Source organism: Glycine soja, chromosome 11 (genome assembly GCF_004193775.1).
Source record: "Glycine soja cultivar W05 chromosome 11, ASM419377v2, whole genome shotgun sequence".
Lineage (NCBI taxonomy): Eukaryota > Viridiplantae > Streptophyta > Magnoliopsida > Fabales > Fabaceae > Glycine > Glycine soja.
Window position 1 is genome coordinate 3,492,690 of NC_041012.1, and position 70,574 is coordinate 3,563,263.

A 70,574-nucleotide genomic window follows, 5' to 3' on the forward strand; every position below is an offset into this window, starting at 1 on the left:
AACACGGCATTGGAGATGAGTGTGACGGACCGAGCGGGCCTACTATCAGAGCTATCAGCAGTGCTTGTTGAGTTGGGCTACAGCGTCACCTCTGCAACGGCCTGGACCCACAACGACAGGGTGGCCTGCATTATATTCCTGGAAGACGCATCCTCACCTGGGCCCATAAGCGACCCAAAACGGTTGGGCCTGGTGGAGGAGCAGCTGGAGAATGTAGTGGCGGCCCACGGAGAAACGGGCCAGAAGAACAGCGTGAGGGTGACGACGCTGGGCACCGGGCGCACCCACACGGAACGGCGGCTCCACCAGCTAATGTACGCCGACAGGGACTACGAGAGCTGCCGCGCCTGTGATAGGACCCACGTCTCTGTTGGTCGATGCGAGGACAAAGGCTACTTGGTGGTCAACGTGAGGAGCAGAGACCGTCCTAAGCTATTGTTCGACACCGTTTGCGTTCTAACGGACATGCAGTATGTGGTCTTTCATGCTGCCATTAGCTCCAAAAGATCCATGGCTGATCAGGTAACATGTAATCTACATCTACCAACCTAGTTTAGTTTCTACTGGATTGTTCTTGTAATAATCTGTGTTGTTGATAGGAGTACTTCATAAGGCACTGCAAGGGTAGTTTAGCTCTGCCCAGTGAAAGCGAGACGGAAGAACTCACCTTATGCTTAATCGCTGCAATTGAGCGGAGAGTCTCGCGTGTAAGTTCTATAAATAGTTAGTCGTATTACATTACATTTATTAAGCCATAAGAATTGAAAGCACTATCGAATGTTGCAGGGATTAATGGTAGATATTCGAACTGAGAATAGAATGGGGCTACTATCGAATGTGACCCGGGTGTTTCGTGAAAATGGGTTATCCATATCGAGGTTTGAGATTGGAACAGAGGGAGAAAAAGCGGTAGGATCATTCTTTGTTACAGATTCTTCAGGTGAACAAGTGAACCCAAACATCGTGGAATTGGTAAGGCAAGCATCCGGTGGATCTGTTGTTACAGATCACAAGTCGCCTCATAGGGTGCGTCAATCTCAATCGGATATAGAAGCTAAACCTAAATTCTCTCTGGGAAGCTTGCTATGGTCTCGATTAGAACGCCTTTCCGGTGGTTTTGGGCCCATTAGATCGTGACAACTTTATACCTCCGGAACTATTCTTCTACCTCATGGAATATGTCACTACTAAATATCGGTGTACATAAGATTTTTTTTTTAGTTATTTAGTTTTTTTTCTCTTCTTTTCCTCGTTTGATTTCCTTGTGGTTGAGGTAGAGGGGTAACTGGGTAAGACTGTAATAGCTTGCGTTTTTTTGTGGTCATTGTACATATTTTTCTCACATGGAAAATCCCACACTATTACAAGTTGAGAAATATGAGTTTTTGCATATTACTACATTAGCATGATAGGATAGCTACCAGAATTTATTATGATCCCGAAACTACTGTAAAAAAAATCTTAAAAAATGGAAGCGATTATTTCTTGTTTTGGCTTTTAATGTGGTTTTACAATTGATTCTAGAAAAAACTAATGAATCTAATCCAAATATGCTATATATTAATCTGTGCATGTCACCAAATTAAGTTGGATGAACATTGAGCTTTATAAGAATTAGTTTTATTGTTCTTCTAATCCCAATTTTCAGTGAATGATTTTGGTTAGATCAAATAACTAAAAGTTTCCATCTTTTAAGTAGTATTTCCCACGTTGAAGTGCTAATAAAAATATATTTAATATATCCCGCCATGATATATAATAAAAACTGTTAACAAGACCTTAATTTTTTCGTAAACCAAAATCTTTCATGTCTCCTGTATTTACCTAACAAAGCTCCCAGTCTTGTTTTTAAACACTAATGAAGTTAATGGGGTAATGACTAATGAAGAAAATAAAACAGAAAAGCTCTGTGTTTTGTTTTTTTTCAATAGGTCGATAAAATGTACTGCCTCCATCTGGCTATCATCCTCCTACTCTTCTTTACCGACACTTAAGGCATTGCTACGAAAATAAAATCGTATTCCAAATTTCTACTTGCATGTGCGGATAGAGTAATAAAGACAGAAGAGGACTACCAAAAAAGTCACAAGAAATGTTCAAATGAGAAAAGGAAACAAAGAAGAAAAAGTATTCATGACATCCATTGTGCCATTAAACACCCAGTGGATAAATTTAAAAGAAAAAAATTATAAATATTATGATGTGAGATAAAAAAGACAAAGAAAAATTATGAAAGTTTGTTAGGTGTATGAAAAGTATGGATGATAGGGTATCATCACTTAACAAATAAATAGACAAGATATTGACATACAACTATCAAAGACAATGTTTTCTACCAAGAAGAAGGATACAAGTTTTTTTCTTTTGGCTACTTATCAAAATCCAAAACTCATGTAAATGCCACTAAATAAATAGGCCACACTAAATAAAAGAAATGTTTGATTGATAAATTTGGTAAATTCTACCAAATAATGAACAACAATTTAGAAATAGTGTGTTACAAATTTATTGTATATTTCTAGCATTTATCCTACTGATTAATGTCAAGCTGCACACTAACTTGCATACTTGTCTGACATAAAACAGACACAGAATCAACAATGCACAAAATCTACATCAAGTAACACGGACTGTACTGCCATTAGTACTATTCTCCAATGAAAATTGATACTACATTCCGTAATTGTTGCTTACATCTAGAGAACTAAAATTGGCAACACTTACGAAACATTTAATTATTTAAAAAGTATTTTCTGTTTTTATTTTATTTATTGCTTTAAAAAAATTATACAAGAAACAATAGAAAAAAAAATGAAAACAAAAAATAATAAAATTATTTTCTAATACAAACTTTTGAAAATAAACGAAATAAATCATGAATCATGTTTGCAATTAAAAGTTATAAAATGAAAATAGAAAAACATTTTCTAAAATCAAACAGCTCCTTACCTAAAAAGTAATGTCAACTTTGATAGGAAAATAACACTAACATTATCTATGATACTTGTCCAATTAATCTAACCTATGACTTTAATTTTGTTCCCATGCCTTCTAATTCTATTAATATTAGAAGGGTCAAATTACTTATCATTGCGGGCATGCTTACAAAACAATACGCAACTACCGTTCAGGATGCAACGTGTCAACAAACCTAATCCAGTAGTTTACATCAAACGATAAAACGGAACTAATAACCAGGATAACAGTAAATCAACAACCGCACTATTCATTTTTCATTTATTAACTATAATTTTTAAATTAAAATTTAAAAAGAAGATAACACCAAGAAAAGTGTAAAGAGCATGGAAGTTACAATTGCAAGACTTAAGCGGCTTGATATCTTTCAATTGCCGGTTTCTTAATCTGAGAAGTGAGTGCTTCAAAATCTCGTACGCCAAATTCCAAAAACAGTAGTGAGAAGAAACTACTAAACATATCTGACTTCTAGGCACAACAGCTATATGTTAATGCCTGTAATTATGGTGGTGAAAGTCAGTTTTTTAGTTTAGTGGTTAATCCTCAAGAGTCAAGATATGCATCTAGGTAGCTCAGAACCAAATAGCCCTAGTAAGGTTATGCATCACACGCTTAGAAATTTTGCTATTGATAACACCTGCCCTATATGTTCATTGAGTGTAGTTGTTCTCGTTATCTTCTAAAAAAATATTCATCATGACCGTTAAAGATCGTTTAAAACAACTTAGCTCAGTTAAAAGTATTAATAACCTCAAATAACTTGGAATTCAGATATCAAATAGAAGATTTAGTTTATGTACGGTGCAATAAATAACCATACATAGCACAATGCCCAGTGGAGACTGGTTTTATTTACAGAAACGCATTCTTCAGAATGTCAATCGTAGAGTACACAACTATATGCAGATATTCACAAAATATAAGAGAATCATATTTAAAAATAAAAAAAAACTTACCTCTGGGACATATTCCAAGGCATAGTCATATTACATCAATGTCATCAACATTAAGCCAATCATTGGAATCCTTGGTCATAGAATTACGAGCACTTGAATGCTCAGAGCCAACATGTTTGCCTTCTACACAGTTTAAATCCTTATCAGAGTTAGGTGAACTTCTACCTAACTGAACCCAATCTCGAGAGTCTTTTGTTGAAGAATCAGAGCCTGATCTAGTTTTTTTATAACTTTCATGTACATCACCATCATCCTCCTCAAGATCACTGAATGATACATCCTCGTCATTACCAGTGTGAACAGGAGTTCCACTGGGACCAACCATTTCAGAAGTATCCTCTTCTTTCAACCAATCATCAGCATCATCCTCATAGGATTCATCCAAAAATCTATTGGTTGAACCAGATGATGATTGTTCTGCAGATGGATTTACCGTTGCTTCTTTAACCACAGACTTGTCAATAACCTCTGGAACAATACTTTGAGTGGCATGTTTCTCCATCTCAACATTAGAAACAACCACAGATGGGGCAGCTTCAGCAGCAGATGTCTGGAGAGGTGCTGATTCAAGTTGAACAGTGCTTGGCACAAAGAGATGCTGTTCCTCCTCTTTTGAGGGAACATTCCCTCCTGCAGATAAGTCAGATTCTTTCTTTTCCTTACTTCTTTTGTCTAAAGCCAGAGTTAACATTGCTCTAGCTTCCATTATCTGCACACATACCATGAATTGCTGGTAATACATGCAACCACAATAACAAAAAATGACAAAAGTACCAGGCAGGTAGTCATCATCAAATCTGACAAGCATGACAATGTTTATTTGGAAGCAGGCAGGACACATTTCAGGAGTAATACAAAAGGATCACCTATAACTTGCAACTTCACAACGGGCTTTCATAAAAAAGTATTTGATCATATATAATTTTCAAAGATCAGTTATAAGATTCCGATGCCAGGTTTAATCTGTGAACAATGAAAAACCCTTAATTGTCTCTGCTTCAATCATTAGTTCCACATGATTAAAGTTAAAACAATTTTAACAAACAAACCAGAATGCATCAGACAAAAACAACACAAAATGCATCAACGAAAGAAAACCAATACCAATATAAGTTTACTCACTTGTGGAGTGGATAAAATAGCAGCATCAGTTTTGCTAAGTCTAGGGTGCACGAGAACAAAGTATATCTTCCAAAAGTTACCATCACTCATGTATCCGGGGCACAGCTCCATTCTAAGAGCAGCTAAGCTTGGTGCCAGGTGTTCAACAGCTAGAGCATGTTCTTGTTGTGCATCGGACAAATCAAAATCTAAGCGACAACAAAATTTCAGAGATAGTGAAATGCCAGGCACAATAAAATATCATACAAAATACACAAATAAACATCTTAAGAAGCACGTTAGGGGAAACTGCCACCTATGAGAATAGCCACAATCGTCATATATTAGTCTACGACGCAACAATTTAATCACCTCGAAATCTCGGTGAAACGGTAAATAGAATTTGCATATAGCAAAATGAATAAGAGTGATATACCATCAGAATCCTCATCATCGGGAAGGGGAAAATCGAGCCAAGTTTCTGGATGCAAAGCTACGCTTCTGGCGAAGGCAACCACATCCTCGGTAACTCCGAGGACACCTTCGAGATCGTATTCCTCCTCGGATCCAAGCTGAAGGAAACTCGAAGCTATCTTAGTGAATTCGGATACCGTCTTATTACCAGAAATTTTGGAGATCCCGCTCTTGAACTTGCCACTAATCTCCGCGAAATCGTTTCGGATTCCTGCGATGATATCTTCCTCTTCGTCGTCGTCAGTGGGATTGGGATTGGAATCGGCGACGGGCTTTTCGGATTGGGGATCGGGCGGCGGGGCGAGGAAGGAGGCGACTCCCCAGAGCTGGCGGGAAAAGGATTTGGTGAGCTCGGAAAAATCCTCTTTGACGCCGCGCGTGGTGGGATTGGGGGTGGATGCGGAATCGGGTTGAACGGGTTCCGAATCGGGTTTCTTCGGAGGGGATTTTAGGTCACCGCCATTGTCGTCGTCGTCGAGTTTGAGTGAGTTTGCGATTGTCCTTGTAAACCACGACATCGTTGCTTTGGTTGATTGATTACAGCCTCTTACCAGATTTCGATCGTCACTTCCTCCCAAGTGAAGAGTCGGTCCTTAACCAGATAAGACCATTCCCTGCGACACCGTTTAAGGGTGCACAAACGACGAAATTATAATATTATCCAGGTTTAATTCTAATCTTAATAGAATTTCACTATAATTTAGTAACTCGATTTTTTACTTTTTTATTCGTAGAAATAAAAATAATACCAAGATTCCCTTGGTTATTATTTTTTTTTATTTAAAACTACTGAACTCTTTTTTGTCTCTTTTAAAATCTCTATCAACACAAGAGAAACAATTTATTAAAATATTTTCCGTTCAAAATTTAGTAATTAAAATATTATTTTTTACTTAAAATTAAAATAAATCTGCAAACATTTTTTTATTGGTAAAACCTTAGCACTCTGATTCAGAAATTGAGAGGAAAGACCGAAAATAGAGAGGATGATAAAAAAAGATAGAGTTCTTTGGTATATGTGTTTTTTTCTTCCTTTTTACAAAGTAAAAGAGATAACAACATTCTCTAATATATTATTTTAAACATATTTTTAGTAGATTAAAATTTATTAAAAATTGTAAAATTAAGATATAAAATTATTAAATATGATGTGAGCTTTAATAAATTTTATAATTTTTAATAAATTTTAATCAATAAGAGAAAATGTGTTTAACATAATTTATTTTTAGCATTTTTAGGATCACTTTTTAAAAAATGTTAGGAATACATGAGAAATTGAGAAAGAAGAGTGAAAATAGAGATGATGATAAGAATATATTTTAAAATCATTTTTTAACATATTTTCTAAAACATATTTTGCATAGCGAGAATGTTAAGACCATTTTTTAACATATTATTATAACATATTTTTTAATTGGTTAAAATTTATTAAAAGATATAAGAATTAGGAGATGTCATCATTAAATTAAATACAACGTTGGACAAAAAAGAAATTAAACTAATAAGACAATAAGAGAGTATGTGTACCAAAAAAAAAGTATATTCCAAGCATTTTTCTAGGTGAAGAATCGGTAAGGAGAAAAATTAAAAGTAATAGGTAACTATTAAAAAAAATCGCCTTCAAAAAAAAAAAAATCATTTCCCAAAGACACGAGAAATACTTTGGAAATGGGCAGTTGGGGATGCACACCTGACATTCCTAAAATAACCTTTTTGGTCTCCCGTTTCTTCCTCGTAGCCTCTTTCATTTCTCCCTCACACAAGCATCGCTAATCCATTTTTTGGCTCACCTTTGCTTCTCTGCTCCAACGTGTCGTTGTCAAGGTCATCCCAAAGCCAAGATTTATTTTAAATTAAACCTTGTTTTCAGTAGATCATCACATAATCATTTTTTGAAATCACAAAGTTTTGTGTTTTGGTTGGTTCAATTTGAACTGCATATGACCATTAATGTTGTGATGAGGGGGAAGCAAAGATATTGAGGGCTTTGACTGAACATAAGAAGGAATGTAATAAAAGACAATCGATTAAAATGACAATGATAATAGACTGAATAGGTGAATATTCAATTATTGACTAATGTTGTGAATTCTTCTCGCCAGAGGGCTAAAATAATCGTTTGTCATCATCGCTAATTAAGAAGCGACCTCTACTAGATTCTTTTCCTCCTCCATCCTCCATCCCCTTAAATTCCTTGAAATGTTAGGAATCAACTTGATGTTGAAGAGCTTAAGACGATTTTATCACAATTTTTTCGCGCAATAATAAATTACCACCATCGTCACCTTCATACACACACTTAACACACTTATAAAAAAATGATAGGTAATTAAAAACTGTCATTAAGTTAAAATTAATTATTTTAAAATTTAAAATGCCCATGTTTGTATGAAACTAAAGGAATGATCATTTTCGGTAAGGCTACACACTTAAAGGACTAAAACATGAATTTTAAAACATAAAGAATCAAAATGGATTTTACTAAACACCAATTAATAACATGAATGTCCGTCTGGTTTTTTGACATTATTTTCAGTTTAACACCAATAACATGAATGTGCAAATTTCGTGTAAAATGTTTTCCAATGTACCCTAACCGTTTTATCAAACATTTCTACTTTTATTCAATATTAAAAAGTTACACTTCAATGTTTTTCATCTATACCTCAAGAGTTTAAGAAATACATAATCAAAAAACGGTGTAACTAGCAGCTGCCGGAGCTCAGATCTAGATAGCTGGTGTACGCTCCGAAGTCCAAATGAAACAAACTGTGGACAAAAGCTATATCCACCGGACGAAATAATTAAGCATATATAACTAAGGGAGATAAAAATAAATAAATAAATAAAAAATAACTAGAGAACCCTCCCCGGTTCCAAGCTGGTCATGTTTCCTTGGCTGATAGGAGGGACAAAAAACCAGTTATAAGAAGAGGGTGATGATAAATTCATTTCCAATGGTTCAGATTTTGCCCCCTGGTACCAATTAGTGGCCGAGGACACTGTCGATGATGCTGCAATATTGTCTTTGCTCGACAACATTGGCTTTTGGGGCGTATCTACAAAGGTGGCAGCAATAGGTGCGACACTTGGGAAAAGTTGATGTTGTTCCTGATCAGCTGGCTTGAACTCGGGTGCACCGGTAAGCTGCTGAACAAGGTCACGGAAGTTGATAGCGTCCACCTTGTACACTCTGATCGGTGTCGGTGCCGGTGGCGCCACTGCCGCCTTCTTCCACGGTTTTGCTTGTACCTTCCGCACGGTGTGAAGCAGAGAAATAGGCTTGGTCGACGCAGGGTAAGAACCGGAATAATAAGCTTCCATGTAGATTGGTTTGTGTTTCAGGCGATGATAGTTAAAATTTTAGATGACAAGCTGGCAGCTGGGTAAGAAAGTAGTAGTACGTTCTTTGTGTGCTTTTTTCGACTATTTATAGATTGTTGTGACTTGTGTGCATTGTTGCATGGAATGTCAATAAAAGCCAACGACTTGCGAATGGGGCAGCTCAGGATTCAAACGTGGTTTTTGTCTTCACCGTCGGCGGAATGTATTATTATGTATATCATGTAAGTAGTGACATATGCCAATTCGTGTGGTCAAAATTATGTAGTTGGATGGATCAGCATCTTAATTATATTATGTATAAAATATTTCCTTCAAGTTTGTCTTCATCTTCATTCGAATCCAAGTTATGTTTGAATCATGTGATTTTTTTGTTATAAAAAAGAATGGTTCATATATGTATGAATCATGTGTCTGATTTTTTTGTTATATACTTGTGTTCAAATATAATTGTCATTTTAAAAGTTCTATTTTATATTAAATTATTTGTCACTAGAAAAAAAAATGTTCATATTTAAACTTTGTTCTTATTTCTTGGTGTCTGCTATTTTGTGAAATTGAAAGGAAAGTATTAAGATAGAGTGAAAAGGTAGTATTAAGGATATCAAATGACTTTTTTAAAAAATTATGTGCAAAATCTTTCACAGTAAGCGGTAACAATCTTGGAACGAACGGAGTCATAATTTGACTGACCGACTGAATGAAATAAGCCATAACATATTTGATTTTTCTGATTGTTATTGAAGAACAAATGTGGAATTTTAATTTTTTTTATTACAAAATCAATGAATTACATTTGAACAATGTCATCATATTTATTTATTTGTATTTTTTTCATTATAATCTCAATTGTTAAATTCATTATTTATAATAAATGCTGCCCTCATAATTGGAATCAACTTCTAAGTATTACATAGATTCTTCTAAAATGTACAGAATCTATAACTATTAATAAATGCAATTTTTTTCTTCGGTGTATATATTTTATATTCCTAAATTACCTTTTAATATATATAATTATTTACATTTTCTTTATAAATTTTCAAACTATAACTGTTGCTATTTTTAAAAATTATTTTTATTTAAAAAATACAGATAGAAACATGAAGTGTTTCTTTTTCAACGGGCCATAATAAGATATATGTGCATATATATTTTGGAATTAATATTAAAACGACTTACAAAGAAATATAAGTTTAACTGTTACTTTAATCTTGTATCCATATAAAAAATATTATGCATTTTAGCCTTTACTCTAGGCTCCTGCATGAAAGTAATGGATTGATCCACTTGTTAATGATAGATAGATAGTGTGTATGTGGTAGACATGTGGGCCAACGATCTATGCGGGTGGGCAACCAGCGTTGAAAATTGGCACACATATAATTCACGTTAGTGAATAGTGAATGATTAAGAAATATTAGAAATTAATAAATACAAAATTACAAATTCATTGCACTATAAGCAAATCTTCTCAACGACATGTTTTTCAAGGTTTAACGTAAAGAAAACAATAAAAAATGGTACTCCGGTTTCTGGAGAGAGGACGGGCGACATGGGTTAAGGGTTGAGAGTTGAGAATGGGAGAATAGCCGCCTCTCACTTGTTCGACGGTCTTAATCAAAGGGTTCTGATTCATGATTGCATCACTCACATGCCAATTTTTTATTTGGGGTCATGGGGCTAATCATATCTTCATTTGACCAAATTCCATTCCTTTCAATTTTGGTAAAATAACACAGCACAAACTCTGCACCTGTTCTTTTTCCTTTTTTGGGATTTTCCTCTCCCCTTATTTCCTGCCATCATATACTCTAAATTTTGTTTTAATTTTGACGTGAAAGTAAATAACTCGTATATGATCGAATATCCTATATAAAAATAAAGTATATGATCGAATAATTGAATAAAAGTGTGAACGCATGCAAGAAATTAAATCACATGTGAGTCGGACATATAAATAGCTTTAACTATCAACACGATATCATATAACGTGATCTCTTTAGTATGTGATTAGATATTTCATTTCTGATCCATAAATATTTATTAAAAGACATCAATCACTTAAATGAATTTTAATGCTTTAGAAAATTAATTTTTAACTCTCAATAAAGAAATAATACCAAGGTTAAACCACCCTCCCCAAAAAAGAAAGCTTTAATTTTGAGAATGACCCACCTCTATTTGAATCAAATAACATGTTTGCTGCTCTCTTGTTCATATTGGCAACTAAATACTAAATACACAAATTTTATGAATAAAATAGACAAATGAGTAAGAACATTTTCAAAACAATATTATTTAAGATTCTCATATCATTACGCATTAAATATATAAGAATAGAACACTTATACCATATTGTTGAGACTTTTTTTCCTTTGGAAAAAAACAATTTTTCTCAAGCAATATGAATTTTATTTTTTTCATTTTAGAAGAAAATCAGAAGATTATGCCAAAATTTAGAGATAGAGAGAGAGAGAGAGAGGGAGAGGTCGTGCCTATATACGATGCCATGGCAAAAACCCTTTAACGGCAAGTGCTCAAATTCACGGAGCAAAAGTGTTGCACACAGGGAGGGATCACAATCTCTTTTCACCCCCCGCAAGATGTCCGGCACTGCGTGAGTCACGAAATTTGACACCCACGTCTTATTCCGTAAAGAATTTAAGGTGTTTCACCGACAATAACAACTAGTTCATGAATTCTTCAATTTGAAAAATGACTTTCATTTCCCCTGGATGGTTTCCTAGTTACCTAATTTCTTGCTTGAAAAGGTTAGTTATGTGTGAATGGGGAGCTAGTTCACAATTAAATTCATTTAGCTAGGCTATGTTTAGATCATAGAAAAGGATGACATAAATTAGAATGGAATCAAATTAACGAAAGCTCTAACATGTTAATTATTTAAAATTTAATAAAACAGTGTGAAACACGATAAAAGATAACAATATTAACGATTGGCATTTTCAGTAAAAAAAAAAATTCATCAATAAAAAAAAACACATATTCATCTAATCATTTTCTTTTCATTTCTTTAATTTGGGATTATGTGAAAGATTTTTTTTATAATTTTATTATTAAAATGTAAACGATGAAATAGTACATCATTTTTTTTTGTTAATTGTACAATAGTAAATTGATTTGGTTTTGCATTCTTCTCTATTTTATTTTGCTCTACTCTCCATTGAAAATGCCCACACAACCTTAAACTTCTAATGGTTGGGTTGAATTTCATAAGAAAAATGTCTAATTTAATTAATTATATTAATTCAAGTTGAATTAACATATAATTTTGGATTTCCTTGACTTAACTCAAATCTAATTGAATTACATCCATGCACAAATAAGATAACAGCGGCTCATTTTTACGACATTACTTTTTTGAATGGTCCAAAAATATTTAGTATTAGAGATGTGGCCGCGGTCACCTTTATTTCGTACAGTTTGAATTGTCATATTGATCGTAAGTCTAAGTTAGAGATGTGGCCGCGATCACCCTTTATTTCGTATAGTTTGAATCGTCATATTGATCGTAAGTCTAAGTTAGAGATGTGGTCGCGGTCACCCTTATTTCATATAGTTTGAATCGTCATATTGATCATAAGTTTAAGTTAGACGTGTGGGCGCGGTCACCCATAATTGCATTTGAAGAAGAAGCAAAAGTGTACGTGAAGCATACAAAAACAATTAGCTAGTTACTGTGTTGAGTCTGAACCCGACTCAAAACTGAGAAATCATAGGCAAGCTTCACTGTTGTCTGATGTTATGAAAAGCGTGACAACGAACAGGGCGGTGATGCAAAAAACACCATATTTGTTGTTTGTTTTCCACGTCTTGATTTGTTGCGGCATCCGGATGCTGACTTTGACTTGATCCGTGTTAGTTGGAAGGAGAGAAAAATAAATGGATATCATCAACTCACATCAAATAGCTACAATTAGCTAGGTAAGATAAATCCGTTCAACTGAATTAATTTGTATGAATCCTTTTCCTTAATTATATTAATGGTACAGAGAATTACTTTGTTTAACTAATTAAATGTCGACTGGCTTAAATATCGTCCAAAATGTGGTGTGATTTTTTCTGTTTCAAAAAAAAAGTGAGAGAACAGATTTAAAATTCTTAATTCAATGGTACAAATTATCTGTATAATTGAAGTGAAGGTTAAGAGAAAAAGTAACTAAAAGCAATAATTATTGCTATTTTATACTGTAATTTTTCTACGAGTAACTAAATTCATCTAGAGGCATATATATAGTTTATTTATGATTTATATAATTTCATTATTAATATATATATGACTTTCAATACAGACCAACATGTGCTCAAAAACATGCTGACTAGTAAAGAATCTAGATGCTCTAATTAGAGAATGAACAACTTGATTCGTTTGTATGATGAGATAAGTTGTAAACATTTTTTAAGAATAAAACCAAACTCAGAAACATTAGAACCATTTCCTGATAAGCAGTCCGTGACATATTTGCAATCCAATTCAAAGTCCAAAACATTCTGCATATTGAGTTCACGAATCCATGAGAGAGATTCATAAAGAGCAATAGATTCAGCTTCATGCACAAGAGGGTTGCCATGCTTTAATATAGTTTATTTAAGATTTAACTATTAATACTTTCATTTTCTATTGTTCCTAGATTGAAAAAGTAATGTGTATGTAAAGAATAAATATTGATTATTAATTTTTTATGAATAGTTAAAATTAAAATATATGTTTCTAATAAAAATTATATATAACCAGCGCGTAATAATTAATGAGACAATTTTATGAGTGTATTTCCCTAAAAAAGAAGATATTCAAATTTTCATTCCTTCTGATTATACAATATCAAAATAAAATTATTCAAGCATAGCACTAAAGGTGTTTCCATTTCACTAACCTCTATTTTTGTTTACAAATTAAATGTGGATAAAATGTCTTTTAAGGTAATTTTCTTTCATATAAATCATAATATATGTGTTTTTTTAATTTATACGTACAGCCGAAGAATTACTTGATATTTGCAACAAATCAGCATCCTTTAGATATTTACAGAAATTTCCCGTAACGATACCCGTAGGCAAATTGAGCTAATTTATACCTTACTACCGTTTACGATTATTACAAATAGTAATCCAATTATTTAAATAATTGGGCTACAATTATTCTCTAGAATTTATCATCATGATGATATAGAAATTATATATAAGGGACAGGATCACGAGCAGTTAATAACTGTAGAAAATCATAATCTGAGAAAAATAAGCATGTTACACATGGACAGTTTGACAAATTAGTGTGAAGTGGATGAGAAAGAAGGAGCTCCATTTCCAGGGAAAAGTTAATTTAATTAACATCTTTACACTCTTAAGATGATTAATCTAAGAAGGGTGAATGATATGAGACAATGTTTATGTGCTGATGGTGCTAAATGTTCTGGTTATTCTTCACTTCTTACTTCATAATCTTGTCATCCTCATCTCAAGTGACGAGTCAAGAACACGAGGCAATTACACCAATTCTTTTCACGTGAGGCATTCGCGCACGGTTTTGACTTTAGACTTTTCTTGAGCCGCTTTCAGGGGTATAGTCCACTATAGTAGTTTTTTTTGTATCTCTTTGTTGGACCCCCTCGGTTCAAATCATTTGTCGTTTTAAATATTTTAAAATATTTATATATAACAATATTTCTCAGATGGGATTTGCTTTGTGAGACCGCGGAATCTAAAGGCTAATAAGTTACCATGTAATTGAAAGGCAAGATCAAAATATTTCTTGTTTAGTTTGGATTTCAATTTTTCAGGTGTAACTCAAGACCAGAAACTCTTACGGATTTCTATTTCTAAAATCATATTGACTCGTTGACCAAAATCAACACCATTCTTCCACCTGATACTCTTGTTCTCACCCTTAACTAATAATAAAAAATGTTTAGGGGTAAATAGTATTTATATTGAATTTTATTAATGCACAATTCAAATGCTTTTAAAAAAAACAATCTAGGAATGGGAAATATCCTTTCTAAAGTTAAAAGTCAAATAGCCTTACAGTGATTAAAAGAAATGATGAAATATTAGATCAGAGATTTTACATGTGTTTGTGAACATTGAATAATTGGGAGTGTTATGGTACAGTAGATTCTAATGGTATTATTTTTTAAGCTTGTGTGAAGTTGAACGGATTGTTTTTTAAGAAGTTATTGCAGTATAATATTATAGATCTCGTTGAAATATCATGAATTTGCAGAAAATGTTGTATCACAAAAGTTAAAGAAAATTCTACGATTTCTTATTTACGGATTTTCATAATTTTAATTAATACTATTTGGTTGACAGGATTTTTATAAATTACATTTGAGTTATCTTATTCGAAAACGAAATTCATTTTAAAAATTATATTCTTCAAATATTGTAAAAAGTTATTATAGACTGATTACTTAAATCGATCTAACCTTTGATTTCATTTAGCGTAATCTTGTTTGTTTCTAGAACTTTAATCGTGCTTAGCCTGTACCGTGTTTGGTTATGTGCATATTTGATTTTGAGTTTAAATTGTTGCGGCACGGGTTATTCAATGGATAAAATCTAAATAAAAATAAAAGCAAAGGTTTTCATCCTCTTACAAAAATATTTTTTGCTTCAAAAGTCATTTCTCATCGCATTTTCAAAAGTCATTAATACCACCAAACTTAAATATTCCAATAACCATAGGTATGCTTGTGATCACTTGTTTCTTCAAAGAATTAGAGAGATTTAGCATCATCTTATAAACGTTTGGGGATTTAGAAACCTATGCTCGTTATTAAATACAGTTTCACTAATGAAATTATCACCGAGCAACCAGGTCCACTCCATTCGATATCTTTACACTCTCAACTAAAGATTTGGACTACTGCAGAGTGCAGATGCAGTTGGGCCAGAAACGTGTATAACTTGTCGTAAAAGAAAAAAAATAACAGAAAAATGAGGTCTTGATTACCTTCAGTCCTTTACTAATATCCCCTGCCCCTCATTTTTTCACAGGAAGATACCGTATTACCGTCAGTTATATGTACGCTGAAACTTAATGTGCATATCTACCAAAAAGATAAAGATGCACACATTTTTATTTACATTTATATTTCATTTGAAAAGTAGGTATTCTATAGATTATGAGTTTAAGCTTCATGTTCATCTTGACTCCCTCTACAAGGATGAGCTATTCAATGACCCGATTCTAACATCATTTAGTATTCAAAATTTTAAGTGTGCCTTTAGTTTTGATTTTAATAGATGAATTTTAATTATTTAGTATAACTAAAACATGTGCGCAAATTTATCTCAAACACATTTGACATTAAATGGGTGTTTGATTGGACGGGCGTCAACTCTGAAGCTAGAAATACTAGCTTGATTGTCATTTTTTCAATTTGGAGGTGGATTTGCTACAAAACGTGGATCATTGACTTAACCAAACACTATAAATGTTTATAGCAATTACAAAAATTGGTTTTGATTGATATCCAAACAGGGGTAAGACTCTGACTATCCTTTGGTTTCAAAAATGCGTTTTGAAGGCAAGCAAAGTACTGGGGGGAGAAAGTCACTTGTGTTCTTGTTGTGGATTGCATTTAATTGGCAACTTTTGTTCTCTGGCTAAGAGTTCAATCAACAACTTTTTAAACAACTTTTGTATGACAAAGGTTGTACAACCATAATAAAGGAGAATCTACTCATCCGTTCACCAATTTTTTTAAAGAAGGTACCTATTTTGATTAAACAATACAAATTCTTCATAAAAGATGTTACTTGCATCACTTTGATATAAATTTACGAAGAACAGTTACCTGTTTCGATTAGACTTTTTGTTTATACAAATGGATTGTGGAAGGAATAAGCTCCCTGGGGTCAGCTGAATTACTAAAAAATTGGCTTTAAAATTCAATTTGTTATATAAGTAATTTTCAAGAATCAAATTATTCACTTACCGTGCGCTTTGTATCTAAACAAATAGTCACCTTGATATAACAGTGACCAGATACTGATCCTAAGTTATCAATCTTAATTGCATTTTTTTCATCAAATAAATCTTAATTGCACTTACCCTTAAGCGTGCGTCTATGACTACAAAAGCAACAACATTGCGTGGCTATTTTTTTAGGGTGTGGCTTTATTCGTGCATAGTAAGACTGTTTGCGTGGGCAATAGACTTAGACGAGGCTGTTTTCTGATTTGTAGGTATTCCTAAAGCCAAACTGCAATTCAACGTACCTATTCAGTGAAAGCTAAGCTTTCTTATATTTCTTTTTCAATCAACCAGTGATTCAGTGAGTAGTAATATTGAGTCTTGTACTCAAATCCTACCACAAAAGGATAAATGAAAGTGTGCACTCACCCGGATGGCTCTAGTCATCCATAAATTACTGTAAAACTTGGCACATCTGGTGAAGTAGTACACCTGCCATCTCTCTACTATTTCACTCTGTTCCCTTCCCTGATAGGTCAGTTCCATTGCAGCAAACCAATAATAATGCATACAAAAGAATTAATAAGATAGACATCACAAAATTAGAAGTTGAATTGAACTGCAGAATTAACATGAAAAATTGCTTCCATTGTACACATAAAAATTGACGGTCACAGGCTCTCCAGTCTCTCTACCCGTTTGAGATCAAAAAGCAAAATTCCCAGTATTTTTTAATGAAAAATTGGAGGCCTCTAAAAGATCCAGAGGGGAAGAAGATACAACAAAAAAGGCACGGAGCAGAGCAACTCCTCAACAATTACAATTGAAATTGCATGCTCCTCCATCATCGCAGTGTGATCACTCCTAAGAAGTATCTTTTATCCAACAACAGCATGATTTCTACATCCATATATAATAACCCCAAAGCAGTATAAAAAATTTCAGTATCTTCTTAATGGGGCTTATTGAAAATAAATATTGGACAAAAAGTAACCCGCAGAAGTAGACCGCACTGAAAGCAAGGGTGTGTCAATGTCCACATTATGATTCTTCTTCATTCAAATCAATTGTTGGAATCAAAATACTAAAGGTATATACAGGAGAGAGACTTGCACCTCAACCCCATGATCATTGTCTTGGGGTTTATTAGAGTTCGGTGGTCTTGAGATGCAACTGATCTTTACTACTCTTGCCCCACAAATTTACAAATTGTTGGCACCACCAGATTGATATAGTCCATGATCATTGGATGGTTCTGGTAAGCTTGCACTTGGAAAGAAAGATAGTATCTGAATAATTTAAACTACACAGCTTCAAAAGCTCAGCAGACTGCTGTTTCAATATAGGATTGCAACCACTCTGAATCACGAGTAGGAGTTTCGCAGCAAGCCCTGCATCAACCGCAATCGACGAGCACTCTTCAGGTGAAAGCTTACACACAGACCATAGAATTGACAAAGCATACTGAGTGCAGTTTTCTGAGATCCTCATCAACAGTTTCACCATGATGGGTATGGTGTTAGAGCAATCCTTCAAAGCCACTCTACCTTCAGGGACCGAAGCCAACGCATCCAAAACACAAAGGGCCAATTCCAAACAATCAGGCTCCATGCCAGACAACAATTCAACCAACTGAGAAACAGCCCCAATGCTCACAAGCAAATTCCTAACTTCCTTATGCAAACAAATTGTTCTGAGGAGACTCAGCCCAGGACACACTCCATTGTTGTGCCTCTTATCCTTAACAAGCCTCATCAACCCAACCAAGAGGCTATGGCTCAAGATAACCTCGGATCGAAAATCCTTCTCCTCAATCAACGATTCAATCAACCGCGTGCAATTGATCTTCGTCTCAATGGAACCCTCATTCAAGATGTCCACCATTAAGGAAACCTTGGCAGGCTGCAAGAGATTCTTCCTAGATTCCGAATCAAGTGTCAAAGTCACAAGAATACCAATAACCTCAGAGCCAACAGCATGGGAAGTAAAAGGACCAAGCAAAGAAGATACAACAGAAACTCCACCTTCATCAATGACAGTCTTGCGTGCAGTGGCATGGGAAGCCACTAATTGGTGAAGCTCCTTGAGGGCCTGAACCCGAGCCTGACTCTTCACCTTCTTCAGTGTCTCAAGAAGTTCAGAAGCCCTTCCTTGAACATCCTCTGACCTCTTCTTCATGAGCAAGTACTTCTGCGAGAACCACATGTGTATGAGCCTGTAAAGGGTGGTGTTTGGAGTGACGGAATCATCCCAGAGCTCCTGCATCGTGGTGGGGCAGGTGAAGTGTCCCAAGTTGAACCATTTAAGAATGTTGGACCTCTCGTAGGTTTGGCCTGTGCAGAGGGTAACAGGGTCTTGCATTGGTTCCAATGAGATTGGGCAAATGAACACACTCGGCACTTCACATAACTCAAGCTCCTCAATCATCTTCCCCAGATCCACCTTCTCACCAACCCCACCTCCCAGGACGCCGCCCTCCACGCCGCCCAAAACGCCGTCTTTCACGGCGGTGTCCAGATCTAGAATCTGGCCGTCGCCACCACCCTCGTACCCGGCAACCAAGTCCTTCCGACAAGGCTGAAACATCGGCATTTTCGAAACCCCTATTGAGAAAAACACACAAAAATGCAAGGCAGAGAGAGAGAGAAAGGGGAGGAAACCAAGAACACAAACCCCTCTAAGATCAGTGCAACGAGAAAGAGAAGAAGTGAGTATTGAAGGGAAAAGAGAGGGGTTTACTGTGGAAATTTGCTTTATTTGTGGTAAAAAAGAAATAATAATGAGCATCACATCTCACACTCACATCATGAACATATAATCGAGCTTCACTCACTTGGTGCTGGGAGCTTCAAAAGGGGGATGTTAAATCAAGCAAACAATAAAGACCCCAAAAAAGAATCTAGACCAATCAAAGACCAAACAGGGTGGACCACTACGACTACGACTACTTCAAACAAACTAAAAATCAATGGCAGCAGAAAAAAAAAACCTGACAAACAAACAGTTGAAGAAAATGGGTGGGTGGGTTGGAGAGAAATAATTGAGTAGAGGCAGATCAGAGAATGATGGTGGAAAACAGCAAGGCTTGGAAGTTAAAAGAGGAGGAGAATGAGATGGTGAAACAAAAGGACCATACCAACTGGGCTACACAGTGGGAAGAGAAGAATTGAACAAGTAGTAGCACACAAAACCCATCCCTCTCTCTCTCTCTCTCTCTCTCTGCTGCCAAACGCTCCGAGCCTCTTCTTTTCGGGCACTTCCCAAACTGTGCAAAAATGATTAAATAATTCCATGTTTTACATTAATTAATGGGTTACTCTTTTGTTTTCTTTTAGTAATTTTTACATTACCGGGAAAGTACGGGTTATAGCCAAAGCGGTCTCGACCCGAGCACCATACGTGCACTCATCTAATGTGTCGCCGTTAACTCCCCCTTTTCTTACTTTACTACACTTTATAACAATAATAATAGCTATAATTATAAATACGATTTGCGAAGGTCTCTATCGTTATCATGTACGTATACCAAATGAAAATTACGCTAATATCCCTTTTAATCATTCATCTCGTCGCCTAATAGATAATTTTATTTTTCTCACTATCCTTTTTTGCTTTCGTTCACACCCGAAAGTTATTTCCCTTTTTATTTCTCATTTTTCATTGTGTATAGCGTTGTTATTATTCATTTTCAGTTTTTTCATTGTTTTTTTTTTGTACATTAATTGCTATTCAGCAAGAGTTTATGTTATTACTACCGTAGTGGTTGTAAATACGTGTACACTATAAATGAAAAAATTTAATGCAATTAAATTAAATAAATTCATAAATGATGTCATTATATTTATCTTACACACAGGTAAAAACTTTCATAGCATGAATGAATGGTTTGGTTTGATTTAGAAAAGGTAGTTGGAGAGCGTAAAATCTAGAACAAACATTTTTCTTTGGCCATTTCAACAAAAAAAAAAAAGTCAAACAAATAATCATTTCATTCATGTGTATAGAATTAAAAATTTTACAGTAATGATATATTGAAAGTATTAAATATTATATTTTTTAGTAAAATTTATATCAAAATATAATGTTATATATAGTCTTTCTTTCCTGTGGGATGGGGTACATTGGTCATTGAAGAGTGTAAATAAAGAAATACAACTAGTTTAGGTAGCAGGAGGCAAGAAAGGCAATGGAGTTTCCCAAAAGTCCAGGGAAAACCCCACGAGACGAATGAATAACCGGTGCGGCCCACGATGGGTCCAATGTAATAAACTAAATACTTTTTAACTAAGATAAATAGCGGGCCCCTCTAATCTCTATGACAAACACAAATAATAAAAAAGAGTGTTCAATGGCACGTCTCGTTTTAGCAAATCGAATATCTTATATTGATGCTTTTTTATTTCACAAAAGAAAACTACTACTGTATGAATTTATGCTTTATAAAAATAGAAAAACGACAATTCTTGGTCACCAAAAAACCCAAACATGGATTTAGAATTATAAAAACCGGAGTGAGAGAGCGACCAAAAGGGTTGCTTCTGTTATCTTAAGGGTAAAATGCCAGCAAAGCATTGGACTGTGACAGTTTTTGCTTTGACTGCTCGCATCGGTTTGCTTATCAGCTCTTTGTGTTTGACTACCTTTGCCAATGTGAATGGCCAGTGCAGTTCAGTCACACACACGCTTTCTCTCTCCTTTTCTTGTTTCACCCTTTACCTTTCGTTGAATATGGTGCCGAGAGTAGTGTTATGTGTACAGACTGGATGGATCTTTATAGGTTGGATTCAATTCTTTACTATAGTTGGAGTTGGGACTTGGAAGTACAGATATTTTTCTAATTATGTTATTATTAATTTATTTTGAATGGGCTTCGATCTAGAGGTGAGGAAAGCTTGGTGATGTGAGTGCAATTTCAATTTTAAAATCCAAGGTCATAGAAATAGACCAAATCTATTATCGGGGATTCAACTTTCAGACACTGTGGGAGTCACATGATCTAGGACAACAATATTTTTATAATGCACCGTGTCACATGATCCACTTAGTCACTTAATTATGGAGTACATAACAGCCATTGCGAGGATCACTATTCTCTTATTCAATACTATCAGCATTTTTAGACTACGGAGATTAACAACACTCGCCCCATTATATTAAATGTTGCTTTTTACCTTGGATAATCTTTTATTTTAAGGATCGGATATTCTTCCACCCTACCCCCAACGTATATTGTCCTTGGTTATTCATTTCTTTACATGTCTGGTTCCAACAGGATTTTTGTATCTGATTAATTCCAATTTGCAAAACCCTCTTATTCCTCAGCTTGTCATAAAGTTAAATTTTGATGTATTGTATATGAACCTAATATATAGTGATCAGCCAATAGGAATATCAATCACATAGACTGAGCCCATTTAGAATGCTCCCAGTCTTTGCATCCTGAGACTGCGCATCTACATGTGAGAATGCAGATAATAATAAATAAATAAATGAGAGGCTATATGTGAGAATGGCACAATTCAAACACATTGATTTAAGTATAATTAAATATATAATAATAAAATAATATTATTTTAATTTTATCTAAAATAAATGACGATGATAATAATAGTAATAAAGAAAATTGAAATAGTAACAATATTATAATATCTATTAATAATAATGATAATGATAATAATAATAATAATAACAATGATTTCAATAATAATCGTGATAATAATAAAAGTGACATCAACAATAATACATAATTTTATAACATTAAAAATTAAATTTTATTTATAAACATTGTTATTGATAACTTATAACATTTACTATTCAAAATTAAATATAAAACCAAGTCAAGTTTTTCATCACATTTAAATGCAACAACAGTATTATTAACAATTAAAATTAAATAAACATAATTGACATAAATATTTTTTTATAGAATAATTGATGCAAGTATTAATCATCATGATATTTTGTTTGAATTGTACAGTTATAATATCGAGTTAATTTAATTAAATGTTTTTCCATTTAAATGATTTTTTTTATCAATTTATCTAGTTTTAAACCATTTCAACAGGTTTTATATCGATCAAACTCACAATTATGTATACTATTTTTTTTTTTTACTGGATGGTGTATCCTATTTTGAAAAAGTACAACTATTTTTTATAGAATTCTTATCAATAAGGTCCAAATAGTGAAGATTTAGATGTTTATATATATGAGGTCATAAATCTAAATCTCATTATCTCTATTATGTACCAAAAATCATATCACCATGCGAAAATAAATTTTTTAATTATAATATAACTCCAAGAGTGATAAAAGTTTATTGAATAAATATTGAACTGTACTGTTTATCCAAATATGTCGTCAAACGTACCAAATCCATTATCTTTCTGGCTAATATTAAGTCCTCGTTGTCCTACGACTTGACCAATGAGTTGTACTTCCATCTTATTTACCATGTAAAGCGAAAACTAAGAAAGGATGGTGTAATATGTAGATGATGAAATCGCGAATAAAGTTCGATTATTAATCGCGTGTATTGGAAAATATTCAAATAAAAATATATATTATTTTTTTAATTTGGGAAGCGATTATTTTTAATTGCAAGCAAATACTCAATGCACAGAGAAATAATAATAATGCACGCAGATTATTGTTATTATTATTAAATATTAATATTAATAGTTCTATAATAATGAGAGAAAGAGAAGATTACGTGAATGAATTCTTCCGACATCACAAGCGTGTGACATTTATCACAGCTCACAGAAAGTCCAGCGGCATCTCATTCGAAAGTCTAAACTCTAAACTATCAATGCCTAGTACAGTTATTCGTTAACAAATTTAAAGCATTAAATTTGTATAAGAGTTATATCAATATTTCAAGTGTCATCTGTCTTTTATTTATTTGTGGGTATCCAAAATAATATTAAAAAATTTATAACAATTCATGTATTTTTACTCATCCAATTTAACTAAATTTTCTTGACACAAATATTTCTTAATATAAGGATGCGGATGAACATATAAGAATTTTTTTTTTTGGGGGGGGGGGGGGGGGGGATACAAGAGATAAAGAGAAACAAACTAAACCCTAGCATGAGGATAGGTTTTAATGTACATATTTTAATTAACTCAGTTTTCAATGTTACTACTATTATGTTACTCTGCCTCATTCTATGTCCGTAAAGATTAATGTTCTACCCCAAAACTAGCGTGTGTTTAAATCAAGTTATTCTAAAAAATATTTTGTTGCTTCTTAAAATATATAAAAATATAAACTATTTTTATAATTTAAGCCTTCTCAGCTACATGCCTAAATAAAATATGCACAAAATTTCAATTTGTATTATCAGCTTTGGACGCGAAGTCATACATAAATAAGTACTTGAGAATTGAGCCTTGCGTTAATCTGCCAATTGTAAAATATCAAACCAGAGTGCACAGAACACTAAAAAAAACTGGAGCTTGCCACTTATGAATTATTTGAAAGAATTTTAAAGTGGACTCTAGACTCAATTACAAGCGGCTGTTACTCAAGTTGTTTCCTGCACTCTTTCTAGAATGTTTATTTTACATTTCGAATTGATCATTCTGAAAGCCATTAAGGAGGTGCAGAAAGTAATAGCCTTTTGAAGCACATGCATGTTGGTTATTGAATTAGGCCCAAAAAAGATTGGTCGTAATTGAGGCCCAAAATAATTATACAAATTATTTATTTTGTGCTGGCCAAAAACTTATAAATTATTATGTGTGCCCCCGCGTGTCTTCCTAATAAGTAATGAGTGAATACATATTTTGTCCCAACTCGCAAGCACTGGCAATCTAGCATGTTACGTTCAACAAAAATATAACAAAAGAGAGGTCCCATATATGGAGTGTTCCAGCAGCGACGGGATCAGTTTGGGATTTGACTTCTTTGCTGTCTTTCTTCATGTTGTCTCTGTGCCATTAAAATAACAATGTACAACAATCGTGTTAATATTTAATGGTGACATTAAATTTTAAAAATCATGAAATCTATATGATTTTATTGGGACAACACAGGGACAACATGAGAAGGAACAATAGAGAAGTCAAATCCATCCGTTTGCATTTTTTGAAGTGTTTGTGGTGTGTGAATTGTTTAGAAGTGATTCTTCTAAACACTGACGAGGGCAACATCGTGTGCATGCTGTGGATAATTTAAAAAGAATGAAAAGAAATTATATTACCACAATACGGAGGTATAAATAACAATTGAACAAGAGGGCCCAAAATCAACAATACACAGGGCAACATCGCGTGCATGCTGTGGATACATGCTGAGTGTCTTGGGCTGTATTCTTTTTGCTTACCAGCTTACCACCATTCTGACACCCCCCGATATATGAAGAGCAAATGAATATAGATTTAACATTTTGTTTGTTTGCAAGGAAAGAAAGAAAAATAATTGCTTATAAGGGTCAGAGTTTGGTAAATTAATAAAGTGAAAATAATTGTGAAATTTAGTTAAAATAACTACTAGATTTCACTACTTTACATTTCTATCCTCTCATTTTTAGTGTTTTAAATTTCAGTTGGACCAGTTGTCCAGTCTCTTCAATGGATCAAAATGTTAGAACAAATCTCTTTTAACCTGTGATATTACAAACTACAAAGAAACACAGGTTATTAATAAAATGCGGAAATTACAGATCAAAACATACCTCCAGCCATTGCTATGAAGAGTTTCTTGTTTTGGTTCTTCCAAGCTCTCTCTCTTCCACTCTCTAGATGGTGTATAAGACTGAATTCGAAGGGATGAGCTCAGGGACCAAATTCATGTGCTTATATAGGCATTCTACCATCAAGAATGCATTTACCAGCCATTACCACTCATTATTGGCTGTTACAATTCATTATTGGCCATTATCATCCATTAACAGCCATTCAATTTGGCTTTCAAAACTGATGAGCGTTACAAAATTTCAAAATGTTATGACCATGAATTATTACATTCTCCCACTTGGTCCAAACATTTTGACTTAATGCTCAATCTTCTTAAGAAATGAATATATGAATCATAGTGATAGTTCCTCTTATAACGAGTAATATCATCTATGTATTACAATATACTCAATTTCCCAAGCAGTATACTTAAAGTGGTAATAAAACTTCATGAATAAACCCAATGTTTATTCTTGGTCCAAAACATAATTTTTCTCAAATAAATCAATGTGCACCAAAATATGAGAAAATATCATAATATAAAAGTTTCAATTTTTACATATATGTATACAATCATAAATTGGAACCAAGTCCCATTCTTTCTACATGATCCTTAAATTTAAACGGTGGCATGCCTTTAGTTAAAGGATCAGCGATCATCAACTCAGTGCTTATATGCTCAATGACCACTTTCTTGTCTTTTACTCTTTCTCTAATGGCTAAGTACTTAATGTCGATGTGCTTACTTCGACTTCCACTTTTGTTATTCTTAGCCATAAAGACAGCAGCTGAGTTATCGCAAAAAATTCTTAAAGGCCTTGAAATAGTATCAATTATCTTCAGCCCAGAAATGAAACTTTTAAGCCATACACCATGTGATGTAGCCTCAAAACAAGAGACAAACTCAGCTTCCATGGTAGAAGTAGCAGTCAAAGACTGCTTAACACTCCTCCATGAAATAGCTCCACCAGCCATCATGAAAATGTACCCAGATGTTGATCTACGAGAGTCAACACAACCAGCAAAGTCTGAGTCTGAATAACCAATCACATCTAGATTGTCTGTCTGTCTATACATAAGCATGTAATCTTTGGTCCCTTGAAGGTACCTCAACACTTTCTTAGCAGCTCTCCAGTGGTCAATACCTGGATTACTCTGATATCTTCCTAACATTCCAACTGCAAAAGCAATGTCAGGCCTTGTGCATACTTGAGCATACATGAGGCTTCCAACAACTGAAGCATAAGGAATGTTTTTCATTTGTTCCCTCTCAAAGTCATTCTTTGGACATTGGTTCAAATTAAACCTATCACCCTTCACAATGGGAGCAACACTTGGTGAACAATCTTTCATCCGAAATCTCTCTAGAATTTTGTTAATATAGGTTTCCTGTGATAGACCCAAAATACCTCGAGATCTATCTCTATGAATCTTAATGCCGATGACATAAGATGCATCACCCATATCCTTCATGTCAAAATTCTTAGAGAGAAATTGTTTCACCTCATGTAGCAAACCCCGATCATTGGCTGCAAGTAAAATATCATCTACATATAAAACAAGAAAGCATATTTTACTCCCACTAACCTTGTGGTATATGCATTGATCCATGGGATTTTCATCAAAACCAAATGAATAAATTATCCCATGAAACTTAAGGTACCACTGACGAGAAGCTTGTTTTAAACCATATATAGATTTATTAAGCTTGCAAACCAAATGCTCACCACTATTAGAGGAGAAACCTTCAGGTTGTTTCATATAAACCTCCTCCTCTAAATCACCATTAAGAAAAGCTGTTTTCACATCCATTTGTTGCAACTCAAGGTCAAAATGAGCAACTAATGCCAAGATTATACGAAGAGAATCTTTCTTAGATACTGGAGAAAAAGTCTCTTTGTAATCTATTCCTTCCTTTTGAGTAAATCCCTTAGCAACAAGTCTTGCCTTGTATCTCTCAATGTTGCCTAATGAATCCTTTTTGGTCTTAAAGACCCATTTACATCCAATGGTCTTCGCCCCATTAGGCAACTCTACAAGGTTCCAAACTTTGTTACTCTGCATGGAACTCATCTCATCCTTCATGGCATCATACCATAAATTTGACTCTTTACAACTCATGGCTTGATCAAAAGTTTCAGGATCATTTTCAGCTCCAATATTATAGTCAGATTCTTGCAAATATACAATATAATCACTAGGAATAGCTGATTTTCTTACTCTAGTAGACCTCCTTAATGTTGCATCAACATTTTCTTGGGGATCATGTTGTTCAACTGGTTGTTCATCATTTTCATGAATTTGATGATCAACTTGATCTACTAGATTATCAACAACAGTTTGTGGAATGCCAATCATGTGTTGTTCATCATCCCTTTGAACTTGAGGGGTATGAATTACAACCAATCTTTCATTTGACGTGGAAGGTTGAGATTCTATATAATCAATTTCAGAACCTAAGTCCCTCAATTGATCACTCCCACTGATCAAATCATTTTCAATAAATTTGGCATTTCTTGATTCCACAATCCTAGTAATATGATGTGGACAATAAAACCTATAACCTTTAGACCTTTCGGCATATCCAATGAAATACCCACTAATGGTCCTCGGGTCAAGTTTCTTCTCTTGTGGGTTATATATTCTCACCTCAGACGGACAACCCCAAACGCGCATATGTTTCAAACTCGGTTTCCAACCTTTAAATAACTCAAAAGGTGTCTTTGGGACAGCCTTGGTTGGAACACGATTTAATATATACGCTGCCGTCTTTAGTGCTTCAGCCCACAAGGATTTAGGAAGATTGGAGTTGCTAAGCATACTCCGCACCATGTCCAATAATGTTCGGTTCCTTCTTTCTGCCACACCATTCTGATTTGGAGAACCAGGCATAGTGTATTGGGCAACAATCCCATGTTCTTGAAGGAACTTTGCAAAGGGACCAGGTGCTTGTCCATTCTCAGTATACCTGCCATAGTATTCTCCACCTCTATCTGATCTCACTATTTTTATTTGCTTGCCACATTGGTTCTCAACTTCAGCCTTAAAGACTTTGAAGGCATCCAATGCTTCGTATTTGTTATGAAGCAAATAAACATTCATATATCGTGAATAATCATCTATAAAGGTGATAAAATATTTCTGACCATGTGCATCCATATCTGGACAACAAATATCAGTATGAATTATTTCTAATATGCTTGAACTCCTATTAGCACCTTTCTTAGACATGTTGGTCTGCTTACCCTTAATGCAGTCCATACAAGTCTTAAAGTCAGCAAAATCTAGAGTATTGAGTACCCCATCTTTCACTAACCTTTTAATCCTCTCAATGGAGATATGTCCTAATCTCCGGTGCCATAACATAGAGGAATTCTCATTAATATTACACCTTTTAATACCAGTTTGAACATGCATAGAACTATAAGTGGCATTATTTTGTAAACCAAGAAGATAAATACCATCAGACAATATACCATTCCCAACACATTCAGAATTATAAAATAACTCAAATGATGTGTCTTTGAAATTAAAGGAATATCCAAACGGTACAAGCCTTGAAATAGAAATCAAGTTTCGGGAAAAACTTGGTATAAAAAGTCCTTTCTAATTTTAAAATAAAGCCACTACTTAAAGTCAAAATGCAAGTTCCAATGGCCTCCACATGTGAGCCTAGCTTATTGCCTGATAAAATGCTTTGCTCACTTCCCACTGGTTTCCTTAGGTTTTGCATACCCTGTAAAGAATTTGCAATATGAATAGTAGATCCAGAATCAATCCACCAGGTGTTAATATTAACACTAACCATATTAGATTCATAACATACTAATGAGATTGATTTACCTTTCTTCTCAAGCCATTTCTGGAATCCGGGGCAATTCTTTTTCATGTGTCCCTTCTTCTTGCAAAAGAAACACTTTGCCACCTTCTTAATATCAGCTTGAGGTGGTATTTTACCATTCCCCTTCTGATAAGCTTGAGACTTAATTGCTTTGTTCTTCCTATAAGCAGTAGTCAGTAGTGCACTCTCACCCATCTCCATTACAAGCCTTTCTTCTTCCTGAACACACATGGTCATTAATTCATTGATAGACCATTTATCTTTATGTGTGTTGTAGGAAATCTTAAATGGCCCATATTCATGCGGAAGGGTGTTCAAAATGAAATGCACTAGGAAGGACTCAGACATATCAACCTCTAGTTTCTTAAGTTGAGCTGAAATATCTCGCATTTTCATGATGTACTCACGCACACCTTTCACACTGGTGAGCCGAAGAGAAGAAAACTTCATGATCAAGGTGCTTGCTAAAGTCTTATCTGAAGTGATGAACTGGTCATCAATGGCCTTAAGCAAGTCTCGGACCTTTTCATGCTGGTCAACAGAACCACGTATCCCAGCCGAGATTTTAGTCTTAATGAACATCACGCTGAGCCGGTTGGATCGTTCCCACCGCTCATATAGCGCAACGTCAGCTGGGCTACTTTCATTTGTGATTGCAGGTGGTTCGTCTTTCCTTATAGCATAATCTATGTCCATCCACCCCAATTGTAAAAGAATTCTCTCCTTCCATATCTTATAGTTATCTCCTTTGAGTTCGGGAACATCACATTGAATATCAGAAAAATTAATAGTTTGAGAAGCTGCAAAATTCAAAGGCTTATGTCAAAATTTGAGGCATACTAATCTTAATTGTATCTTTTACCAATGTAAACATACCATAAAATTGAATCTTGTGACATAAAAATTGCCTGTGGGCTAAATTTTTAATTCAATAAGAAACAATTAAACCTTATGATAGAATAATCAAATTATTTGCTTAATATTCATGCTTTACGGGTACAATATGAAAATAATTTAATTTCTATCGTAAATTTTTACTTTATGATAAAATCGACAAATTATACATATATCATGATGCCTGTGGGTAAATCATGAAAAATAATACGTCATTTTATCCCAATTAATTATACAGATATAATAAAAATTCTTGTGAGATAAAATTCATTATATAAGTATAATTAATTACAATATTATGTCTAATTCCTTATATGATCTTTAACCAACTTAATATATAATTTTAATCAAATATAGATGCTGTGGCTAATCCATAATTAATCAAAATCATAAAGATCACTTAGACATAAAAATTTATTATATGAGAATAAATAGTATTTTGCATTTCAAAATCAAGATACAATATAATTATGAATAAGATTCTCATATAATTTTATAATTGAAATATAATATTATGCATTTGATTTCATATATATATGCATAGAATAAAATGTTCTAGAATATATTCATGCATAAATTAAATCAAAATTCAAAAAACTGTAAAGCACAATGTGTATATAAGGTATTAAAAACGACAACATATCAAAAAAGCCTTACTAGTTTAGTGGTCCGCACATATATTAGTGTTCTCGAAGTCAAGGGTTCGACACCCAGCTAGCACAAAACGTAGGAGTTTTTGTCTTTTTTTTTTTTTTTTTTTTTTTTTTTTTTTTTTTTTTAAAACACTGTTCATCATCTTCAACCTTTAGCGGGTCAAACCCGACCCATACGCAGACCCGTTTGTTTTTCATTCATTCGGACACCATTTTTCACGATTCAAAAGCCAAAATTAAGGAAATCAAACGAAATACATATTTCTAATTTTATTTTTTAAGAAACAAGGCCCTTCATACCATAAACAAAATCAAATCGGAAAATACCGAAAAACGAAAATGGACAAGGCAGAGGCAATTCCTGCTCTGATACCAAATGTTAGAACAAATCTCTTTTAACCTGTGATATTACAAACTACAAAGAAACACAGGTTATTAATAAAATGCGGAAATTACAGATCAAAACATACCTCCAGCCATTGCTATGAAGAGTTTCTTGTTTTGGTTCTTCCAAGCTCTCTCTCTTCCACTCTCTAGATGGTGTATAAGACTGAATTCGAAGGGATGAGCTCAGGGACCAAATTCATGTGCTTATATAGGCATTCTACCATCAAGAATGCATTTACCAGCCATTACCACTCATTATTGGCTGTTACAATTCATTATTGGCCATTATCATCCATTAACAGCCATTCAATTTGGCTTTCAAAACTGATGAGCGTTACAAAATTTCAAAATGTTATGACCATGAATTATTACACAAAAATGCTCTCAGACAGGTTAAATCGATAAACTCGATCACCAAGTTAATCGGTTTTTAAGTTAGTTCTATTTTTTCTCGAAAAAAAAATACATCTATTTAGTTTTTACCTCATCACTCTAGTAATGTTGTCGATGAGAATTGAAGACAGAACACGAAGGTTATCTACCAATAAACTAAAGTCATTTATTAATATTTTAAAAGACAAATATATTATATATAACATCTTTATAACAAATTTGTATAAAAAAATCTTATATAACTTTTTTTAAAAGTAATATGCACCGCTCTATGAGTAACCTATGGGTCGGACACTGATCCAGTGACCACCCAACAGTAACATAATATTATACCGTTTGAATCAGGTTTTAAAGAGCTTAAAATATAATTGGTAATCCACCTTGATTGATTTTGTGGGAAAAATCTGAATTCAATTCACGCGTTATCTAACGAGTTATAAACTTTCAGTGTGACTAAGACTTAATTAAGGTGATATATATATATATATATAACTTTAATATAATCTCTTTGTAAAGTACCAAAACCAAACTCTCTCTGGACAGTGTGTATAGAAGATACATTTCTGTTTCAGATCCTGAGCAGAAAATCAATACTATTGCATTGCCCTTGCACAAGTGTTAATTTTTTACGCTTAATTTCATGAACCCAGATGACAGAAAACGAAGGTTCAATGAAGCCATCGTTAATATGCTCTATCCCTCTCCTGAGTCTCCTCCTCTACCGCAAGTATATCTTTGTGCATTTTCTTCTTCAACTTCTTTTATTTTATTTTAATTCGATGGTTAATATAATTTTATCATCGTCTAGCGCGAACAGGAGTTGAAACCTGTGGAAACAGCTTTGATCGACGACGGGTCTCGTTTTGACATTATTTCAGGTACAATTTTGGACAGCAAGGAGCATACTTTAACAATCACAAAAAAAATTGAAACATTCTTGGTATTTGCGTTGAAAATGTAGGCAATTTGGACGATTACGACAATGCCTCCACGAGCGGCAACGAAGAACATGACTCCCAGACGACGGAGAAGCTCACGAGGGCTCAACGAAAGAAAATCCGTAAGAAGAAGCTGAAGGAAGAAGCGATACATCGCGGAAAATTAATTGGGCCATTGTTGCCTCTCACCCCCACTCAAGTTCCAGAGGATGCTCCAACTGTTCGATCAAATGCTCCTGAAGAAGGTTCTTGAACCGATGAACACGTTGACTATCCCTTATGAATATCTTGTTATGTTATTTATCTGAAACTAATTTATGGCCACGTTACGAATGTCGTCTCTGACGTTTATGCTACGCACAACTTGGTTTAGGTGATGAAGATGTGGGGGCTTGTGCTAAATCCGTGAAAGTGAAGCACCGGAGGATGGCAAAAAGGCTCGCCAAAGAAAAGCAAAATGCCTCTATTTCGTAGAACGCCAATCAAAGTTCCGTTGTTGACATCAAAGAAGCCCTTTTATAAGTATATGCTGGCAACAATCACAAAATAGAGTATTCTATTTATTAGATTACAGTTCAGCGTTAAGCTCGTGATGCATTGATTAGATTTTATAAAGTAGTAGTTAGATTGAATGGCTGTATTACGACGATTGCGCTTTTTGTTAACTCTAGAAATTTTCTTTTTGGATAACAACATTACTCTGAGATTGTGTGTGTCTTCATAATTTCATTTATTTGCCCCTCAATTTATATAGGCAATGTATAAAATAGATGAGTATGGGAAAGGAGGAGGAAGTGATGAACACATTTGATGGGTTCGCACTTTCTCGCCACTAGCTTGTAGGGGGTGAAAATTGAAAAGTCCCCGTAACACTATTCTTCACTTCCCATGGTATTAACCATTAAGCTGTAAACTTCATTTTTTCATCTCCATGTCATTTAATGACCAATCGACTACTGAAATCTTCAAAAATAATTATAATAACCATTAATTAGTTTATTAAAACAACAAAATACATCTATCAATGACCTTAAAAGACAAAAACTTGGAATATTAGTAATATTTTAGTTCATTAATATCAATAAAATCTACAACCATAACTAAATCTTACCGAGTTATTATAATAAATATTGAAAACTGATAAATTCAACCGATCCATCCAAACCAACCCCACCTTCAACAGGTTAAATGGACCAATTTCAATAGAGTCGACTCATTTTATCATCTCTCTATGCTGCAACAATAGTATAGAACCACCTCACACTGCAAATGAATCATCACCTATTTATTTAAATTCCACGCGTTGGAAAATTGGGTGGTTAGTACTTAGTAGTAATTCTTTCAACACGAATCAAAATAATTGATTGGGACTAAGTAATGCGGCTCTTGCACCATAATGGGTTTTTTTTTTAAAAAAAATGACCATAATGGATATAATTTTTAAAAAAAATATGAATATGGATAAATTGTACTTTTAAGTAAGATTTTACTATGAAAAAATGGTGCTTTAAAGCACAGTTTTGTTTTTTAAAAAATTGTCATTAAAATTGTATATGCATATACGATTTTAGTTTTTTATTTATTTATTTATTATTAAAAGTTGAAATCATATTTTAACATATGATTCAACATATTTTTTTTTTATTTATTTATTATTAAAAGTTGAAATCATATTTTAACATATGATTCAACATATTTTTTTAATTATTTTAGAAATCGTATTTTAATATTCAATTTCAGCATTTTTTAAATTATTTTAGAAATCTTATTTTTCATTGGAAAAAAAATTAAAATCATATTTTGACATATGATTTCAGTCCTTAGAGAGAAAAAAAATATTTTAAACAAATGAAAAATGAAACTATGTTTTGATATATGATTTCTTTATTAAAAAATCGTATATCAAAGTTCAATTTATCCATTTTTCATAATTTAAAAAAAAATACCAATTATGATAAAAAATTTAAAAATCAACCCACTTTCGTAATTAAACCAAGTAATACTCATGTGAAAATGCACGTCACAACTCACATGTCTACAAGTTTATTGGGCCATCTTGATGTTGGGTACACTAGAACATTGGTCATAACAACGTCATAAACCTTAGCACTGCTATTTTGTTATGCTTCTATATATGTAAGATTTCAAGCCATGAGAGGAAAAGGGAGGGAAAAAAACAAAGGGTAGATGTAACTAGAATGGCCGCAGGGTATCTTTTTACTGTAGCAAGTAGTGTATTAACATGGTTGGATATGCTACTATGTGAGCATGACCCCACAACCCCGACGATAATACAGGTCCATGAAAGTTCTGTACGCATGCACATGGTTCATCTATCCATCTTAAATAGTGGGCCGCAGTAAAATCTATCCAAGCTCAGCGGGTCCTTCACACTGCAGGTCCAAAATAATGCATTTATTAGATCCACGATAAAATGTTTCCGCAACAAACAACAAACAAAAAAAGGTATGGTTAGAAAATATTGGCAGCATATATATAATGTTAAGAATTTCTTTTTTCATATCTTTTTTTTGGAATTATCTTGCACACTTCAAATATCTCAAAATTTATAAAGACAGATAAATAAAGAGTTCTTCAAAATATATCACTGCATGCGCGGACACTTATGCAAATTATCAGTAACAAGTTAGCCTGCCATATGGAAAGTGTGGTCTTTCAAGTTTTAGCCAGTGCCATGATAGTCACTTGGCAGAACCAATACTGCCGGAAATAATAGTAATAAACAAACATGCTTGGGTTTGGGTAGATTGACTTTCGTGGATTCAAATAATTTGAAGATCATGGTGGTTGAGCGACAATCAGCAACGTATATGCGCCCCCTACCCGCTTGTTGTAATAATATAAGGTACCATTTCATTCAATTTCCCGAAAAGCATATAATACTGAAATCTTGTCAGTGTCCACAAACCACACTTCCTTCATCTGTTCAGCGATTCCCATTCGTCTTTATCAACATTTTCACTACTGTTTTGCTAACACTGTAACCGTTAACGTTTGCATCATAGCGACACCTTATAAAACTACCAATACTATTTTCTAATGCAAAGCTTTGGTTCAATGATTCCAATTTGCACTGGTTAAAGACTACTTTATTTCAAAATATAATTTCAACCATAAATCTTGTTTATGTAGTAACGATAAAGTTAGGCCTAAATCGTGATACAAAACGCTACTATATTTCCAACAATAACTAAATATTAATATTGTATTACAAAACGTACTAACTTGGGTACTGTTATTGTTTCTAATTAAAATTAATATTTTATATCAACAATTATATTTTTTAAATTTGCTAAATAAAATGGATGATGACTGTTTAGATAAAATATCAATTTTTATTATAAAATAATACTAGCAATAACTGTACGGTATTAAGTTTCATGCTTACAAAAATATTATTTTAATGTTGGCTTCAAACTTTCAATACTTAACAAAAAAAATATAAATAAAAAATAAACATAGTTAATACCTAAAGAACATAATTATTCCTCTTAAAAAATAATTTTGAATACTTTATTAATGTAAAAAAAAAAACTACAACGTGAACTAATCAAAGATTACTATCATTTACTAATATATGATTTTTTACACTTTCGTTAGATAATATATTTTCTCAAGAATCAATAGTAAAACTTCTAGATTAAAGAGGATTTTACTACATGCTTTTACCGGTGGTTTGAGAGGAAATTTCAGCAGACTCCAGGTTTTATGGGTTCATTTTGAACCTGATGGACTGCAATTACGGAAAGCATGTTGTGATTTTCAAGGCATGCAGCCAGAGATCAAAAAGAAGAATTGTTTAGTCAAAAAATCAAGCCAGGAAGACAAAAATAGCGAAGAATAAGAGACAAAGCACCTAACAACATTATGCTTTTAGGGATTCGGGAAGAATGACATTAATCAAATCATCCCTTCATTCCATTCCATAATACACCATTAATTAATTAACTAATATGAAATTCTCTCTAACGCCAAACCCCTTTCACTAGGCGCCAGAAGAAAAGATACCTTAAACTGAAATATTTATAAACAAAGTATACGGAATCTGAGAGAACATTAAATAAAAGATTTTACCTGATGATCAATGACGAAGTGAACGGGGATAATCAAAAGGGACAGGGGAAATGGCGTTATCCAGTAGATCCGGGCGCATGTAACCAAATTTACGCATGACTTGATTGTCGGCAAAATTCAAAGCCTTCTGCATTCCGTTCCAGCAATCATCAGCGGAATACATGGCATTATACTTTCCACTACAGGGTTGACACCCTGTGAAGTGAGTTATGAATGGTCTCCTCCAACTCCCTTTTCCATTCCCAGCATCCTTCAAATACTCTTCCCTCATCTCACCGTAAGTCTCACTCACCTTCTCCGCGTGACGCCTCCTTAACCTACTCACCCCTTTTTCCATCTCATTATATTTCTCGGTAATGTTCTGGAACGTTCCTAAGATCTCTTCCCAGTACCCTTCGAAGTAGTACTCGCTCTCCAAGTAAATCCTGTCCGCCCATTTATCTTTTTCTATGGCGATTAAGTAAGCCAGGCCCGTCTGATCGTCTGACTCCGGGAAGAACTTGTCCTTGAAAGTTGACCGCAGCGTCTGGCCCCACTTTTCGTAATTGGGGGTCTGTGGGCCCATGCTGGCCCACGCCTCCATGAAGTCCAACGACCACTGGCAGTTTCTGATGAGGAAGACGCCGGCGTTGAGTCCCGTCCAGCTTCGCTTCTCGTGTATGAGGTGGGCCCAGCCGTGAACCACGAGATTGTGCTCCCTGTAACGCTCAAGGGGGAGCTTGAACTCCATGTCGGTGAACAACGCGTCCGAGTCAACCCACCAGATCCACTCCGCCTCCGGGTGGGCCACCATCGCGGCCCGCACCACAGGGTACTTGGCCCAATACGCAAACATCTTTGGGTCCAACAGTGCGTTGTTGTAGAAAACGTCGCACCCGTGGAGACGACAGTAGTCCACCTTGTTCTTGAAGAACCGCAGGAGGAGGTGGTCTCCTATGGGGTTCCGGCACGGCTTTGGCTGAGAACCGGTCACCATGAAAACCCTCTCTCTAGCTCCGGCGGCGAAGGAAGGGTGGAGCTTCAGCCACTCCTCGCGCTTCTCGTCCCAGTTGCGAACTTTCTTGTCCATGGTGTAACCCATTTGCGGGTCGTCGTAGAATGTTCTGTCGGGGGGGTCGAAGTTGAAATCGGGAGTACCGTGGTGCGGAACAGCGTCGTTTTTGGTAAGAGATTCGAAATTGGGGGTTTCCTTAGGGATGGTGGTGGTGAAGGAGGAGAAACCCCAGACGAGGATGAGAGCGGAGAATGCTCCTCCGAGGAAGAGAGATCCATCGGAGAGAAATACAGAGGAGGTTTTGTTTCTGTGGGGCTTCGCCATCATGGGAGAGTTGTTGTTTTGGTGATTAGAGAGTTCCGATGTAACCATTTTATTAAGAAAACGTGGAAGCGGTGCTGGATTTGTTTGTTGGTGTCTTTTGGCCTAAGTGTCGCTAGCTCCTCGGATTGCGCAGAATTCTCGTCTTTCTTTTTTACTGGAAAGTCTAGAATGCTGCATATCACAAGAGGTGAGGCTCAAGGCAGAAAGAAAGAAACATCTAAAATTGCTGAGATTCTAACGTTGGAAAATCCTGGGTGGTTATCTTGATGCGCATTGTCCTTTATATCAAAGAAGGGAGAGCGCCATCTACGGCATGGGCGAACTGGGGAAAAACAGTAAAAAGACTTGATTTCGGGCCTTCGTCGAGTTTGGGTTCTATGATAAAAATAATTTAATTATAAATAACTTATTCAAACATTAATTCCGAGATTGTGTTTTATTTTTATTTAATGCTGAGCATTTAGTTTGTTATTCTGTCTTCTTAATATATTAAAAAAAATTCGATCAAACTTGACTTTCTAATTATTCTTTACTAGTGAAACTGTTTCATTCAAGGATGGACAGTGATGGATGAAGAAAGAAAAGATGAGATGACCACGTGAAGGGGCAACTTTGAAATCATGTACGCTGCTAATTTGGCTAACACGTTGCCTGATTTTATCGATTTATGTCGTGATTGAAGCTGCTGACTTGAAAAAAAAAAGACTATGGGATCGATTGGAAAGCGTTTTTACCCCAGCCAGGAGGTATGTATGGCACAGGAGGAAAGTATCAAAATAGGAATGGCACGGACTCATGTAAAATCAGAAAAATGCAGAGTAATCAAAGAGTGTAATTTAGTTGATTGAATAATATGGGTGACTGTTATAACATTCTTAATATCATGTTTAATTTAATTGATTGATTGAGATATATAAATGTTATCATTCTTTTGATACTATATTTAATTGTTATGGATAAAAAATATATATAATTTATAAACAAATCACTAACCTGGCATTAATAAGGACAGATAAGAACTCAAAAGAAAGACTTGGAAAAAACAGAACACACTTTCTCTAAACTAGGCCTCACAAACCACCTAGTTACGGAGACAATAATGCTATTGATCGATTAAGACATATATAAAACTATACGTTTACTGTTTTACATTATTTAGTTTCGTCATATCGCTCCACCGATGATATTTAAAAGGGAATTACCGAAGTAGGGTAGACGTACATTTACTTTATTTCGTTGCAATTCACGTGCCTTTCATGCAATTATAGACACGTAGAATGTGACCGACAGTTGGCCCCGCCAAACCCCTTCAAGTCCATTTCAACTTTCCCTGTCCCAGCATCCCTCACTCTCTAACTACCGCACAGTTAATGTATTCAGATTCACAAAGAAAATATGTAGGAGAAAAAGTAACTAACTAGATATAAAAGTGCATACATTATCGGGTAGTATTTTCACTTTGTACAGTTTTCAATGTAATTATCGCCTGTAAAGTAATAAAGTATTTTTCAAAAAATAAAGTCAATAGACCAATATTTTGGAATCTATTCTAACTTTTTATAAAGCTGATCCCAAAAACTAATCAAGTTACTCGATAATTTGTAGATCTTTCGGCTCCTCGAACCCTTTTGAATACCTTTAAGTCTTCAACATAATATAGACTTGAGATATTGTATATAATGTGATAACAAAAGAAAATGACCAGTAAAACGGTGCCAAATTTATCATATACTCAGTTTATGTGATGAGCAAGACTGTTTACTGGCCGGTTATCTACTCCGTATACAGCATAAGTGTGTTACTGCTCCGTATCTTCAGCGTGTAAAATAACTAATAAGAAGAATATAAACCATCTTCAACGTGAAATTGTTTTCGTCGGTTTTCTCCTTTTGTTTACCATGCAAATTAGCGGGGAACAAAATTTAAATCTTTTAAGAATTCTGAGCGGGAAGAATTCAACAATTAATCTGTGGTCCAAGTACTTCCAATCAATTAAGAATTTTTGGTCTGGGCAAGACTATTAGTTATTGGCTCCTTACTGGTGAAGAGATTGATCATGACTCTCAGGTCGTCACATGTGATTCTAGAGTCTGTTGGACTAAAAGATCTAGTTATAGAATCAACCAAGGTGTTCAACACAAACTCATCTACACCAAGATGTTGTGTGTCGTAAATTGTTTAATATACCTAAGAAGTGGGTGACAGTGACATTGTGAATCTTATAAATTTAAGACTTAGACTTACGGTTATGTTACGGCCATTGCCGTTTAACGTTGATGTGGTTGCAGGGAAATTTGCAATATAACTTTCACTAAGAAATCAAATTATGAAAGAGTTATGTAACCAATGAGATGTGGTTATTACATTCATATCAATTACTCACTACATTTATTTTCTTCTCTTGTTGTCTCCATTTTTATTGTACAAAATTCTTATCACATATATATAATTTTTCATTATAAAATTTCCAAATTAAAACTTCACATGAGATCCCGCAAGTTTATCTTTTGTGATGCCATTAATAATTAGATGCCTCCGGAATTTCGCTAAGACTTAACTTTTACAAGGCAACAATGATTTTTATACAAAAAGATAGAATCAACGCCAAAAAAAAGTTGTGCAGAAAGTGGTAGACTATCCAGGAAAACTAGCATGAAGAGCAATTCATATATATATATGGATGCCTAGATATAACAAATCAAGAAATGTCTAATTTCTTACACATAGAAACCACCAAATATAAACTTAAGGCGCATATGTATTAATGAATCCACCGCCTTAGGCTTAAAGTGCATAAATACACATCTTATTGTTGTCTCTTCTCAGTAAGGTCCAAAACAAGTAAACGGTGATGCGCTAGCCTTCAACTTGAGGGAGACTGTGCTGCATTTCAGTAATTTCATTTTTCTTTCACATTCCTTTTAATGAAAAGAACGTACCTACGTGGTGGCTGAGAGCCAAAATGTTTGACACGTAACAGTTTATAGGCCGACTAAATGATTCTTATGCTTAAGTATTGCCTTCAATCATGCACTAATTAAAGGCTCCCTTAAAGCCCTTTTATTCGCTTTTTCAAGGACCCATAACAAAATTAACGAATGAGAATATAGGCTAAGGGACAAAATAATTAATGCTTATTAGTTGATTAATAAATTCAATCCTTACCAAAATTACACAAATGAAGATAGGGCTTTGTTTAATTTCAACACATTTTTCTATAGAAACTCGTAAAAAATATAATCTTATTTTCATTTTATATTTTATTTAGGCTTTCATTTTTGTTAAATGAAAATATGTATTTTAGAATATAAGTATGATTATAGTAATTAATTAGAAAAATAATAAGTAAAGTTTTGATAAAATACGTTCACATTTATAATTGTTCGCGTTAGAGTATCTCACCTACTTAAAAGTTCTAAAGCCAGATTGGACTCAAAAAACCTTAGTGAACCTTACTCATGTCTGACCTAGTGTGGTGATGATAACTCCACACTTATTTATCCTGGGTTTCCAAATGGTATGCCTATCAGTTGTCATTTGTGGTATGTTGGATAGTAGGATATTTTGTCAAATTATAATCTTTTTGTAATTAATAACTAATATTTATTAATAAAAAAAGAGAGAAAAAAATCATGTGTTCAATTGTACAATTAATCATTAATATTTATTGATAAAAAAAATAATATAACATTATACACCATTGTTATGTCTTAGAGGAACATGGAAGACAACATACAAATTAGAAAGATACCTTCATCTCTGCCTTGAAATAGGCAAAATAAGTTATGAATAATCTTAAAACAAAAATGATACTTGCAAACTAAATATTTTGTAACTAATTTTGTATGAGACATAACTAACATGGGCTAAATATAATGTTTGAAAAAATCTCTTAAAATAAAAGTATCTTCTAAAAATAATTCGAAAAATAGAGTTTATGTAAAAAACTAAACACAAGGACTAGGAAACATGAGCCACATAAAAAAATGTTGGCTTAATTATATTAATTAAAACTTATAAAAAACAAAACCGAATCGTGGTTTGTGTTTCTTATAAAAATATCATCATTTTAGGTTGAAAAAACTTATAAAAAAATTATATTTATTAATATACTAGATATTAGTTTTAATTCATTATTATTAATTTGAGTTGTGGTTTATGTTTCTTGTAAAAAAAATACTTTAAGTTCTTAATATAAATTCATTACATGTTGATATGTCATTATCACTTAAAATTTCCTTTCACAGGATAAATTTATGAATATTATAACACACTAGGTAGACAAAAACTAATAACCAATCATACCAATCTTTTTAGTCACATTTCATATTTTAATTTGAATAAAAACAGACATAAAATAACATTATAATTTCAATTCATATATGAAAATAACACCAAATAATTTTTTTTTAAAAATTCTAAACAAGTACAAATATTATTTTTTATTTTTGAATCTCTTTTAATCATTATAATGGATCGTCGCACCCTTAGACTATGTCCCGGGCCGATAACCGACTTGAATATATTATTATTGTTGTCCTGCTGAAAACAAATTTTATGCAAGTAAAAGCAAAAGTCCCTCCAAAACGAAAACAAATTTGTTGTGGAATTTAACCTCGACATTATATGAGCCACGTGACTTTTGTCCAATATTTACCTGTTTTGAATTATGGAGAAGAAAAAAAAGATATTGTGGTGCAGTGTTTGTTTCTTTGTTTTGATCAAGATTATGGTGCTGATTATGATTGATTGTTTCTTATCCGTACACAATATTGGCCCACCAGTGGACCATGAAGTTGCGGTCCATGTACGTGCCTATCGGGGCCATGAGCTGCAGCCTTATCCAGCCACCTGATCTACTATGCTTCTTGTGATGGCCCATATTACCAGCGCAATGTTGGCCCAATAAGAGTCCATCTTTTGATATATTTGTGAGGAGTGCAAAGTACAAATGCATTTAATCACCACATAAGGATGAGCATAAGAAGAAGAAAAAAAACACAGATGTCTATCCTTAATTGGAGAATTTCATAAAATTTAGGCAAATAAATAAGCAATTTCCCACGGCTTTTGTCCTACATTATGTTTCAATTGGAATTTTATTGATTCCTTTCAGAAACGGCAGTAAAATTTTGAAAAATCTTCCGCCGCTAGTATATTGCTTATCTGTAGCTTGGAGTAACGATATGTTGATACTTGTAGAGAAAAAAATATATAATCGATTTATCTAGAAAAAAGGAGACAATTTTGTTTAAGTTAGAAATATTTATAATATTGGTGAAGCTATTTCTATTTGCGATAACTTTTTTCATATATCATACTCGAATACCACGCATCATTTTTGTACGGAAAAAATATGCATCACTTCAATCAACCAACTCGTAGATGGAGAAAATATAATGTCATCCTCAAACGCTAGGGAAATGTAGTCAAACTTAAATGAAAATAATGCCTTAACACAACTGGAATTTGTGCCAAAAAAAAGTTAAGTTTTTTTTTTCAATTTCTTTCTAACTGTACTTTTAGCCTCCATGTATCAAATTAAGTATAATATGCCAAAATTTAACATAATTCGTTATAAAAAAAATTACATCAATTTAATAGTTGATGAAATGGAGCTAAATTTGCATAACATCCACATGATTTTTAATTAAAAATAAAAAATACACAATTTTGTTGCAGGAATGAGAGGGCAACCCTTGGGACTATAATCTTGAGAAGCCACTTCGGCTTCCAAAATAGTATCCCGACTTCCAGAGCAAAACACAAGGCTAATAATACAACTTGAATAACAAGATACATGCAGGCAGAAGAAAAATGTTTCTAGTATGTCACGATAGACCAAATAAAATTTTTATTGCTGACTAGTGACTTGTGTGCTAAGGGTTCTAAGTGCGTACATAATCCCTATGGCTGCATAAACATCCCCTACCGGAATCACAAATTCACATCAGTTGGAGGAGTGTATACTAGCACATACTTACTAGTTACATAACAGCAGAGTATTCAACCACTGTTCGTTCATAGATGCATATCAAATCAACAACCTTGAAGGTCACGCCACCTGAGATAAACTAACCCTGCCCGATAATGAGCGTATGCCCCAGCCACCACCAATATATGAAACAATTGGTGACTGTGTCCGGCAATGTCAAATTTCCCAGGCATCCATCGTTCTGGAATCCTAGTGGCATAAACCAGTGCTCCGATTCCATAGAGAACACCCATCAGAATCTCGTAACCGGTCGTGTGAAACACTTCAGGCTGGCCCCAAAATAGATAAAGCTTGTGCAGAATAGGTGCTGCGCCAGATAAACCCATTCCAAAGAAGAGAGATGCTCGGATGGTGCGGAATTCTGGATTTTGGAACACTGGGAGTAGAGAAAACAAGATGGTGGAGATGCCCAATACAGTGATAAATCCCAAGTAAAGGTTGCAGAAAAATGGGTAACACATAAAAGAGTAATATACTGGAGGATAGAAAGAGGTAGATATCAGGGCTGCAATTCCAGCATAGTCGAGCCTGAGCATAATGTATGCCATGCGTGCAGAGTGACAAGAGAGGAGATGGCAAATACTGCTAGCTAGCAAGCAAAACATGGCACCCCCTAAAAATGCGAAAAAAGGCCACCTTGTAATTGGTCTAATCATGAGTGGTGCTATTATGTTCGCCAAGTCATCTTTTACACTATGCTGCACATAATCAACAAAGAAATAAGCAATGTTGCATTGGCTTCCAAAACCTAGTCAATCATCAATATAAACAGATCTGGTAAGAAAAAATCATAGGTGCAGCAAAACTTTCCTATGGAGAAACAAATGAAACATCGCAGCAGGGAGTTTTAGAAAAACTAGCATCTTTAATCCATCATTCAGTATTTGCCTCTAACAAGTCTAACTCTAGGATTTTTATTTTTATTTTATGAAATTTCCTCAACCATATGATTAAAAATTGTACTCTGGCATATTGGTTATTAATCAGCATTGTGGATACCTATAAAAAGGAATTTATACGTAGGAAAAAAGAGAAGATAAACCATACTGATATATCAACCAGAGAGTTGCTAGTTTAACACCTTACTGTCTCCCCAGCCACAAAGGAAAAAAGAGATATGAAACAAGTATTCAGTAGTAAAGCAATTACCAGAACACATGCATCAGTATGATTGCTACTGGAAAATCTTACTGGCAAACAATTGTACAGATATTCTTTAATATGCCAACTTGAGATTCCCTCCCTGAGTATGTGCAAATCAGGCATGGAAGGGAGACACGTCAAGATTTCTGATTGTAATTTGTGCAGGTCGGCCTTCTTGAGCATGTCAGGAAACTGCTGTAGCGAATTAAGATTCATGGCAGTGTATATGGTCAATGCCAGAAATATGAAGAACCCGATCAAATGCCTTCAAGAAATAACATTTTGTCATTTAATGATTGAGAACAAGAAAATTAGGAAGTAAATAAAAAGCGTATTTCTTTGATCCAATTATCAGATATGCCATTCTAGTGGCCTATATCCTTACAAAAGAGACAAAGAATGAGAAACATAAATATAAAATCAAAATCTATAAGGCAATAGACATATTATTTAAGCATTTAACTCCATCAATTGAGAGACAGGGGACAGACAAGAAAAACAAAACAGATAAAGAAAAGGCAGAGATAACTGAATATTATTCACTTATAGACAACCTTGATGTAAAACTTTTTTTAAGGTTCGACAGATTTATTTACATAATATACCCGTGTCAAAACGAAGAGCAAATAATTATTTGAATATAAAAGACACATGATTGGTATTTATGGTCTGTAAACCGTTGATCATGGGTTCTGATTGCAGAAACTGCCTTTCTCCTCACAAGGCTAAGAATGGTGAGAGCCATGTGCATAAGCTTCCTTCTTATAAAACAGTCAAAATTGAACTAAGCTATTACAGTCATAGTCCCTTTCCTAACTGATGAGCACAAATACATCAGGAAAGGGTCTTTAATCTAATAATATTTGAAACAAGGATGTAAATTATACACGAAGACCCTAAATTCTAGAGTTACTAATATAACATCATCCTGTGAATTGAGTTTCAAACTAGAAACTTCACCCCCAGAAAGAGAGAGCAAAAGTTGCAACAAATTGGCGAATAGAACAGTAAAAAAAAGAAGCGAAACGTGATGAAATGCAAAGGCTTACGTCCAAACGTTGAGAGTTTCGTTGTGGATGGTGAATGCGCTCAACAAAACCTGCCTGATGGGCCATTCGGATCGATAGTGACCGAGAATGTACTCGTTGTCTCTCAAATAACCGGGCAAGGAGTGGTACTCCACCAGCTGGTACTTCACCTTCTTCCACAGCCTCTTCCCTTTCCCTGAGTTCTCCATCAAACACAATTCCTCACCACCCATCCTCTGTCAATTTCCACAATATTAATAATTAACCTAAAATATAAACAGATAAAATTAAAAGCGATCTCCAAGAAGAAAGTGATATTAAAGAGGAATGGAAAAGGTACCTGAGATTGAAATTTGAAGAAAGAGGAGGTGGCGATAATTGGGATGGAGAGAAAAACAAAAAATGTTGAGGGGGAAATCTAACGAAGGTGGATGAGGATGATGACGAAATGTTGAGTTGATTAGACGGACAAGTAACCTCGACGTTAATAAGCGATTAGGATTAGGAAGATTCTTGAGGGTGACGCCAAAATGCCAACTACGCTCCATTATTTCTTTTATTGGTCCCTTTGGCCGCACCGTTTCTTCCTCTCCCTACTGCGCCGCGCCAGTAGCGACAGCGTTTCGGGGCGAAATTTATTACCTCCAAAAATATCTTCTTTTTCTTATTAATTATTACTCAAAATTGTAAATAAAGAACTTTTGCCGTTTATTTGAACTTTTCTTTTCTTTTTCACATGCTTTTCTGTGCTGAGGGAAGTGTACACGTTTCACTCATTACTACTGATGCTTTTAAGTTTTCTTTTCTTTTTCATCTCTATCTCTTTTTGGTAAATGGAGTGTACATTTTTTTGGTACATTGATTCGCTAATAATTACTACTATCCCAAACTAATTTTTTATGAATGCTTAGTATTGAATGAAGATATTGTTTTATATTTTTAGATTTTATAGTTTCTTTACAGAATAAATGTGGCCGATCTTATTGCTTTCTTTCTCTTTTATATATGAATTTTTAATTATGATGGATTATATAACGAGTCCGAGTGTGAGGTTACTTTTCTTATCCATAAAAATAGAAAGTAAATATTAAAAAATTTATAATCACTCACTTATTTAATCAAGCAATTGAATTATTTACCTAGACCCTTGATTGAGGTTACTTTTACATCCAAACATTGACATCGATTCACTCCTCTCACAAGAAAACACATTCATTTGTTACTACTTTACCATATAATATAAGGTGTTTAATTCCAATTTTCAAGCATAGATTTCTACACAGAGTGGATTATAATAAGGTTGGGTGAGCAACGGACAAAATATAATAATTAGGTTAGAACTTAAAAGGTTTCTTTTGAGATCTTGGAAGGACAAATTAACAATTCAATCCGATCTTAAACAAATTAATTCGGACTGGCAAATAAAAGTTTCTAAGCCTTATCCTAATCAACTAAACTGAATACTATAATTAGTCTGAATTTTATTTTATCCAAGTAAATAAATAAAAAAATCAATCCACGTACACATGACACTCCTGCAAATTGAAGTCTTTGTTCTGATGCTGCGTGCCTCAGCCTCTGCTTGTAAGTTTTATCCTTGGATTTTCTTTTCTTTTAATACAGTTCAATTCCAAATTATACCAGGTGATACAATTTTCTTGGAGAAAAATTTCAGTCATCTAGTAATACTGTACAGTGTACACAGTCTTTCCTCGCATAGCAAGTGCTTGAATGTGCAATTTTTCATTATAAAAATCAAAAAAGAAAAACTATGAATTGTTAGGTGTTTTGATTATAAAATGAAAATATTATTATAAATCAAAATTAAAATCTACATCCAAGATGACTCTCACTCTTGGTAGGTTATTTTTCGTTATTTTAGTTAGTTTTAAATTTTTTATTAATTAAAAAATTGATTTAATTGTTCCGAAAATAATTATTTTTAAGTAGTTTGTAATGTTTTTTTTAGTAATATTTCAAGAAATATCATTTTTTAAAATGTTAGTTTCTAGCTTTTATATTTTATTTTAAAATATTTATTAATTTTACTTATTGTATTTTTAAATATGTCATTTTTATCATTTTATATTTTTCAACTATTTTAACCACTAATTTTATCAAACACTTATAATTTAATAAGAGTTTGTCTAGGGTAATTTTTTAGTCTTGAATAAATAATAATCAATTTTTAGTTTTAGTTTTAGTTTAAAAAAAAATTAAATCAATTTTTAAAATATTATTAGTTTCAAATAAAATCATTTTGAAAGTTTCATATCATATTAAAATTAATTAAAAAATATTTTTGTGTGGTGGTAACAATAATAATCATAATATTGATATCATCATTAGCAGTAACGATAGAGATATCAATGATAGTTGCCATGACAGCGACAAATTGCAATGATGATGACTATGCATATGGTGGTGACAACCAATGATGATGACGTTGGTGACAGTGATGTCGGTGACGACAATAATGACAACGATAATGATGTCGATTGTGGCTTCGAGTGATAGTTGTGATGACATTATTGGTGGATGCAGTGATGATTGTGGTGACATTAATGATGGGGTGATGATAACAATATTGTTGAAGTTAGTCATGATAATAAGAACAGTAATGATGATGACAACAAAAAATATTATTATTAAATGTGAGAAATATGAACTTTTTTTCTTAAAAAAATAAAAAACAAATTTATAAAACTTTTTCTCTTGATTTTAAAAATAAGTATAAAATTATTTCAACTCTATTTTTATCAAACACATTTTGTATTTAAAATTACATTTTGAAATCCAAAAATTAAAAACTCACATTTACCCAAATGAGCCCTTAGGTAACTTAAAATTTCAAACTTTTAATTATTAACTAATTTTTTGCTTATAACCTGCTTTCTAACTTTTAACTAAGTTTTCAAGGGTCTAACACACCCTCACTATCTCTACTACACCCTTACTATCTCTATTACATACTCCAAAATTTAGAGTTCGATCTTTATCATCCGAATATAAAATTAATCGTATATCTTTTCTTAGCCGTTAAACTTTTGAAATTCTTAAATTAAATGATACTAATAGTAATATGTGGGAGCATGTTCTTTTTATTAAGCTTTCCAGGAGACTTATTGAAAAATCTAGATTTGTGCGCCATTTATGACATACTTTTATTAGATGTGAGGGCGAGTGCAAACAGCTGAATAAAGTGGGTAGTAGTGTTTATCAAAGAGAAGAAAAATAAAATTAGCTAGTAGTGTATGGTATTGACTCCCAAATCCTAATTAATTAACGTACCATATAAGAACTATGAAATGTACCGAAAAATCCTAATAAATTCCTGACCTACATCCAGTAGACAGATTAAGATAACCATTATTTTTATTACTGAAAGACCAACTTTTTTCTTTACTTTGTTTTCTTTTAATTAAAAAAATGTTAATCAATATCCTAAAGATATTATTTAAAGTACTTAAAATAAAAAATATTTTTAGTGAGAGCCGGGAAAAAAAAGGTACGTTATTATTATTATTTTTTTTTACATTTTTTATGATTTACATAATAAATATATATTTTTTAATTCTTTAATCAATGTCCTAAAGACATTAAACACCAATTAAAAAATATGATAAATGAATAATATAAATTAATTTTTATATTACAAAAATAATATTTTATTCTTATAAAAAAAGTTTTTTAATCTTCATTTTTAATAAATATGTTGTGTTATTTTTTTTTTCAAGCCTTAAAAGTACCTAATTATTATAATTTTTAAAGATAACTTATATATATATACATGTGTGTATAAATTGAGAAAACAATTTTTCAATGTTACTCATATTTATTAGTTATTAATAAAAAAAAGTTAATATTCCGTATTAATATAATGATATAAAAAAATCGAGGAAACAATTTTCCAATGTTACCCATATTTATCATTATACTATTCTATTACTTTTTATTAACTTTTTCATCACAAAATCAAATATTAAATAAAAATCTCTTATACCAAATTTGAAGCTATAAACATTAATATAATTTTTTAATGAAATCGGATAAAAAAAATTGCAGTAAAAAAATAATTTTTTAAATCACCTTTTTCTAAGTTGAAAATTGACTATTTTTTTCTTATTGGTGATTGTATAAATCCAGGCTCGAATGTGGGCCATTAATTGTCATCCCCATAACCAAAAGGCACATGAACCTTCCTCTTTCAAATCAACCGGCATTATTAAGAAAGAATTATTGCCCGCAATTGAATTTCCTAATTAGAGATGTGCCAACATTTTAAAACGAACATGTCTAGCACCGTGCCACGTTAGTGGTAGAGTTCTTACTTTCTTTAGATTTAATTTTCTTTGTTTTTCATCCTGTAACAAAAGAAAAAGGACATTGCTTTTACTATGCTTTGGTAGGTTGTCAATTCCATTTTCAATGGAGTCGTACGGGATTTGTTTTAATGTTTTTTTTAAGAGATCCCAAAGTCAAACGAATCTTTATTGGTTGTGTTACTTGCAATCAAACTAATGGTTGAGATTTCGTGTGATTTGCTTAACGTAAACAAAGTTTTTTTCTCCTTTCTTAATTAGTACAAAACCCAAACCCCTCGGAGATACAGCTTTTATTTTCAAATTAACAGATTAGTAGAGGTGATTTATATACTGTTTTAAGATAAAGAATTTGATTATTCTAACATGAGAATGGATGTTAATGGATTCATAAAAATAGGTAGGGATGTCAATCAATATGATTTTTCATGTCAAAGTCATGCTTTAATAGTGAGAAAAAAGAAGTTATATACGGATTGATAATTAAATTTTTTTATATAGTCATTTAATCATAATTCATAATGCAATACATGATAAATTTTTTAATTTTTAAAATAATTATCTTAAAGCAATTCAAACAATGATTTGTAATTGAATAATATTATAAAATTATTTTACATGGTAATGTATAAGTATTAAAGTCAACAATTTGTGATTAAATGACATTATAAAATTATTTTATGCCGTAACTATGGATATCAAACTCTTTAGTATTTGTGTCCATTCGTATTGGATATCTAATTGTTTGCTCCTACTCCTATTTGTTATCCCTAGTTTAATTAATTATGAAAAAAGATATTAATTAAATTAAAATCTCCTTAAAAAATCTCCATAAAAAAAGGCAAAATAAAAAAGAAACAAGGAATGTGATCTATCTCTAAGTAAACAAAGACCGTGATCTATCTCTATAAGGAGCATAATTTTTTTTTAATTAAATAACATACTTTTTTTTTACCTAGTAAGAAACACAATATTCTCTTAGGTATTGTTATTATTATTATTATTATTACATGTATCACTATGGACATGAATAGTATCGGATATTAAGGTATTTGTACCCATTAAAATTTGGAGGTAATCATTTGTACAAAAGTCAATGCCTATTAAGCAGGTAATTATTTTATCCATTATAAGTAATTTTTTGTAACTATCTATAAGATTTGAGTAAAATTGTCATTTATTTTTAGACACGAGAATATTATTTTCTTAAAAATGTTCATTTAGTTTAACTTGGAATTATTTAAGATTTAATGTGATTTTTGAATAACGGACTAATCTAAAAAAATGTTATTTATTTCATGGAAATACATTTTGTTTGTGTATCTTTGTTATGATACACCAAAAATGTATTTATGCCAAGAAACCAGTTGTAGAAAAATAAAAAAGGAATCACGTTTTCATTGAACAATAAAATTTTTAAAAAATTATACCTCTGCAAATGTCTTCAACCGTGGGAAAGAAGAGAAGAAAGGGGCTCGAAAATACAGAAAACAAGGCACATTTAAGCTAAAAAACGAAAGGGGGTAAGAAGAGGAAAGAGGGTGGGGCGTGCATGAGAGGGGAAGACGGAGGGGTGCAGGGAAAGTGAAGGGAGAGCAGGCTGTCTTTTCACGTATTTTTCAAAAAGTAGGGACTGGAGATAACATTTCCGGGATTAAGAATAGCATCAATTCCCTAGGCCTCGTCTTCAATTTGGGTCTGGGCCCGTGTTTGATTAACAAAATAAAATTGCAGAATTACCCTCAATTTTTGGCGGATTTTGAACGCGCGCCTTTTATTTGTGTTTACTTTTGAGTTGCAAAAAACACCGACATGGCGATGGCGGGCACTCACGCTCGGCAATCTGCTTGGATTCTTCGCCTGCTCTGTTTGTGGGCTTCTGCAGTTCTCGTATTCGCTGATGAACACTCCTTATGTATGCCTTCTTCTCAATTTCATTTTTATTTTTTGGATTCAAAAATAGGGTTTGGTTGCGCTTTTTCTTCCTAGAGGGTTTGGTTACTCATTTACTTGTTTTTCATTGTTTGTCTGTCGAAGCATAGGGGAAGGATAGTAAAGGATGATATCTCCATAACTGATGGGAAACGAAATCGTCGGAAGAAAGATCTAAATTCGTTTAAGATATTTAAACTTCGTCTACAAGCCAATAATTCCCATTCTATGTTTCCCTTTCCAATAATGATACAAAATATAAAAATGTGGGAGGACTAACATTAAGATGAAATGTTATGTCCAGATAATCACAAGGGTTCATAAGTTCATTAGTTATGTACCATAAGTAAGGTTAACCGTGGAGAAAATTTGCGCAAATTGTTTGTTTAAACATAAAAATCAATATCAATATTCTGTGCAAATTGTCTGTTCAAGTAAGGGCACTGGTTGATAGTATGAGATTGTGGTTTGGAATTTTGCATTGTTGTTATGTGTAACGTAATCTGGTGTCATAATTATGCATGTTGACATTTCACTTATCGCTCTCCTTATTTCTTTTTTCAGGTCTTACTCAAAATGCCACACTGCAGCTATCCCGTGGCTTGCCCGTGGGAAATTCTCCTGGTTCCAAGCCTGGTGCTACTGTGATTGTCGAAAGAGTTCATATACATGGACTGTCAAGGTTTAGAAACTTGGGGAAATTTGCACATTCCATTAAAGTGAAGGTGTTGCCACTGCCTACAAACTCAAATGTTCGCCTGCCAAACATAGAGGTTTGTTTCCATAGGTGAGTATTTGCACTAGCGCATGCATCATCTATTGTACATGTGTGCGCCATGGTCTATGAGTCTTTGTACCACCTTGCATCTTATTGTGTATTTAATTAATGAATATTTATTTCATTGGTGGGATTGATTCTAGTTACTGTATTTGTGAGTGAACATGATGAACCATTATTCCTTCTAGGGATGAACACTGCTTTATACATTTGGTTATGCAAGGACTATCACTTTTGCTTTATAACTGATTGTCTTGTATCAAACTAGAATTTAAAGAATGATCACTGCAATTGGTTTAATACGTTTCTATATGCTCTGTTCAGGAATGTGTCTCTTGTAGCTGGGATGTGTCGACATGGGCAGTGGGAGAAAGTTACCAAAGGTTCTTGGGCTCGATCGATGTCTCTTTTTGACCACAAGATCTTAGATGTAAGGACTGCTGGTTCCACACTGGAAAATTTTGAGGTTTCTGTTGAAGAAGGTAAGTGCTCTTATGTGTATGTTTGTTTAACCTTATTTTCGGGGAAATATTTGTTTTTATTTGTTTCAAAATGTCTTTTAGGATGCTGCACACACAACAAAAACAAGACATTCTAATCCAAACATTCATGTTGTATTTTCCATTGATGAGTTACAGTTTCTTGAAGTTCTATTGATCCCTTAATAAGAACAGTGACATCAAGCACTAATAATGATTTTTCTCCTCCTTTGCAGAATTTTTTGTATATCGTATTGTATTATTGACATTGGGTATTATTCTGTTGAGCTTGGCATCCTTTATAAGCCAATCTTTAGCATTTTATTATAGCAGCGCAATGGCAATTGGGATAATTCTTGTCATATTGATTATTATTTATCAGGTAACATTTTTGTTCCTTAATTTTCAAATTTGGAATGTTTTATATCCAATCTTATATGCTGTTTATGATTAATCTTTTTGTTAGTCGAGTAGCCAGCCATACCTTCAGTTTCAATTCTTCCTCCCAAGAAAAATATTCTTGTGCGTTGTTTGTAGATCTAATGCATATTTATGCTTTTGTTTGTTCATCTTGGATGGTCTCGGTGGTATTTTCACATGACTAAAACTTTTCTGCCTACACAAGAAAGTTGGATTCCAATCTCCCCCATGGAACTGTTGGAGATTACACATTGACTAGTGATATGGTTAGAATAGTGTATACAAGTGGAGGACAACCTTGATCTTTTAAACCGGTTTTTTAGAGATGAGTTAGGCACTATGGTTTCAGATCCTAACCTAGTGTGTGTTGTTGGGTTTATCAAGTCACATGTTATCTATTATTGCACCATAGATGTCTATTGATGCAAACTTCACATCTCAGATGTACAATCCTCTTTGTGAGAGTGTATTGGAGATCGCATATTGACTAGTGATATGGCTAAAATAGAGCATATAAGTGAGGGACAACCCTTACCTTTTGTGGTAGCTTTTGGGGTTAAGTTAGACTCCTACCCAAATTCTAAGAGGAACAATTTTGTGGGAGCCAAGGGTAAAAAAGCACCTGGGAGTGTTTTTTAATTACTTAGGAAACTAACATTCTCAATTTAATATTCCTAGGAAACTAAACTCCCCCCTCCCCCCCCCGTCAATGATGAAGGTAGATTGGGAGGAATATTTTGTTGAGTATCAAGTAAAAGGAAAGAGTAGAACAACAAATGAGGTTTATACCTATCTAAATTCAAAAGTATAATATGGTTGCTGGATTTTGATGTCTCACTTTGAAAGTAATTTTTGTATTAGATATCTATAGAAAATTTCTTGTTGACATTAACATGGAATTTGCGTCTTATAATTGACAGGGAATGAAACTTCTTCCAACCGGTCGCAAGAGTTCCCTTGCTATATTTTTATATTCAACTGCTGTAAGTTCCACCCCATTGCACTTCTGTTAATAATGTAGATCATATAATTCATATTTTCAACCATATTTTAAATCAGGTTGGTTTTGGGACTTTTCTCCTCCGTTACATTCCTGGCCTAGTTCGTTCTCTACTCACGGAGTTAGGAATTGATGAAGACATGTATAATCCTGTATGTAAGTCACGTATAAGTTTTCCACTAATTTGCTTAGACGTCAGGCTTAATTATGGTTGTGTTGGTTGGGCTTAATTATTTTGTTGTAAATTTGACTGATTAGCTACCAAATAGTGCATGGCCTGAAAAAAAGGTCCATAAAAAACAACCATGCAGGGATTTCAGTTTCTGCATTTTTATAGTTCATTGCAAAACTTAGTTGTTGAAAACTGAAAACTTAGTTGCGTTTGGGATGGATTTCAGTTTTAAGCTTTGAAATTTTGAAAACTAAACCCAGTTTCAGTTGAGTTTCAATTTTTTTTTAAATTTTTAAAAAGTTGTTGCAAATGAAAAATGGTAAAATGATTCAAGCTACTACCAGGGCACCGGACTATAAACACTGACCCATGAAAGCTTTTGCTTCCAAATTTCAATTTTCAGGTTTGATAGCTAATCTTCAAATCCCATGCAAAGCATGGGAGACTAGCTAGTTAGTCTTCAAATACTAAGGAAAGCAAAAAATATCAAACACTTGAACTTAATCTCAAGTATATAGCCTAAGTTACTTTAATAAAATTGCCTCTGCCAAGGGAGAACCATTGATTGCTCCTTTGGGTTTGGTTTGTGAGTGCACACAGTACCCAACGCACCAAGCCATTCTACAATATTACTTTTTAATTGTATGCTAGTTAGGGTTTTCCAACCTTTACTTAAAAAAAGTTGGTGGTAAATTTGTGTTTTTAAATTTGATAATGTTAACAGATTGATAAGTGTACCAATTTTATCACAAGTAGTAAAGATTAAAATGGAAGTCCAAGTGTCGAATCCACATGGACTTTGGTTGTAATTAAGTGATGCAAACCCAATTATTAAGTAATGAGAAGAAAGAGAAGAAAAAAGAGATAAAGAATTATAAGTGTGAAATTTAGGGTAAGGCAGAAAAAAATAACAAGAAAAATAAACAACAATTTTAATGCAAAACATGAAATCAAAATGTTATGATGTTGGGGCCTAACATGCTAAAACTACTTATAATGTATTGTAGTAAATTTTCTCTAATCAGTGAAATTCCTGTTTTCATCCGCATCTACTAAATTATCCTATCTTTGATTTTCCGCACGAAGGGTCTAGTTTATTTATCTTTTTCCCTCAAATTTCTTTGTAGAGATAAAATAACAAACTGCATTAAGATAAGAGATGCAGAAATTCTTGAACAAAATAAATGTCAATCTATTTCTAGGAATGAATTTATTCAGATATCCTTTCCTAGTTCTTTGGAAAATAATCATTTTTCAATGTATTATCCTTTAAAACATTATATGGGTGATCAGATCATAATAACAGAAAAGCACGGAGAAGAATAATAGAAATAAAATTGCATTAACTAGATAATAGGAAATAATTACATTACAAGCCTTCAGGCTCCCAACAAAAAGGGTTTAGTCTCTTATAATCATGAGAGACTTTACACTTTAGGGGTTAATGGAAGAAAGGACTGGATGACTAATAACAAGAAAATGGGAAATGGCTAAAAGAGAGAGGGGTTTCCCCTAAGGAATAGGCCCAGACTTTGGATAGCTCTGAGGCTCTGTGTGTTTTTTCTTCTGCTTCCTCCTTTTTATATAGGCTCCAGGTAGCTTAATTTTCATGCTGACTTCGTGCTTAGCGCGCATTTGGGCTTCGCTGTGGGCTTTCTTTGCGCTAAGCTTGCAGCGCGTGCTAAGTGAGCTGTCCAATTCTTCCAACTTTTCTTCAAGGCCTTTTCTTTTAGTTTTTGCATCAATTTTTCCTCTAAAGCACTTGAAATCTTCTTTTTTTGAATTATGCTAATAAAAAATTGCGAAGATGTTAATTTCTTCATTATTTCCTTAAAAACAATAATAAAGTAAAGAAATTACACCATTTATTAGTCAAAATTGACTATCAAATTAGCTTAGATTTTGCAGTTATCAGATACCCTCTGCAAGCCATTATGCAAACTTTGTGTTTTTAAATTTTAGTTACCCAATGCACCAAGCCATTCTGCAAACTTTGTGTTTTTAAATTTTAGATAGCCCCTGTCACAATTTCTGTCATGAGTCTCAAGACACTTTGGATAGTGGATACAATGATTATGAGGGGATAAATATATTATTGTCTGCAATATAAGTTGGGTCTGTCTTGAATAAAAAAGATTAGATGGTTAAAATGGACTTTAACTTAGGGATATTCAGCTATCAAACAGCTTCAACTTTAGAGTTGATCCCATTGTACATAATGAACATTTTTCTTTCTTGCAATTATCCATTAAATTGTCATTGCTTTTCTGGTTACTACTGTATTCATTGCTTATTGCTCATTAGTCATTATTTTTACCTTTTCATATCTATCTTATCTAGTTATGTTTTTCCTGTGTACAAATATGTTAGAGGATCTTTGAACGCTTAACTTTTGCAATGTCAACTGCAGTTGGCAATATTTCTGCTGACTTTTGTTGCAATAGCTGGAGCCTGGTTGGGGTTCTGGGTGGTCCACAAGCTTGTCTTGACTGAAGATGGATCAGTGGACATAAGCACTGCTCAATTTGTTGCATGGGCTGTAAGGATTTTGGCTGCAGTTATGATTCTTCAGGTTTTTTTTTATTAATTTCCACCTTGTTTCTGTTATGTTGTTGATGCTTAAGATAAGCGCATGATTGTAAATTTGATAAGATGTTGTTTCCAGAGTTCTATGGATCCTCTGTTGGGAACATTGGCATTATTATGTGGATCATTTGTCTCCTTATTGAAGAAAATGCATAGGTTGAGATTCCTTCGTCATTTACGCAGGTTGGTCCACTTCCTTGAATTTTGGACCTTATTAATTTTCAACAATAAAAATTTTCTTTTCATTTTTTTTAATTAAGTAGAAGAACGAAGGTTTTCTTTTTCCCTGCAGAGGGGGGGAGGGGGATTTTCTTGTGTTTTTTAAAAAGGGATAATTATATATACTCTATATCACATGCACCCCCACTATTTTTAAATCTTACGTTACCCTTATTTTAAACCTGATATGACACAAGTGTCCCTTCAGCTAACATCAATTAGAAATTACAGATCCATTTTTATTTTACCATTGTACCCATTTCTTCCTCTGCATTATCTTCTTCATGTTCCAAAATCGAATAGGGAAGGAAGAGATTGAGAAGCTTGAAGGATTGTAGATAAATTCTGTGCAAAAGAATACATTTCACCACAACCCTTCTTGTCAAAGCATTTTACCTTCAGACTCCATTTGTGACTCCTGTAGCTGAAACATGTTTGCAATATAAATTTTTAGAATGAGAAAGGTCTAATAGAGTAGAAATAAGGCAGACAATATACTGTGACAGAAGATAGAAAGAGAGAAGAATGAGGGTCACATGTACTGTGATAGAAGAGAAATATAGAATAATGAGGAAAGGACGAAAGGTTTGGAAAATAATGAAAGAAGAACGAGATGGTGTCACCTGAGGCATATGTGCTGTGACAAACAGGTTTAGGGCTTTACTTTTAGGACAAATGTCAGATTCTGAGTTTTTAATTTAACAGATGCATAACATGAACATCTACTGTGAGGGAGGTCTATATTTGTAGATTGTTTTGGGGGTTTACACTTTTTGATCGTGATAGTTGCCTCTTATAACTATTAGTCCTACAATAATCTCCTTTGAGTTTTGGTTTGTATTTATTGTGGAAAACTTTTGCAGGCGTTTGTTTAAATCTCCCAAGAAAAACAGGAGGAGATCCCAGGTTCCTGATTCATCTCCTTTTGATGATTCTCGTGATGAACTTATGTACAAGATGCAAAGTAAAGAGGACTCTCCACTTTTTCGGCCACAACTGAGAGGCCCTACCTTGTCCCCTTGCAAATCTCCTGTGACAGGTTTGCTCCCTCTTATATCCTTTTACTGTGGAGGTGTCAACGTCTTTTACTCTTTTTTCTCCTAATTGATGAGTGTAGAAAAGGAAAGCATTCGGATAAGTGGTGCTTAACACGCTAAACTGGTACATTATCAGGTTTCACTAGGACACCACCAAAATCACAGGAGGCATTATACCCGTCCATCATACACAACACACCGGAGAGAAAAAGATATTCAGCTGCAGAATGGGATGCATTCACAAAGAAGTCCACTGAAACAGCTTTGGAAGAACTTGTTGCATCCCCTGATTTTGGTAAATGGCTGTCGACCAATGCTGATAGGATAAGTGTAACCCCCAACTCTAGAACTGATCAGCAGCGTGGGTGGATGTTGTGGTCTTGAAGCACACCTTAACTTTCTTTGCAAATTCATGACTGCTTGATCGAAGTAGGTGAGAAAATCCCATAGGGTTCTTGCCAGTTGGCCTAAAGAAGGTTCAAACAGAAGTGCAATGTAGATTAGAGAATTTTTGTGATAAGTAATGTTTTCTAGGGTGTACTGTAGATATTCATTCCCTGCGCCGGTGGTTCTCACTTCTCAGTTCTTGTCCACCGGGAAGGATCGGGGATTTAATTTGTATCCAAGCATCCAACGCTGACAAGAGGTGGTTTAACCGGTCCATGTCCATGTCCATGTAGTCTTAATTTTTAAATCAATAAGATGTTGAAATCTCTATAAGAGTATAGTTGGATGGAGAAATTAAAGCAGGTAAAGTATTTTAATAGAGATATTAAAATGTTTTCTTATAAAATAATCTGTTTAGATAGGATATTTTAGAAATAATTAAAATGTTGTCATTTTTGTAAAGTATTTTAATATACTAATTTGTTATAATTTCAAATTCTCACAAAAAATAAAGGAATTAAAATTCTTCACTTGACCACTCTTACGCACACGCTAGCACTCTCTCTCCCTCCCTCTCATCCACTCTCACGTCGATAGCCACGTGGGTATATGCTTCTTTGGTGGGGCCTCACCCATATGATCAAAGCTTGGGATGATGCGGCATCGTTCTTGAACAACTGAAAAATTAGAAATCAATTGGGCGAATGGAATTTTGTCGGGAGCGGATTTGACAAAGTTTATGATCTCTCTGATGTTGTTGACGTCAGCGAAGGCTCGCGGTGCTTCTAAGTCTTCCATGTCGTGAATTGTGTCGAAGACGGTGCACTACGTGCGGTCGACACGGTTGGCGTGGAACTCGGCGGTTCGACCCAGGTCGAGGAGGTAGTGGACGACGACGTCAGCGAAGGCGTTGAGAGCCAAGGCGGTGGCGCCATGGAACCTCGCAGCGTCGCAGAGCTGTGCCACGGCGAGGTGGGCGGCGGCGCGGTCGAAGTTGTCGGGTGCAGCTCTTGCCCCGTCATTGGTCATGAGTTGTTGGGAGGGGAAATTAGGGTTTCTGTAGGCGACATTGTTTGGAGTCTATTGGGGATTAAGTGTTTCGAGGACTGCAATTGAAGGGAGAAAATTGAAAGGAAACCTAGGTGATTGCTGGAAGTGGAAGGAGGATGGGTGGTTGTTGGAAGTGGAAAATTTTAAAAATGAAGAAATTCAATTTCTTTATCCAAATATAAAATTTTGAAAATGAAGAAATTTAATTTTTTTATCCAAATACAAAATTTTAAAAATAAAGGAATTTAAATTAAAATATTTGAAATTCTTAAAATTTAAAATTTTTTTAGAATTTTTAATTTCTCCATCCAAACATACTTTTGGATAAAGAATTTTAATTAAGTAATTTATCAGAGAATTTAAATTTCTTTAATCTAAAATTTATTGTTTGGATGTTATTTTATGAAGAATTTAAATTTTTGAAATTTTAAAACAGAATTTTAAACAATTAAAAATATGTAATTTTAATTTTTTTCTAAGAGGTGAGAAATTGATTTTTTCTTCTTGATAGAAGAACCTTCCAAAAAGTTTGTGTATTTCCTTTATAACCTTTATTTTCTCTTCCACTTGAAAGTTTTCAAAATTTCGTTCTCGAACTCTCAATTCTTTCCTCATGCCGATGATCTTCTTCTTCAAGAAATACCGTCTTTGATGATCCTCTTTTTCGAGGAACATCGTTTGAGTTCGCGAAGTGTCGATCGGGTGCGGGCATAGGGGGACATGTAGGACTGCACTCATAGCAATCATTGCTGTCTATCACGCGATGTAGGTATTCATCAGCACGGAGGGCCTGAGCCATGTCTTGCGCCGATGACTAAATGATTGGATATGGTAGTGTACGTCGTCGTGTCCTCTCCCCATGTGACTCTCCATGTCACATCAATGTTTTTTTCTTTTGAAGCACACCAATCATATCTTTTCTTATCTTTGCATTCATTTTTTTTCACCCTCACAATTTTAATTTTTTTTATCTTAACATAAAATTTTGAAAATAAAAGAATTTCAATTGAAGTATTTGAAATTCTTAGAATTTAAAATTTCTCATAATTTTAAATTTTCTCATCCAAACACACTCTAAGATATTTTGTTTATTAAAATTTTGGTTATGTGGCTCAGAATATATAGCGTTGTTTTGGTAATGTACTCTTCTTTTTTTTTGTACACATGCATTTTTGCTTTTTAACATAATTTCTTAGGCCAGTTGGTTCAATCTGGCACTGTCAAATTTTACATTTCATAGCCCTTCAGGTTTTGATGAATATCATTACACAATTTTATTTGATCCCATAATATTGTTTGGGTAATATATGTAGAGATCTCTTTACTAGAAACGCTTCCTTAATATACCTATTATTTATTTGTATCTCTTTTCAATACACTTATCATATTCAATGCCAGTTATTTATTTGTATCTCTTTTCAATACACTTATCATATTCAATGCCAGTTATTTGTTTTTATCTCTTAAACAATAATTTATTCAATACAGTTTTGTTACAACTTTAAATCCACACCTGTAGTTCTAGAATAGAATCTAGAGAGCATAATTATCTCCGTCATGTCTCTTTGTGGAACTAGGGAGGGCGTGTACTAATTTTTTGGCAGTTAGTTATTTGTTATTTGAATCTAAGGAAAGGGACAGTGACATCTAATTGTCCAATGTTAGGTTATGTTAAAATCGCATGAGATCGTAATTTTAAATAAAATACTTAACCGGTTGTAGGTAAATTTCATAATTAAATTAACAGACAGGCAATTTATATCAATCCAAACTCACATGAATTAATCAGTTTGTTATTAGACCAAGGACCTTTAATATTTAAAAAATATATATTTTTTTAATCCGGAAAAATTAAACACGATATTCAACTGATAATGACTTTGGTTATATTTGTAACTGCATTAACATTTAATGCATATTGTTTTAAAAAATAATCATCTATTTTTGTTGTTATCTAAAGAAAACTTTTAAGAAAAAAAATTCACCAAAGTAATTCAAACACCAACCTTGCTATTAATCATTATGTTCTTTCATATCTGCCCCAACGCTTGAAATGTCATGAGGCATAGCAGTATCTCATCTTAAGTGGTCATCGTAAGTTTAGGAAAGTTGAGTCGTTTTTTTTTTTTTTTTTTGAAAAATGTTGGTTGTACTCAATTTTTGTATTATAATTTATAAAAAATAGTATCAGATAAGACAAATAATGTAACGGAAAAAATATTTAAAATAATATTATGAAAATATTTTATACATACAACATAACTCTCTATTTTGTTTGATTCTTATACATAATTACAATATCTTATTTCTTAGCTTTTAAATTTACTTTGAGCTTATTAAAATTAGAATATAAATAAAAAGTAGTGGCAAAGTTGTAAGTGCATATTCATCATTTTTACACCTTAAGGGGATCTTCCTTAATTCTATTTTGTATAAAACTGTTACAGAAAATGTAAAAAGTAATAAAAAATAAAGATGTGTAAGATAATTAGTAGGATTTAGTTAAGAAATTTTTTGAATTATTAAATTGAAATAAAGAAATTAGTTGAACGTTTAAAATAATAAAATTCACGACATTATATAAAATATATTTTATTAACTCGGGCACGGGGCACCTACTACTGTACCTAGTGTTAAAAACCGAAAAGTCAGTGTCAGATATCCAGTATTGTGATGTTGAAGCACACAGAAAACAAATAGCTTAGACTCAATGTGATAACAAACACTCACCAACCTCCTGAGTAAGGTGCGTCCCTTCTAGATTTTATTCTTGAATGATTTTTATATATAAAAAAAAAAAAACTTGTGTTATTATTTTTTTAAACACAGTCTCACTTAATCACTTAAGATGCTTAGATCAATTTATAAAATTAACCTTTATTAATAGATACTTTTTTATACACACAAATTTACTAATTGAACCTTGAATTTAAAGAATGTTATCGGCTAACCATACAAACTTGTGTAGTGTGTGATGATTTTGTAATTCATCTTGCTTTTTAGTCTTTTATTTTAATATATACTTATTAACAATTTTGGGTTATTTGTTTTTAACTCCCGACTTCTTTTCTAGCTTCTCGTTTTAATTTAACGTTTACTAAAAGCTTATCCACAGAAATACTCTTCTTAGTTCTTAGGTTACAAATGTTTCACTTTTTTGAAGTAACCTTTTCAAGGAACAGCTTTCCTACAAAATCAAATTCTCAATCATTCACGAACGACCGCTGGTCCTTGAAAATTGAGGTTGCATTCAAACGTTACAATAACAGATTCTGCATAATCCAGAATATAATTTTAATATCACCATATGCAACTCCTTTACACACTTTAAAATTAAGATAAATTATAAATACAATCTTCGTATTCAATACTGTTTTTTATCTAGTCTTTTCATACAAAATATATTTGAATTTCTACATTAACTTTTTCTTCTTTTTATTGAAGTTAAATGATATACTAACTTGTGATTAAGTGAAATTGTCCTTGGATCCTTTAAGTAAGGTTTAAGTTTCAGTATTAAAAATATTATATATATATATATATATATATATATATATATATATATATATATATATATATAATTAGAATAGAGAAATTTCACTAAAATAATATATTTAGGGTTTTTTTTTATAAAAATTAGTCATTAAGAAAGTTTGTGGATAATTTATATCAATAAGATGGTTATGAAAAAAGTTACAATGATATATTTTTCATTTTAAGACTAAAATAAAATAAATAAAGAAAAAAATGATTATACATTAATAGTATAAATTTATTTTATATAATTATTTAATCACAATTCATCATTTAAAATAAATTTATTAATTTTTAAAATAATTATCTTAAAATAATTTAAATGATAATTTATAATTAAATAACATATAAAATTATTTTACATTATTAATCTATAAACATTAAACTCATAAATAAAACATGTCATGTAAAAATTAAAATAAAAAACTTGTTGTGTTGAAACTAAAATGAAGAGCAAAACATTTTCACATAAAAATTAAAATAATAAATAATGTGAAATATACTGATAAATCAATTTGTTACTATCATTTTCATATAGTGATTAAAGTGTACATTTTTTTATATAGGAATTAAAATGAAAAATGAAAACCAAAAAATTATCCACTGGCAGTAACCTGTAAGTTTCATTCCTGTCATGTCATGGATGCTTTAATTTGTTTAAATAACGGCTATTGTTAAAGGATAATTGAATGATTGATGGTCCCTGACACGGAAGATACACGGGAGACGAATTTGATCCTCTGCAGTTTTTAGAGGAACTGCATCAGTTTTATCCATTCAAATTTATTTTACTATATAATAAACTAATATTTAAAATTAAATTTCACTACGTATAATTTGTATCCTTAGGATTATAATACACACTGTGCTCAAAAGAAACTGTAGACGATCGGATCCTACTACGGGAGACTTTTGCAAGTTCCCCTAAATAAACACAGTCTGATGTACACATGCTTCACTAAACTTCAACTTCCTAAGCACAAAATAGTTTTTTTTAAATTCTCATTTAGGTATGATTCAAAAGATCAAGTATACATGTATAAAGATAAAATAAAGGTAACGTGTTACTTCAAGAACTCTAGTTTTTTTATTTTATTTTTATTCTTGATATTTTTTAGAATAAATTATAATTATTTTTTTATTTTATATTACTATAATAGTTATTTTTATCAAATATTTCTAATTTAATAATTAATTTTTAAGTTTCAGTTAATTTCTTAGTTAATTTTTTTATAACCATATATTTATTTTCATAATAAATTTATAATTTGGAAAGGTCAGTGAAGAGAGACTAAAAATTTAATATTGACGAGAGAGGAGAGAAGATATAAAAAGAGAAAATATTGTTTAAAAATTCAATGCTTATTAGGAATGAGAGAGAAAAGAAAAATAATTTTATTTTAATATCCTTACATTAAACTTACTAAAACAGAATAATCCATTGATTTTGTTTTCTTCAAAATTTATAATGTTGGATGCTGATATACTTGTACTAACAAAAAAAAATGCGAGTGCATTAGCATGTCTTAAAATATGTATTTATTACAAATATTAATTATAATATAGATTATATATTCAAAAGTACCAATTAAAAAATCTAGTTAATAATTTAATTGTGAATTTCTGATTGGGTAATATTTTGTTGTCTGAGTCTCCATCCAATACTAGGGTCTGGCCGCGTATTTGACCATTGGAGGTGTCCTTATTTACTCTGTTAAAATATGCATCTCCATTTTGTTGAAGGAAGCAGAAGCACATGGCAGTGATATGTCCGCCAAGCCAGGGACAAACTTGGCTTCCCCATGGCCCCAATTCTAATTACCACTTCTTCTCAAGAGGAGGAGTTGGAAGGCGCAGTCGTTCTTATTGTACTTTCAGCTCACCAAAGACCAAAACGAATGCGTTTACGGTCAGAGGCTGCGGCCAGGACTCGGTGGAAGACCATCACTTTGTGAAGGCTCTGAGGGAATCCCAACCTTACATTTCCGTTCATAGGGGCAGACTATTCGTTCTGCTCATATCTGCTCAACTTGTTGCCGGTCCTTACTTCAATCCCATTCTCAAGGTTAATTACCACTTACCCACCTCTCTCTCTCTCTCTCTCTCTATAAGCTTTTCTTTTACAGAAGCTAATCAAATCTTAAAAATAACAATTACATGCACAATGCCAGATCACGCTCAAAACTAACAAATTTCTTAACGATATTTACAAACTATTACAAATTCTTATCTCTGGATGTTAGATTGTGATCGGGTGTCTATCAAATATTTTTTAATTAAATATTAACACCTTTTAACGGACTTAATTTAGAGTAAGAGATGAGTATTTATACTAGAACTTTATTTCCCTTGTCATATTCAAGCTGGTGGCAGAATTAGTTCCTTCTGTATGTATACTCAGCATGCGGAGCTCGATCATGCATGTCCGACCAAAAAAGTAGCCGGAATCCTGAGCATTGAGGCAATGAGACCTGTTTGACTTGAAGTAAAAACAAAACACTAGCTTTCAAATTTGAAATTATTGGCTTCATTGCTTTATAAAGGAGTTTTTTGAGAAAAAAGAAAGATATTGCTGTTGCTGGTAAAGAAAATAAAATTACTTGAACTTTTATAAATAAAAAGTGAAACTACACTTGGCTTTATTCACCGGAGATTTTTGCTACGGAGATGATAATCAGTAACTATTTTTTTGAGGTAGGAACCACGTGTCACCACTCTTGGCTTCACAGGTTCAAGTAACGTGTCTTTTCGAGGACTTGCGAGTTGCGAGTAGTAGCCAAACAAAATGAGAATAAGGTGTAAATAAGAATCTTGATGAATAACAAGGTGAAAGAATAACGAATAATCGTCGGATCAGGGTTCTCTACAGGTGCACAAAATCTAGACCATAAAAAATATTCTTTTTCATATAAAGAATATATATATTAAACTACATGCATCCGTTGGATGAAACTGCTTCACTAAACAGCTTCCATAAAAAATATCAAAAAATAAATTAAAGAAAAATAATTGAATTTTTTTTTAGAATAAATACTCAACTCAGGGTATATGAAAATGTGAGTTAGTGATACATTAATATTAATACTTGAAAAATTAAAATTTAATATTTAAATTTTAAATGTATAAAATGTATTTTAGATTTTTTTAGTTTAATGTTTATATATTTAGAATATAAAAATATTTTATATTCTTATTTAATCACATATTATCATTGGATTATTTTAAAAATTAATAAGTTTATCATGATAGATTGTGATTGAATGGTTGTTTAATTTTCTTTTAAATTAGGCATAATTTTTTAAAATATGTTTTTATTAAATGAAATGAAAATATCTATTAAAGAAAAATAATTTAGTCGAATATGGTTATTAATTAGGCATAGTTTCTTATCAGACGAACCAATACTAGAAAGGTGCCTACATTTAATAGCCCATTACGACTCGATTACTTGTAATTTGTAAGAAAACAAATATTTATTAATAGGTGTAAATAAATGACAATAAAAAATATATGAATAATAACTAAATATATTCAAAATGCACCAATTTGTAAATAAATGACAATAAACTCTTGATACTTCTTATTAGTCTATTACAAAACCTTATAATGTTGGAGTTGAATCAATCTTGTTACTGAAAATTCAATAGAATTATAGATTTTTTTTATATATGAGGAGATGGAAAATGCAAAAGAGAAGATAAAATGTAACTTTAATAATACCAAGAAAAGGTATAATTTCTGAACTTTCTCATATTTAAAATTTACTTGTGTATTATTTTAAGTTTAAACTATTTATAATATAACATATTTGACATCTATTTTGATCTAGATAATTTAATTTTCGTGAAAACTAATGATGATGCACAATCTAAGAAAAATCTTGATGATGATAGAAATGATGATAAAAGTGATGATATTTATGGAGATGATCCTATTAGAGTATTGAACATACTTCTTTAAAGATATTTATGTTTTTTTTAATTATTTAAATGCTTTAATTTTAAACACTTATCCATGATTGTTATCAAATTCTAGAGTCAACTTATAAACTCTTACTAATTTATACGAATTCATCCCGTCAAAAACAAATTTGCTACCAAGTCAACTTAGAAATAAATTCTTAAACTAGTATACTCTAAAGTTTGACAATCACTCTTGATTTTTTTTTTTAAGACGCACGCACAAGTGATTTTCGACCTTACTTATATTTATATTTCTATTTTTAGAACATAATATAAAAATAAAAAAGTACACAGTAGATATAAAATAATGGAATGCCACTACCAGGGTTTGAATTTCATAGTCGTAACTAGTAAAACATAGGAATAGACAAAAGTTTCCCCAAACGGCCATGATTTCTGGGTGTGGCGGCTAAAGTTTGTGAGTGATCTCTGCCACCAAGCCCGCACTGTGTCTGTGTTGGATCTTCAACTTGAATGGCACGTTCCTTATGCCTATCCCTTCCAAATACTTCCGGAACCTTGTCTGATTTCAACAAACTATACTCTTCCTCTCATTCTCACCATTTACCAAAACCGAACCTGCAATTTAACTCTAGCTGGGGCCCAGAGGTGCGGCCCGTGACGGCGGCCCATTTGGGTAACCGAAAGAAGCTTAATGCGTTGAGCGAAGATGGAGAGAGCAGCTACCATGGGTCGATGGAGGATAAGCAATTCGTGCGTTCGTTTCGCGAGGCCTGGCCTTACTTGTGGGCCTATCGTGGTAGCACCTTTGTTGTCATTATTTCCGGTGAAATTGTTTCTGGCCCTTTCTTGGATGTCATTCTCAAGGCACGTCCTTCAGAATAGCATCATTGTTTCCTCTTATCATTATCATTATCATTATCTTTGATAGTACATTACTTAGCTATGGTTATGTAGTATAGTATGCATTAAAACGTGTTTTCTAATTCTGTCGAGTGCAGGATATAGCTTTCCTTAATCACCTAGGAATCCGCTTTGTTCTTGTTCCGGGGACACATGTGCAGATAGACAAGCTTCTGAATGAGAGAGGTTCGTCACAAACTCACAGTGTTTTGCTTACTTAATTTTCTTCCACCACTGAAGACTATGTATGTTTTTCATTCAAAAAGTAAAATTGAACAAGCAGCCATGCACAATTAGTGTTAATTTTTTACCTTGCAAAGTCTCATCTCTCCCTTTCCCCAAAAAAAGAGAATAAAAGGAAAATTGTTAGCTAGAGCATAGTGCCACAGTAATTGATTGACCTTGTTATTGTGTTTGTAGGGTGCCAGCCTATGTATGTTGGTAGATATAGGATAACTGATGATGAATCTCTGGAAGCTGCCATGGAAGCAGCTGGGGGCATAAGATTGATGATAGAAGCAAAACTTTCTCCTGGACCTTCCATATGCAACATTCGCCGTCATGGTGACAATAGTCGATGGCACGAAGTTGGTGTCAGTGTTGCCAGTGGTAACTTTCTTGCAGCCAAGGTTTGAATTTCATGATCGTTCATTGCTATACATTGATTAGGTCTTGTGAAATTGTCCCTCCCCTTTATGTTTTTATCACTGTGTTAGAGCATCTTGTTATTTTCATGTTTTGCAGAGAAGAGGGGTGGTCAATGGAATTGATTTTGGGTCAACTGGGGAAGTTAAAAAAGTAGACGTAACTCGCATGCGTGAGAGACTTGATGGTGGCTGTGTAGTTGTATTAACCAACTTGGGCTATTCCAGCTCTGGAGAAGTATTAAATTGCAAGTATGCTTTGTAGCTTTATTCTGATGTTTGCTCTCTACAGCTTAGTTTAACTGATTGCATGCTGTTGTCTTGATGTTTTTGTAATTTGTGATTATTCAGTGACTCAGTCTCATATTAAGTATCTGAATTCCACCTGAAAATATGTAATTTTTCTAGGTTATTTCTTAAGAATTAGATTTGTGAATAGATTTGTAAAAGCAGCCTCATGAGGATTTTGTAGAAGTAAAAGCACAAAAGTAAGTCGGTTGCTTAGGGAAAGAATAAAAGGAGTTTAATGGAAGATTTTATCATGTGAAATGTGTAGGGGCAAATACAGAGAACTTAATGGTACAGACTTTTCAGCGGAGTATGTGAATCAGAATACCACTAGTGTTACCAATGGGTTCCCCCCTACCTGTATTATACTGTGTACTACTCAGATATGATCTAATCTTCCAATAGAAAAAATAATATTAATACACAAATGGACAGCATTAACCATATGTGCATCACCTGCTTATCTTGCTTGCATGAATAGACGCATGATATTTGCTAGACTTGAATAATGAATATGGTGCCCTTTCTCCCAAATGATAAGTCTGACAAATGCTTGGATCCTGGATATTGATGAGTTATATTTTTTTTCTCCAGCACCTATGAAGTTGCCACTGCTTGTGCCTTGGCTATAGGGGCAGACAAGCTAATATGCATAATAGATGGTCCAATACTTGATGAGAGTGGACACCTAATTCGTTTCTTGCCTCTTCAAGAAGCAGACATGCTAATTCGTAAACGGGCT

General features: G+C 33.3%; 9 protein-coding genes and 1 pseudogene across 16 annotated transcripts in view; 4 read left to right on the forward strand and 6 right to left on the reverse strand.

Moving 5' to 3' along the window:
* The window catches only part of LOC114376179 (ACT domain-containing protein ACR1-like), a 4,411-nt gene extending 3,016 nt beyond the window's left edge, over positions 1-1,395 (forward strand). For both annotated transcript variants that reach the window (XM_028334147.1, XM_028334148.1), the window contains 3 exons: positions 1-522; positions 600-707; positions 787-1,395. The exon at positions 1-522 is cut by the window's left edge and continues 99 nt beyond it. In XM_028334147.1, the coding sequence (XP_028189948.1) occupies positions 1-522; positions 600-707; positions 787-1,137 (981 nt within the window). In that variant the 3' untranslated portion in view covers positions 1,138-1,395. The remainder of the gene's footprint in view (positions 523-599; positions 708-786) is intronic.
* Positions 1,396-3,722: 2,327 nt separating this feature from the next.
* LOC114376393 lies at positions 3,723-6,145 on the reverse strand. Its single transcript, XM_028334485.1, has 3 exons — positions 5,470-6,145; positions 5,055-5,242; positions 3,723-4,641 (listed from the first exon to the last, which is right to left on the reverse strand). Exons 1-3 carry the CDS (start codon positions 6,023-6,025, stop codon positions 3,958-3,960), a joined length of 1,428 nt encoding a protein of 475 aa, XP_028190286.1. The 5' UTR covers positions 6,026-6,145; the 3' UTR covers positions 3,723-3,957.
* A 1,955-nt stretch (positions 6,146-8,100) lies between these two features.
* Positions 8,101-8,928, reverse strand: LOC114375286. The gene has a single exon (XM_028333065.1). It carries the CDS (start codon positions 8,829-8,831, stop codon positions 8,364-8,366), a length of 468 nt encoding a protein of 155 aa, XP_028188866.1. The 5' UTR covers positions 8,832-8,928; the 3' UTR covers positions 8,101-8,363.
* Positions 8,929-17,382: 8,454 nt separating this feature from the next.
* Positions 17,383-20,064, reverse strand: LOC114377446 (U-box domain-containing protein 30-like). Its single transcript, XM_028335956.1, has one exon. It carries the CDS (start codon positions 19,573-19,575, stop codon positions 18,031-18,033), a length of 1,545 nt encoding a protein of 514 aa, XP_028191757.1. The 5' UTR covers positions 19,576-20,064; the 3' UTR covers positions 17,383-18,030.
* A 9,091-nt stretch (positions 20,065-29,155) lies between these two features.
* LOC114373755 lies at positions 29,156-30,090 on the reverse strand. Its single transcript, XM_028331279.1, has 2 exons — positions 29,317-30,090; positions 29,156-29,209 (listed from the first exon to the last, which is right to left on the reverse strand). Exons 1-2 carry the CDS (start codon positions 30,008-30,010, stop codon positions 29,175-29,177), a joined length of 729 nt encoding a protein of 242 aa, XP_028187080.1. The 5' UTR covers positions 30,011-30,090; the 3' UTR covers positions 29,156-29,174.
* A 2,039-nt stretch (positions 30,091-32,129) lies between these two features.
* On the forward strand, positions 32,130-33,283 carry LOC114375591. Of its 2 annotated transcripts, none has more exons than XM_028333419.1 (4): positions 32,130-32,368; positions 32,459-32,519; positions 32,603-32,824; positions 32,953-33,283. In XM_028333419.1, exons 1-4 carry the CDS (start codon positions 32,282-32,284, stop codon positions 33,051-33,053), a joined length of 471 nt encoding a protein of 156 aa, XP_028189220.1. In that variant the 5' UTR covers positions 32,130-32,281; the 3' UTR covers positions 33,054-33,283. The 2 variants fall into 2 exon arrangements, with proteins under 2 accessions (XP_028189220.1, XP_028189219.1); XM_028333418.1 differs by having other exon boundaries at positions 32,133-32,368; positions 32,450-32,519.
* A 1,251-nt stretch (positions 33,284-34,534) lies between these two features.
* LOC114376670 (galactomannan galactosyltransferase 1-like) lies at positions 34,535-38,621 on the reverse strand. 2 transcript variants are annotated; one of them, XM_028334886.1, is made up of 2 exons: positions 36,675-38,621; positions 34,535-34,972 (listed from the first exon to the last, which is right to left on the reverse strand). In XM_028334886.1, exon 1 carries the CDS (start codon positions 38,038-38,040, stop codon positions 36,682-36,684), a length of 1,359 nt encoding a protein of 452 aa, XP_028190687.1. In that variant the 5' UTR covers positions 38,041-38,621; the 3' UTR covers positions 34,535-34,972; positions 36,675-36,681. The 2 variants fall into 2 exon arrangements, with proteins under 2 accessions (XP_028190687.1, XP_028190688.1); XM_028334887.1 differs by lacking the exon at positions 34,535-34,972 and adding an exon at positions 36,211-36,333.
* Positions 38,622-43,569: 4,948 nt separating this feature from the next.
* LOC114376204 (heptahelical transmembrane protein 4-like) lies at positions 43,570-46,774 on the reverse strand. Of its 4 annotated transcripts, none has more exons than XM_028334195.1 (4): positions 46,499-46,774; positions 46,180-46,424; positions 45,137-45,395; positions 43,570-44,685 (listed from the first exon to the last, which is right to left on the reverse strand). In XM_028334195.1, exons 2-4 carry the CDS (start codon positions 46,389-46,391, stop codon positions 44,032-44,034), a joined length of 1,125 nt encoding a protein of 374 aa, XP_028189996.1. In that variant the 5' UTR covers positions 46,392-46,424; positions 46,499-46,774; the 3' UTR covers positions 43,570-44,031. The 4 variants fall into 4 exon arrangements, with proteins under 4 accessions (XP_028189996.1, XP_028189998.1, XP_028189997.1 ...); XM_028334197.1 differs by having other exon boundaries at positions 45,179-45,395; positions 46,499-46,773; XM_028334196.1 differs by having other exon boundaries at positions 45,179-45,395; positions 46,180-46,394; positions 46,499-46,772.
* A 5,323-nt stretch (positions 46,775-52,097) lies between these two features.
* On the forward strand, positions 52,098-59,823 carry LOC114374566. Its single transcript, XM_028332227.1, has 10 exons — positions 52,098-52,395; positions 52,977-53,199; positions 53,515-53,672; positions 53,906-54,051; positions 55,010-55,072; positions 55,149-55,241; positions 57,672-57,833; positions 57,927-58,030; positions 58,930-59,105; positions 59,240-59,823. The coding sequence occupies exons 1-10, from the start codon at positions 52,293-52,295 to the stop codon at positions 59,485-59,487; spliced, it is 1,476 nt and encodes a 491-aa protein (XP_028188028.1). The 5' UTR covers positions 52,098-52,292; the 3' UTR covers positions 59,488-59,823.
* Positions 59,824-68,363: 8,540 nt separating this feature from the next.
* LOC114376593 overlaps positions 68,364-70,574 on the forward strand; it is a 5,420-nt pseudogene continuing 3,209 nt past the window's right edge. Inside the window, exons 1-5 of the transcript XR_003658999.1 lie at positions 68,364-68,864; positions 68,999-69,086; positions 69,321-69,529; positions 69,645-69,796; positions 70,427-70,574. The exon at positions 70,427-70,574 is cut by the window's right edge and continues 273 nt beyond it. The product of XR_003658999.1 is annotated as a probable amino-acid acetyltransferase NAGS2, chloroplastic (transcript). The remainder of the gene's footprint in view (positions 68,865-68,998; positions 69,087-69,320; positions 69,530-69,644; positions 69,797-70,426) is intronic.

Bases quoted from the DNA above. Each gene is read 5' to 3' on its own strand.
- LOC114373755 (XM_028331279.1), bottom strand. From the start codon at position 30,010: ATGGACATAGATTATGCTATAAGGAAAGACGAACCACCTGCAATCACA. The intron at 29,210-29,316 runs GTAAATCAATCT...AATTCTTTACAG, and splicing joins GAAATGGCTTGAGAAGAAAG to GGTATGCAAAACCTAAGGAA.
- LOC114375286 (XM_028333065.1), bottom strand. From the start codon at position 8,831: ATGGAAGCTTATTATTCCGGTTCTTACCCTGCGTCGACCAAGCCTATT.
- LOC114376204 (XM_028334195.1), bottom strand. From the start codon at position 46,391: ATGGGTGGTGAGGAATTGTGTTTGATGGAGAACTCAGGGAAAGGGAAG. The intron at 45,396-46,179 runs GTAAGCCTTTGC...TATTTCTTGAAG, and splicing joins GAAACTCTCAACGTTTGGAC to GCATTTGATCGGGTTCTTCA. The intron at 44,686-45,136 runs GTAATTGCTTTA...GATTATGTGCAG, and splicing joins ATACTGATGCATGTGTTCTG to CATAGTGTAAAAGATGACTT.
- LOC114376393 (XM_028334485.1), bottom strand. From the start codon at position 6,025: ATGTCGTGGTTTACAAGGACAATCGCAAACTCACTCAAACTCGACGAC. The intron at 5,243-5,469 runs GTATATCACTCT...GTTGTCGCTTAG, and splicing joins CGATGATGAGGATTCTGATG to ATTTTGATTTGTCCGATGCA. The intron at 4,642-5,054 runs GTGAGTAAACTT...GTATGTGTGCAG, and splicing joins CTATTTTATCCACTCCACAA to ATAATGGAAGCTAGAGCAAT.
- LOC114374566 (XM_028332227.1), top strand. From the start codon at position 52,293: ATGGCGATGGCGGGCACTCACGCTCGGCAATCTGCTTGGATTCTTCGC. The intron at 52,396-52,976 runs GTATGCCTTCTT...TTCTTTTTTCAG, and splicing joins CGCTGATGAACACTCCTTAT to GTCTTACTCAAAATGCCACA. The intron at 55,242-57,671 runs GTATGTAAGTCA...TGTCAACTGCAG, and splicing joins ATGAAGACATGTATAATCCT to TTGGCAATATTTCTGCTGAC.
- LOC114377446 (XM_028335956.1), bottom strand. From the start codon at position 19,575: ATGCTCATTATTATTTCTTTTTTACCACAAATAAAGCAAATTTCCACA.
- LOC114376670 (XM_028334886.1), bottom strand. From the start codon at position 38,040: ATGGTTACATCGGAACTCTCTAATCACCAAAACAACAACTCTCCCATG.
- LOC114375591 (XM_028333418.1), top strand. From the start codon at position 32,282: ATGAACCCAGATGACAGAAAACGAAGGTTCAATGAAGCCATCGTTAAT. The intron at 32,369-32,449 runs GTATATCTTTGT...ATCATCGTCTAG, and splicing joins AGTCTCCTCCTCTACCGCAA to CGCGAACAGGAGTTGAAACC. The intron at 32,825-32,952 runs GTTCTTGAACCG...AACTTGGTTTAG, and splicing joins ATCAAATGCTCCTGAAGAAG to GTGATGAAGATGTGGGGGCT.